Raw genomic sequence first — 63,902 nt, 5'->3', positions numbered from 1 at the left:
ACCCATTACATGATGACATTTGTCTCTAAAGGTCCTAGGACCCCTAGGGACATATTAGAATGCTTCTTATGGGTCAAAGGGGGTCACAGGTTGACCTATGAGCCACTTCGACAAATTACATAATGACATATATCCAAAGGGGTCCTACGAATCTTAAGGACATATTAGAATCGTTTTTATGGGTCAAAGGGAGTCATAGGTTGACCTATAACCCCCTTTGACCCTTTACATGATGACATATGTCCCTAGGGGTCCTAGGGACATATTAGAATCGTTCTTATGGGTCAAAGGGGGTCATAGGGTGACCTATGACACAGGTTTCAACCCATTACATGACAACATATGTCCTTAGGGGTCCTACATATTAGAATCATTCTTATGGGTCAAATGGGGTCATAGGTCAACCTATGACCCCTTATGACACATTACATGATGACATATGTCCCTATGAGTCATAGGACACCTAAAGACATATTAGAATTGTTCATATGGGTAAAAGGGGGTCATAGGTTGACCTATGACCCCCATTCGCCCCATTAAATGATGACATATGTCACTAGGGCTTCTAGGACCCCTAGAAACATATTAGAATTGTTCATTTGGATCAAAGGAGGTCATAAGTTGACCTATGACCCTCTTTGACCCATTAAATGATGACATATGTCCCTAGGGGTCCTAAGACCCCTAAGGACATATTAGAATTGTTCATATGGGTCAAAGAGAGTCATAGGTTGACCTATAACCTACTTTGACCCATTACATGACGATATATGTCCCTAGGACCCCTAAGAATATATAAAAATTGTTCTTATGGATCAAAGGGTGTCATAGGTTGATCTACGACCCCCTTCGACACATTACATGACAACATATGTCCCTATGGGTCCTAGGACCCCTAGGGACATATTAGAATCATTCATATGGATCGAAGGGGGTCATAGATTGATCTATGATCCCCTTCGACCCATTAAATGACAACATTTGTCCCTAGGGGTCCTACGACCCCTAAGGACATATGAAAATCGTTCTTATGGGAAAAAGGGGGCCATAGCTTGACCTATGACCCCCTTCGACGCATGACATGATGACATATGTTCCTAGCAGTCCTGGGACCCCTAGGAAAATATTAAAATCATTCTTATGGGTCAAAGGTGGTCATAGGTTGACCTATGACTTACTTTGAACCATTACATGATGACATATGTCCCTAAGGGTCCTCAAAACCCTAGGGACATATTAGAATCATTCTTATGGGTCTAAGGGGGTCATAGGTTGACCTATGACCTCTTTTGACCCATTACATGATGGCATATGTCCCTAAGAGTCATACGACCCCTTAGGGACATATTAGAATGCTTCTTATGGGTCAAAGGGGGTTATAGGTTGACCTATGACTCCCTTCGACACATTACATGACGAAATATGTCCAAAGGGGTCCTAGGACCCCTAGAGACATATTAGAATCATTCTTATGGGACAAAGGGGGTCATAGGTGGACCTATGACCCCTTTCGATGCATTACATGATGACATATGTCCCTACAGGTCCTGGGACCCCTAGAGAAATATTAAAATCATTCTTATGGGTCAAAGGTGGTCATAGGTTGACCTATGACCCGCTTCGAACTATTACATGATGACATATGTCTCTAAGCATCTTCGAAACCCTAGGGACATATTAGAATCGTTCTTATAGGTCTAAGGGGGTCATAGGTTAACCTATGACCCGCTTTGACCCATTACATGATGACATATGTCCCTAGGAGTCATACGACTCCTTAGGGACATATTAGAATGTTTCTTATGGGTCAAACGCGGTGATAAGTTGACCTATGACCCCCTTTGACACATTACATGACGACATATGTCCAAAGGGGTCCTAGGACCCCTAGAGACATATTAGAATTATTCTTATGGGTCAAAGGGGGTCATAGGTTGACCTATGATCCCCTTCGATCCATTAAATGATAACATATGTCCTTAGGGGTCTTAGGACCCATAGGGACATATTATAATCATTCATATTGGTCAAAGGGCATCATAGGTTGACCTATGAACCCATTCGACCCATTACATGACGACATATGTCCTTAGGGGTCCTAGCACCCCTAGGGACATATTAGAATCATTCATATGAGTCGAATGGGGTCATAGGTTGACTTATGATCCCCTTCGATCTATTACATAATGACATATGTCCCTAGAGGTCCTAGGACCCTTAGGGACATATTAAAATCATTCTTATGGGTCAAAGGTGGTCAGAGGTTGACCTATGACACGCTTCAACACATTACATGATGACATATTTCCTTAGGGGTCGTCGAAATCCTAGGGACATATTAGAATCGTTCTTATGGGTCATAAGGGGTCATAGGTTGATAATTGATCCACTTCGACACATTACATATGTCCCTAGGGGTCCTAGGACCCCTAGGAACATATAAGAATGCATCATATGGATCAAAGGGTGTCATAGGTTTACCTATGATGCCCTTCGACCCATTAAATGACAACATATGTACCTAAGGATCTTAGGACACCTAAGGACATATTGCAATCATTTTTATGAGTCAAAGGGGGTCATAGGTTTACCTATGATCCCCTTCAACCCATTAAATGATGACATATGTTCTTAGGGGTCATATTAAAATTGTTCTTATGGGTCAAAGGGGGTCATAGGTTCACCTATAACCCCCTTTGACCAATTACATGACCACATATGTCTCTAGGGGTCCTAGGACCCTTAGGGACATATTAGAATCATTCTTATGGGTCAAAGGGGCTCATAAGGTGACCTATGACCCTCTTTGACCAATTAGATGACGACATAATCCCTAGCAGTCCCAGGACCCCTAGGGACATATTAGAATCATTTTTATAGGTCAAAGGAGGTCATAGGTTGATTTATGACCCTCTTCGACACATTACATGACGACATATGTCCCTAGGGGTCTTAGGACACCTAGGGACATATTACAATGCTTCATATGAGTCAAAGAGTGTCATAAGTTGACCTATGACCTCCTTCTACCCCTTCAATGATGACATATATAGCTAGGGGTCTTAGGACCTCTAGGGACATATTAGAATCGTTCATGTGGGTACAAGGTAGTCATAGGTTGACCTATCATCTCCTTCGACCAATTACATGATGACATATGTTCCTAAGTTTCCTAGGACCCCTAGGGACATATAAGAATCATTCTTATGGATCTAAGAGGGTCATAGGTTGACCTATGACCCCATTCGACCCATTACATGATGACATATGTCCCTAAGGGGTCCTAGTAACCCTAGGGACATATTAAAATCGTTCTTATGGGTCAAAAGGGCCCATAGGGGTACCTATGATCCTCTTCGACCTATTAAATGATGACATATGTTCTTAGGGGTCCTAGGACCCCTAAGTAGATATTAAAATCATTCTTATGAGTCAAAAGGGGTCATAAATCAACCTATGAGCCACTTTGACCCATATGAATGATTCTAATATGTCCTTAGGGATCCTAGGACCCCTAGGGACATATGTCATCATGTAATGGGTCAAAGGGGGTCATAGGTAAAACTATGACCCCATTTGACCCATATGAACAATTCTAATATGTCCCTAGGGGTCTTAAGACACCTAGGGACATATTTCATCATGTAACTTATCGAATGGGGTCATAGGGGTCATAGTTCAACCTATGACCCCCTTGAACCCATTAGAATGATTCGAATATGTCCCTAAGGGTCGTAAGACCCCTAGCGACATATGTCATCATTTAAAGGGTCAAAGGGGGTCATAGTATAACCTATGACCCCATTTGACTGATAAGAACGATTCTAATATGTCCCTAGGGGTCTTGGGACTGCTAGGTACATATATCATCATTTAATGGGTTGAAGGGGGTCATAGGTCAACCTATGACAACCTTTGACCCATATGAAGCATTCTAATATAACCCTAAGGGTCTTAGGACTCCTAGGAACATATGTCATCATGTAATTTGTCGAAGTGGGTCATAAGTCAACCTATGACCCCCTTACACCCATAAGAACAATTCTAATATATCCCTAGGACATATGTCATCATGTAATGGGTTGAAGGGGGTCATAGGTCACCCTATTAGCCCTTTTGACCCATAAGAACTATTCTAATATGTTCCTAGGGGTTCTAGGACTTCTAGGGACATATGTCGTTATGTAATGTGTCCAAAGGGGTCATAGATCAAGCTATGACCCCCTTTGACCCATAAGAATGATTCCAATAAGTCCTTAGGACCCCTAGGGATATAAGTCCCTAGAACCCCCTTTGATCTATATATACAATTCTAATATGTCCCTAGGGATCCTAGGACCCCTAGGGACATATGTCGTCATGTAATGGGTTGAACGGGGTCATAGGTCAACCTATAACCCCTTTTAACCCATATGAATGATTCTAATATGTCCCGAGGGATCCTAGTACCCCTGAGGGCATATGTCGTCATGTAATGGGTCGAAGATTCTAATATGTCCCTAAGGGTCTTAGGACCCCTAGGGATATATGTTGTCATTTAATGGGTCAAAGGGGGTCATAGGTTGACCTATGACTCCCTTTGACCCATCTGAAGCATTCTAATATGTTCGGACATATGTTGTGATGTAATGGGTCAGCGGGTGTTATAGGTCGACCTATGACTCTCTTTGACCCATAAGAATGATTGTAATATGTCCCTAGGGTTCATAGGACCCCTAGCTATATATGTCATCATTTAATGAATCGAAGGGGGTCATAGGTCAACCTATGACACCCTTTGACCGATATGAAGCATTCTAATATGTCCCCAGGTGTCCTAGGACCCCTAGGGACATATGTCATCATGCAATGTGTCGAAGTGGATCATAAGTCAACCTATGACCTCCTTTGACCTATAAAAATGATTCTAATATGTCATTATAGGTCCTAGGACCCCTAGGGACATATGTCATCATGTAATGGGTCGAAGAGGGTCATAGGTCAACCTATGACCCCTTTAGACACATATGAATGAATCTAATATGTTCTTAGGGGTCCTAAGACCCCTATGGAAATATGTCATCATGTAATATGCCGAAGGGTGTCATAAGTTAACATATGACCCCCTTTGAGCCATAAGAATGATTCTAATATGTCCATAGTGGTCCTATGTCATCATTTAATGGGTTGAAGGAGATCATAGATCAACCCATGACCCCCTTTGACCCATATGAAGCATTCTAATATGTACCTAGGGGTCCTAGGACCCCTATGGACATATGTCATTACGTAATGGGTCGAAGGGGGTGATAAGTTACCCTATGACCCCTTTTGACCTATTAAAATGATTCTAATATGTCCTTTGGGGCCTTAGGACCCTTAGGGACATATGTCGTCATGTAATGGGTCGAAGGGGATCATAGGTCAACCTATGACCCCCTTTGACCCATAAGAATGATTCTAATATGTCCCTAGGGGTCTTAGGACCCCTAGAGATATATGTCATGATTTAATTGGTCGAGGGGGGTCATAGGTCAACCTATGACCCCCTTTGACCCATAAGAACGATTCTAATATGTCTCTAGGGGTCTTAGGACACCTAGAGACATATATCATCATTTAATGGGTCAAATGAGGTCATATGTCACCGTATAACCCCTTTGACCCATAAGACCGATTCTAATATGTCCCTAGGGGTCCTAGGACCCCTAGGGACATATATCATCATGTAATAGGTTGAAGGACCTTTGACCCATAAGAATGATTCTAATATGTCCCTAGGGGTCCTAGGACCCCTAGGGATATATGTCATCATTTAATGGGTCGAAGAGTGTCATAGGTCAACCTATGACACCTTTTGACCCATATGAAGCATTTTAATATGTCCCTAGGTGTCCTAGGACACCTAGGGACATATGTCATCATTTAATGGGTTGAAAGGGGTCATTGGTCAACCTATGAACCTATTTGACCCATATGAAGCATTCTAATATGTTCGTAGGGGTCCTAGGATCCCTAAGGACATATGTCGTCATGTAATGGTTCGACCTATGACCCCCTTTGACCCATAAGAAAAATTCTAATATGTCAGACCCCTAGGGACATATCTTGTCATTTAATGGGTAAAAGGGGGTCATAGGTCATCATATGACCCCGTTTGACCCATATGAAGCATTGTAATATGTCCCTAATGGTCCTAGGACCTCTAGGGACATATGTCATCATGTAATATGTTGAAGGTGGTCATAGGTCAACCTATGACTCCCTTTGACCCATACGAACGATTCTAATATGTCCCTAGGGGTCTTAAGACCCCTAAGAACATATGTCATCATTTAATAGGTCAAAGCGGGTCATAGGTCAACCTATGACCCCCTTTGATCCATATAAACGATTCTAATATGTCCCTACGGGTCTTAGGACCCCTAGGGACATATGTCGTCATATAATGCGTCGAAAGGGGTCATAGGTCAACCTATGACCCACTTAGACCCATATGAAAGATTCTAATATGTCCCTAGGGGTCCTAGGACCCTTAGGGACATATGTCATCATGTAATGGGTCATGAACAATTTTAAGACATTCTTAGGGGTCCTAGGACCCCTAGGGAAATATGTCATTATGTAATTGGTCAAAGGGGGTCATAGGTCAACCTATGAACCCCTTTGACCTATAAGAATGATTCTAATATGTCCCTAGGGTTCCTAGGACCCCTAGGGACATATGTCATCATTTAATGGGTCGAACAGGGTCATAGGTCAACCTCTGACCTCCTTTGACCCATATGAACGAATCTAATATGTTCCTAGGACCCCTAGGGACATATGTCATCATGTAATATGTCAAAGTGGGTTAGAGGTTAACCTGTGACCCCCTTTGAGCCATAAAAATAATTCTAATATGTCCCTAGGGGTCTTAGGACCCCTAGGGAGATATGTCATCATTTGATGGGTTGAAGGGGGTCATATGTCAACCTATGACCCGCTTTGACCCATATGAAGCATTCTAATATGTCCCTAGGGGTCCTAGGACCCATATGGACATATGTCGTCAGGTAATGGGTCAAAGGGGGTAATAGGGTATGACCCCCTTTGATCGATTAGAAAGATTCTAATGTGTTCCTAGGGGTCTTAGGACCCCTAGGGACATATTTCGTCATGTAATGGGTCGAAGGGGGTTATAGGTCGACCTATGACCCCCGTTGATCCATAAGAACAATTCTAATATGTCCCTAGGGTTCCTAGGATTGGTAGGGACATATGTCATCATTTAATGGGTCAAAGGGGGTCATTGGTAAACCTATGACCCACTTTGACCCACATGAATGATTCTAATATGTCCCAAGGGATCTTAGGACCCTTGGGGACATATGTCATCATGTAATAGGTCGAACGGGGTCATAGGTCAATCTACGACCCCCTTTAACCCATATGAATGATTCTAATATGTCCCTAAGGATCTTAGGACCCTTGGGGACATATATCATCATGTAATGGGTCGAAGATTCTAATATGTCCCTAGGGGTCCTAGGACCCCTATGGATATATGTTATCATTTAATGGTTTGAAGGTGGTCATAGGTCAACCTATGATTGATCTATGACCCCCTTTGACCCATATGAAACATTCTAATATGTCCCTAGGGTTCCTAGGACCCCTAGGGACATATGTCATCATGTAATGGGTCAGAGGGGGTTATAGGTCAACCTATGATGCCGTTTGACCCATAAGAATGACTGTAATATGTCCCTAAGGTTCTTAGGACCCCTAGCTATATATGTCATCATTTAATCGGTCGAAGGGAGTCATAGGTCAACCTATGACACCGTTTGACTCATATGAAGCATTCTAATATGTCCCTAGGTGTCCTAAGACCCCTAGTGACATATGTTGTCATATAATATGTTGGAGAGGGTCATAAGTCAACCTATGACCCCCTTTGACCTATAAGGACGATTCTAATATGTCCCTAGGGTTCCTAGGAACCCTAGGGACATATGTCGTCATCTAATGGGTCAAAGGTGGTCATAGGTCACCCTATGAGCCCCTTTGACCAATAAGAATGATTCTAATATGTCCCTAGGGGTCCTAGGACCCCTAGAGACATATGTCATCATTTAATGGGTCAAAGGGGGTCATAGGTCAACCTATGACCCCTTTTGACCCATATGAAGTATTCTAATATGTCCCTAGGTGTCCTAAGACCCTTAGGGATATATGTCGTCATGTAATGTGCCAAGGGGGTGATAGTTCACCCTATGACCCCCTTGAAACCATATGAACAATTCTAATATGTCCCTAGGGGTCTTAGGACTCTTAGGGACATATGTCATCATGGAATGTGTCGAAGGGGTCATATGTCACCTTATGCTCCCCTTCGACCCATATGAATGATTCTAATATGTTCCTAGGGGTGTTAGAACCCCTAAGGACATATGTCATCGTGGAATGTGTCGAAGAAGGTCATTGGTCACCCTATGACCCCCTTCGACCCATATGAATGATTCTAATATGTCCCTAAGTGTCCTAGGACCCCTAGTGACAAATGTCGTCTTGTAATATGTCAAAAGGGTTCATAGGTCATTCTGTGACCCCCTTCGACCTATATAAACTATTCTAATCTGTCCGTAGGGGTCGTCATGGAATGTGTCAAAAAGGGGTCATAAGTCATCCCTTGAGCACTTTTGACCCATATAAATGACTCCACTAGAAATAATATAGTAAAAATAATAATAATATAGTATAACAATCATATATATATATATTATAATTTACATATGATAATAATAATAATAATATATTATAGATTATAATTTATATATGATAATAATAATAAAATGTATTAATAACATATATATAATATATTACATTATTATATTTAATAAAAATATAGTAAAAATAATAATAATATATTATAATAATATATATTATATTTATAGATAATAATAATAATAATAATAACATAATATATTATTATATATTAATAGATTGTATATTATATCTTTACATTACGTTATATATATATATATATAATATTATATTATATTATTATATAATATATAGATTATATATTATTTTATATATAATAGTTATGTTATTATATTATATATTTATAGGTTATATATTATATCTTTACACATTTCATAACTCAAATTAGTTATATCACTTACAAATTTATTTTTCCCTCTAATTTTTGTGCCTTTTCCCTCCAATTTTTATGCCGCCAATATCGGATATCGGATCTCATATCGGATATCCGATATGAGATATGAGATCCGATATCTGATCTCATATCAGATATTTGATCTCAAATTGGATATCCGATAAGGCTTGGGCCTTACTTTCTAGGTTTGGTACCTGGATAGGTGAAAAAAATTTAGAGCAGATTTTGAAGCGCTTTTAAACATGTTCAAACTCTATTTTTTTTCACATTGCCACTTTTTGGCACACCATGATCCTGCACATACTCTTGATTGTTGAACAATCTCACTTGATGGATTTGGGACTTCTCAAGTTATCAAAGACCAAAGCCTTGGTGGTTAGTGATGAGCACCAATCAAGTCAAGGAGGGAAAAGTTCTAGCAATAAGAAGAAGAAGCAGTGGAAGCAAAAATCACAATCTGATACACAATAATCCTCCTCACAGCAAGGCAATTCTTCTTTCAACAAGAAGGGAAGTAATGAAAAGAAGGAAAAACTTTTTTGTGCATATTGCAAAAATCCAAATCATTATGAGCATCATTACAAGACAAAAAGAATCGATGAGTTGGAAAACCTACTCAGAAAGAACAAGATTCAAGTGCCAGGTACTTCTAAGGATTCAATTCCAACCTCTTCAAAGGGTAAAGGGCAAGAACTTATGGAAAATTCAAGTTCTTTTTTGGAATGGATACTTGACTTAGGTCCCTCCTATCATATGAGTTCTTCAAAGGGAGATTTTTCTTCATTGAAGAAATCAAAGGTACTACACATCTTCATGGAAGATGATACCAAAATGGAAGTTGAAGGAAAAAGACATGTGGAAATGGACAATGGGGAATTCAAAGATGTTCTCTACATTCCAAACCTTAGCTCCAATCTCCTCTCAGTTTACCAAATCACTCACCTTGGAAATGCTCACAAAGTTGAGTTCCTTCTAGATTCAGTGATGGTGTGAAGTCTAAGAGATGATTCAATGGTTGTAGTGGGGAAAGTCAATGATGACAAGAGGCTTTATTCCTTCTCCTACTTTTTGCCTAAGTCTCCTTCTCAAGCCTTTTTGACTCACTCTAATTCACAAACCACATTATGGCATGAGCAGTTTGGTCCTCTTGCCTTCTACTCTCTTGAACAACTTTGCTCAAAACACATGGTCAAAGGTCTACCTAACATCAACTTTTCTAAGGGTGAATGTTCATCATGTTCAATGGATATGCATCTCGAGGAGAAGTATGATAAAGGCAAGTCTTCCAAAGCACCAATTGTTCTCCAATTTGTTCACATGGTTTTAGCAGGACCCTTTTTAGTGACTTCAGTCAGCTAAGGCTGCTACATCCTTACCTTTGTTGATGACTTTTCAAGATTCACTTGGGTCTACTTCCTTCATCACAAAAGTGAAGTGGTTCATAAGCTTCAAGCCTTCAAGACTCATGTTGAACACAAATCAAGGAAAGCCATCAAGGTTTTACAGGTGGACAATGAGAATAGATATGTGGATAGAAGACTTAAGGACTATTGTAAGCTTGAGGGAATTGATCTTTAGAATCTACCAACATTCAGTCTGCATAAGACAGATGTTGCAGCTATGAGGATTAGGACTCTCAAATCCATGGCAAGTTGCATGATAAAAGCCAAGTCTCTTGATCCAACACTTGAAGTTGAAGCCATTAGTAGTGCTACTCACATACTTAATAGGTCTCCTCATAATGCCTTAGATGGGAAGACTCCTTTTGAGGCATGGTGCAATAGAAAACTAGTTGTGAGTCACTTCAGAGTCTTTGGTTGTCCAGCATGGGTAAACCTATCTTCCATGGGATGCAAGACATCGGCACCTAGGCCTTGTACTTTCATTGGATATGAAGGCAATGCTAAAGCTTATAGACTTATGGATCCAGAGACTCATGAGATTTTTGTGGAGAAGGATGTACACTTTGAGGAAAGTTCACCCAACTTATCCTCTAATCCTCTCCACACATCATACATAGTGGAAACTGATAGTGACACCAGTGATAGTGCTTCAATAGATTCAGATACATGGGGTTCTATCGATAGTTGCAATGAGAGGTAACATCATCAGTCTAGTCCACATGCTTATATTGCCATAGTGAAAGGTCTAGCACAACATGATACATCTTGTCTTCTAGCTCTAGCTTCAGTTGATGACTACATGGCAAACATTATAGGTTTGTTTGTGAGTCACACACTACAGATTTGGGAGATAGCCTTGATGATTTGCATCTTCTCTTTGATGAAGATGATCCTTCTATAGTTGTTGCGAGGGCTCACTCTAACCCTCATGTCCATTCTCTACATGATCAATCTTCACAGGTTGGTGGGATCATGGATCCTTATGTACAGTAGTTGTCAGAGGTCTCTTTGTCAATTCAAGAGATAGATGGTTCGTTGGAACAAGTTCAATAGACATCCTTACCGAATCTGCATTTGTTCTTTTCAGCATAGTTGGAAGGAGCGAGCATCAACATTGACATAGGGATACTTGAGCAGGTTTCAAGGCCACCATACATCTTCGGGATTGTACCTTTGCCATTGTTTCTTCCAAAGGGGAGGAACATCATTCTACACTCTTGGACCAGCTTCTTCCATGGAGCAACTTTCATTGATAGGCATTCTTCATTTTTGGGAGGGGACTACCTTGTCTATCTTCCTCTTCTTTCTTATGGGGGGGATTACTTTGTCTATCTTCCTCTTCTTTCTTATGGGGGGGACTTTTTCCTCTTATGAGGTTTAGTTCTTCTCATTCTTTACCTATGTATATAGTGGAAGTATGTCATAATGGGTGTGGGGGGGTCTTGATTACTCCATCCATCCATGCATCCCTTTTCATCTCTCTTTTTGGGGGAGGGTTTTTCCCATGAGGTGTTCCCTCCTTCTCTACTTTATGAGAGATTGCATTTCATTATGTACATGGGTATCTAACATGGCCTAGTAGCTAGGACCCATCCTACATTTCATCCTAGTTTTCATAAGTTTAAGGGCATTCCCCTAAGTTGCACTTAAGGGGGGTGTTGGTGTAAATATGTATTTACTATTTACACTTACTTAAGTTTACTTTTAAGTTAATGCATTATTTTATTATTTTATTTTGTGAGACACTTAGGAGTTTGTGCACTTTTTTGAGTTGTCATGTTGACAACACAAAAGTACGCAACTCTATTTCAGCACATAGTGTCTACAACACAAGAGTTTTCTTCATTCATTGAGTTGTCATGTAGACAACATAGTTATTTGCACTCCCTTTTTAGCACATGTTGTCTACAACACTAGTTTGCATGTTACACCCTTATAGGCTTATCCTCTCATCATCGTACTTACTTTTGTGCTTAATGGAGGATAACCCATATCTAGTGGAAATGTGTTTGGTTGTATGACTTCTCATGTAGCTAATTCTGAGGCATTCTAGATGTATCTCAAAGGCCTTTATATACAGGCACTCATAGTGTACTCTTATAATGCATATTGAATGAATATATTGTCATTTTGATCATATTCTCTCTTTCCAGTCTATAGTTGTGCTTATGTTTGAGCTCTTAGTTCCTGAGTGAATTTTTCCCTAAAACAAATTTTTACAATGAAAGATTTTGATTATTTTTTAAAGATGATCCTAAGGTTATGAGATAACCTTTAGTGACACATTATCTCCTCTTTATTGTGCAAAGGCATTTATCATTCTACAAATTTAGAGTAGCCAAATTAGAATGGAACCTCTGTAAAATTATATAAACAATCAATCATTATATCTGTAGAAAATTAAATTAAATAAGATTAATTCATACACATTCTTATACATTGGATTAAACTCCTACTTCCACTATCTTATCATTAGTAGCTAAGGAAAAATAATATTATACTTTTCTCCACTCTTAATATCTAGCAAAATATATGTCAATTTATTTTTTCCAATATCAAATACACCATTAAAGACTATTGTGGCATTATATCTCATATTTGTCGATAGGCTTTGACTTGTGGGCAAGAGTCCACCAGAAGTTCCAAACGCACCTATTTCCTGAGGGCTACTGGGATTTCCTAAGGTTTTCCGCCGGCACTGGCTTGTCACTATCCTTCTGTATGCATGACCGACCACCTAAGGGGAGAGTAAGATGCTACACGACTGTTACGCAGCTAGGCGGAAGGCCACAAGTCCGTCGATGGGGTAACCAGTGGAACACATCACCTCTCCAACCACTGCACTTCGACTGCCCAAGTTTTGTATAAATTCAGAATGCGAAGGGGCTTGTGTAAGCTAGGTAGACACTAGCAAAGGTAGACAGTAGCAGGCTAGAAAAATCTCATAATCCATGACAGCGATTGCGCTTAGCAATTTTGGTAATTCGCCATTATGTGATTCCTTTTTGTATATTTTCTTGTTTACAGAATGTATATCATTTTGAATGAAATGGTTTATGGTTCTCTGATTTTCTGGCTATTGAAGATACACCTACTTCCTATGTTAGACACCTTGAAAGATCGAAACAAAGGTTCTACATATGTTTGAAATAGTTTATTTTGATTATAAGGTGAAGGTGTGGACATCAATCACGACTATCCAAATATCATCTAAATTTGTGGTCTAAAGACTGTTGTATCATCCTTCAACAAATATTACAAAATCTTTTCTGGACGATGTTCTTATTAGACATATTAGCATGCCAATAGTGTGGCATCACTTGAACGAGGATATTGAAAGGATGTCCTATTTTCTGAGTCATGCATACATGAAAGAGAAATATATGTAACGAGTGCCCAAATACATTCTAGCATGAATCTTATAGGTGATGAAAAATGACAAAATAGGGGCAAATCAGTAAAAGTCTTGTCTCCAATGTCAATGAAGAAAACAACCCAGTTGAAGATCGCACAGACACCATGATGGCCTAAAATGTTTCAATCGCATAAAGATGTATTGAATTCTTCATCCGCCATTTCTCCTGTTGTTGTCATATAATGGAAGGTAACTCTGGTTGAATAAATAGAGGATTTGCGATGTGTTTGAATAGTTCTTGGCTCTACACTCCGTTGTTCTTCACAATCCCAAGGTGATAATTTTATAGTGCTTTCATAGTTTTCTATTTTCTATTTTTAGGGGAATTTTTAGTGTTCCAAAGTTAAGTATTAACTCATTTTTGAATCCATTCCATAGGTTTTGAAAAAACCCACCTATTGTTTGACGAAATTGCTCAAACAAATATTGATGTTTGGCTATGGATTGTCATAATTAGAGACAATGCAAGGAGTAAGCAAGGGTAGGAAGACGATGTTGTTTATAATGTAATGAAGATTATATTTTTATAATTCTTTCATAGTTTTCTATTTGTTGTTACAACGTCTTTTATCATGTGGTAGACAATGACTTTTAAATGATTATCAATTGGTTTCTACATGTGCAACACTTATCTACAATACTTATCTAATACTTAAAAGGCATGCAATCATCTTTTTTATTGCTGACAATTCTTTGGCCATCAGGATGAGGAACTCATTGCTAGTTTTGGATGAACAAGAATAGAGTAAACAACAACACCCACTCATTCACCAACATCAACAATGGTCAAATCAACCAGATGAAATTGTCAAAGTGATTTCTTGAGAAGACTCGATTTTACATGTACCACAATGGCAGTGCTAATGACAAGCAAGTCTCCAAAGAGTGAAAAATTAAAATATTCTGAAGAATTTTGCATATAAATTGTGTCTTTTACAAATCTGCTATTGCCTAGTATGAAATCATCTAAAATGTTTTGTCAGAAATGGTATGTTTTCACCTTCACTACAATTACATCAACATGGACTAAGTATTCAGCTATCGAGACACTTCAACCCCAACACCTATCGGCTATACTCTTGCACCCTACTGCAGTACAAGCATTAGTAACACTCTCATAAATATGGAAAACTAATCCATCAATTTCTTATATAGAGAGAGAGTCTTGTATTAATTGTTTTCTATCATTTAATAGCAAATTTTTTTAATATTAAATTTATATTGTTTTGCCCATTTTATTAATAAAAATGCGACATACAAACTTTCACGAACCCTACATTTTAATATTAATATTAAATAGAAGAATACTGAAACTGTTCATGATTTAAGAACAAAAATTCCATAAATTACCCATGATCTACTCTGTCATGAGCATCGATGTTAGAGAAAAGACACGGAACACCGGCGTTGTCTCGCTTGATAGAAAAAATTAATGTTTTACCATATCCGTTCGAAACACGAACCATTTAGTCGATCCGAATCAAAAGAATGGTGCCTCTGTTGTTTCCGACCACCTACTCAGCCAGTCACGTGCACCGCGAGTTTCTCGTATACTGACTTCGTTGCGCGCGTAACATGAGCGGTTGGCGACACCATTTTGTGGACTTTGACCGTTTCTATCTCATCCACATTCGACTCACTTTCCTCCTATTAATCTGCCTGTGCAATGTCGTTTATGTGCAAGCGCACAACTCGGACGTGAATCTATTCATTTCTTCTGAAAGAAAACTTTTTATTACAATTCCTTCAGATGCCCAGATCCTCTTGTGGTAGACATCATCAAATATACGTGGCAGAATCGCATACGCCACTTTGTTCATTTTCATTCCCCTCTACTACCAAATTTGTTCACTACGCGCACAGATCTAAAACAGCCGCGTTTTGTCCTCCCCATCGCTTCTGAAACAGAGGCAAAAGCAGAGCGAAAGCATGAGCATCTCGTTTGGGATCTTCAAGCCTAAATACGCCTCCCACATCGACGATGTGCTGCTCCATATGACCTCCGTGGCAGCTTCTTTAGAAAACTCCCGCAACATTACCGTCGCAATTTTAAGATGTCTCGACTATTCGTGGGTATGTAACTGTATCTCTCTTTTTCCTTACTTATCCAACATAACAATCCTCATCATCATTGATGGTTTGTTTTAATTACCTCTTTTTAATCTTTTTTTGCAGGTGGCTGTTTTTGCAGTGGTGAAAGAGGGATCGCAAAGCGCTGACAGAATAGATTTAAATTTACCTGAGGTACGTGAGCTGACGATTACATGGATTTAATTGTTTTAATGATCGTTGAATTGGGGTTTATTTGTTTAATTTTTTTTAAACAGGCAGCAGCGTTTATAGAGGGATTAAAGTGCGAGGTGAAAATAGTGAACTCGGGTTACTTCCGCCTGAATTCTCATCAGAGTAGCAAAGGCAAATTGTTTGCAGAGGTGTCGTTGGGCGATGTGGTGAGCATTCGAAGAATTGAGTGCAGCTCAAAGAGACAAGACACGCTCTCTTACTGCTGCCTTGCCATTCTGAAATCGTATTTTAATGGGCTGAAAGGCGCAGATTCGTATTCCTTCTATGACTCGCTAGACGGGAAGCAGATTATTGGATTGGCGGTGTGGGATAGCATTCAGTCTGCTTTCGCGGTGGTTAAAAATGAAGAGAATAACCCCGCCTTGCCCTTCTGGAAAGGGGCTGGGGCCAAACAGCTCAAGTATCATGTTTGCCACGTTGTCTATGCGACTGACACGTGTACCATAAAAAATTAGCAGCTCTTGGTTTAGGGTATAAAATTGTAGATAAGGACTAGGTGTAGCTGTTAGGAGGATATATCCCTGTGTGGGGGTTTATGCCAGAAGTTTCTCGAAGACATCGATTGCGTAAGACCACACAAATTACATCCCAGACAAAGACCGGAACCTTTCTGTTCCAATGTAAAATAAAATATTGTAATTAAAAACTGAATGACAAGATTCTTTATTCTTTATTTTTAAATTTTAATACGAGAATGTAAATACTATAACTAATGATCAAACCACTAAATATTTGAATTGTTTTTATTAATTAAGATTAATTAGGGATATATTATGTTTGCGCGATAATAGTACCTAAATGATCACGATGAACACTACATCTATGCTATATTCTTCTTTTTGTTCATCATTTTGATGAATTTTATATTTTCAACTTGCTAATAAGAGGTAAGTCTCCTTAGTTAGAGCTTGCCCATTTTTTTTAGGGAAAACAATGAAAAATAACTAAATTTTGTCTTTTGTACACTTTCATTAATTAATCATTATAGATAACTAATTTACGAAATTCCAAGTGGATTCCATGTATTGTGTGGCTACCTATTGTCAAAAACAGAATTCTTTGTGTTGGGAGTTTTGTATTTGAGTTGGCTAGTCTTTCAAGCTATCCAAATTTTCCTTCCCTACTTGTTCCTCTTCCATGAATCTTGAGAATGTTGTAAAACCTCAACCTTTCTTGTTGAATCCTTTATGTTTCCAAACTTTCGAATGTCCCCTTCTAGAGGTAATATCTCATTTGTTCTCTTGACCTTCTAAACTTCACCACTTTTTTTTACCTCCTATTAAATTCACAACAATGAGATGGCCAGTACTTTGATATTTACTATGCCTTTCCTCTTATTTGGATTTATTTAATGTTTTCATCCCTAATTTCCATTCAAACCTATCTATCTAAATCTCTTCTTTGTTCATCCTTATTGAGTATATGATTTGAAGAACCTTGGGCTTTGGCTTCGAGTTCCATTATGTCCAACCTTCCAAGGCTTTTTATGTGCTCTCTACAACATTTCCCAAAATTTCTAAACTCTCTATAACACTCTAATCATTCACTCTCACTCTCTTTGCTTTTATATTGTGTGTTAGGTCTATAGTGAACCTTTGACCTTAGAATTAATTCTTCGTGCAAAATGTACCCCAATTCTTGTGCCATAGTACCTTCTTTGGCATTGAATCTCATTTTTGACAAATATGTTGTTCACTTGCCTTTTATCTAAAAAGCCAACATGTTAGCTTGCAACTGAACTCTACACCTTAGTATTGAATTATCAATGCTAAGATCATCTCACTCCTTAACCCTTTTAGAAAGATCATTTTCCCCATGTCTTCTAATGTTTATGTCATTCTCTTCCCAAATCACGAGCATCCATGAACACCTTTCACATGTTAGAAAAGTGTCCATTTACTTCTTGACACAACCCAATCCCCACTGCTCTTGATTAATCCAAGTTCCCTATTTAAATTAATTATTTTAAACTCTTCATTTCATTTTCTTCCTTGATCCCACATCATATAGATCAATGATGGTAAATAACTAAGATGATTAAATTATTCAATTATGTTGTCATGTCTTTCAAAGCTTTAGGAATCTCTCAAAACTTCAAGTATATTGGAACTTTCTTGAGCAATCCAATACATGACACAACTATAGGTAAAATATTCAGTATTTCCTTCAAAGGTTGAAAAGATTGTTTATATGTAATTACAATTTTATAGTGTTGGAAAGTTCATACTAAATCAATGATTGATAAAAAAATCCAATAGATGTGTTGATAATTAAAAGAGACTCATTTTCTTAATTGGAAAATTTAGCAAAGTCCACAATTTTGATCAACTAATTGTCTAACAAAGAAAAGCAGAGTTCAATTAAAATTAATGATTTTATTTTGTGATCAAATTAGCACAGAATAAAGTGTGAATGGGGTAAAACAATATGTAAAAATTTGTCAAGACTGATGAAAGGTTCTACATTAATTAAAATCCTAATACCAAAGAAAAGCATGAAGTACAACCAATTTTAGATTATTTAAAACTAAATAATGCATGATAAAAATTTCTAATGAAATACTAGTATGGTGAAATAGAGTGACAATTTGCATTTGGGAAAACAATAGCATGTTGATCTATAGCTTCAAATGCTATATCTTATATGATTTTTACATATGTTCTCCTATCTTTTATTTTTCTGAAATGAGCATGCCTATTGAAAAACAAGGTTTCAAAGAAAGACAATTGATCAAGTGTTGTATTATTACTAGATTGATCTTCAATTAGAGGCCAGAGCTTCGTGAATTATTTCCTCTCTGCAAGAATACGAGTAGTTCACATGACCTTTATAAAAAAACTAAGAGTTTTTTGACAATTTGCTTCTGGATTTGATTGTGTTTGTTATTTTTTAGCATCAACGTTTCGAATCACACTCTGTGATCCATCATCAGGATGAGAGAATGCAAGAATGAAAAACTGTGAGCTGATCCAGCTAGTGCAGGGGTTAATAAAGGGAGAAGGCAGGCAGAAAGTGAGGTGGACAGAAAAAAAAAAAAAAAAAAAAACTTGAGCGTAGGACCCACGGGAGAGAGAAAGAAGAAGAAGCATTGAAAACAAGGAGTACAAAAATGACAAAACCCCAAAGGAAAAAAGAGATAAGATTAAAAGAACTTAATTGAGAGTAAACGAAGGAGTCTCCCAAGTAATGAATTAGAGAAAATAAATAGTAAAAAACAAAGCAATCTAGAAGCAAAAGCAAGTAAAAAAGAAAAAGAAAGGCGTTAAAAAAGACAGGAGATATAATAAATATATGCATGCGTATATGAATATATAAATATAAATACTATTAAAGGAAATAATACTAAATACTGGTACAAATATGACCTAATAATAACGATATAAATAAACAATAAATAAGACAACTATTGAGGTTAAAAAATAATAATAATAAAAAATAAATAAATAAATAAATAAATAAGTAAATAAATTTATAAAAAATGAAAATAAAAACAAATAAAAATCAGTGAGGAGGAAAAGACGAGAAAAAGCAAACAAAGGAAGAAGAAAAGGGGGACCAAGACTAGAAAGTACAAGAAGGGGGAGGCTGAGGCGGAGAACAAAAAGGCGGGGGGGGGGGGCGGGTTTAGAGCCACGACATAAAGGAAGGCATACACAAGAGGCAAAGGAGCGAGCAAGACCAGGGAAGAAGAGAGGAGAAAGGACAGGGAGGGGGGATGCTCAAGGGCAGTGATGACTATCCAGCAAACTTAATAATGGTTGCCAAGACTGGCTCAAGGACCATCCATCCTCTCGATTGAGATTAAGGGGATGGTGGTGAATTTCAATGGCTTCCATTAACTTCCTCTTGAAGTAGTTATCTTCCTTGACAAGGATTTGGGTGCTCTCGAGACAAATGTGGTGTTTGGTTGCAGATGAGTGCTCTGCTAGAGCAAATTTTTGGACTCTTTCATGTTTGATGTCTGCACCATGCTCCCTAATTCTAGTCTGGAATGAGCGACCTGTTTCTCCTATGTAGGCTACACCACAAGAGCAAACAATCTTGTCGACTCCTGAGTTTAGAAGAGCATCCTTGGAGTCCTTAAGAGGGGGAACATAGTTACGGATCTTGGACAAGGGTTTGAAGGTAACCCTGAGGCCCTTTTTGGACAAGATTTTGGCAATCTTTTGGGATATACCATCAATGAAAGGAAGGGCCACACTCAAGGGAGGAGGAGACAAAAGAGGTTTGCGGTTGGCACTGGCGAGAAGGAAAGATTTGGCTTGGTTAAGCACCTTAGAAATTTGCTTATGAGAGTAACCATTAAGCTTGAAGACTTGGTGGAGATGGGTCAGCTCCTGGTTCAAGTTGTCATCATCGCAAATTCTAAGGGCTCTAAGAGAAAGGGTCTTGAGGATGCCAACCTTTTGGCTGGGGTGATGGTGAGATGAAGAGTGGAGGTATAAATCAGTGTGCGTGGCCTTGCGATACACACAACGACCGAGGGTTCCATCTGCCTTCTTGATGAGAAGAACATCAAGGAAAGGTAACTGGTTGTTTGACTCAAGTTCCATCGTGAAGGAGATGTTGGTGGATAAGTTGTTGATGTGCTAGTGGAACTCCACTAGCTTGTCCTGACCATGTGGCCAACACACATTTGTGTCATCCACATATCGCTTCCACCATTTGGGTTTAAGGGGGTAAGAGTGGAGGGCCACCTCTTCAAAATGCTCCATATAAAGGTTGGCGATGACCGGGGACAGGGGAGAACCCATAGCCACCCCGTCTACTTGCTCATAGAAGATGCCTTGGAAGGAAAAGAAAGTGGACCTCAAACATAAATCCACTAAGGAAGCAATTTCCTCACCCATCTTCTCCTTGATGATGTCGATAGAGTCCGGAATGGGCACCTTGGTGAAGAGAGAAACCACATCAAAACTCACCAAGATGTCATTTTTCTCCATCCTAACGTCCTTGGAAAATTGGACGAAGTGGCTAGAATCCTTGACAAAGGTGTTAGAATTTCCCACCAATGGGGAGATGAGCTTGGCAAGATGAGATGCCAACTCATAGGTTGGTGACCCAATGGTGTCAACAATGGGTCGAAGTGGGATGCCATCTTTATGAATTTTCGGAACCCCATAGATGCGAGGAGTTACTTCTTTAGATGGCCACAATTTTTTCTTAGTGGACTCATCAAAGGAGGATTTGGATATGGCGGCCTTGACAATCTTGAGAATCTTCAAACACGGGTTGCGAGGAAGGATTCTGTAGCTATTCGAGTCAGAGAGCAAAACCCCCATCTTGGTGACATAATCATGTCTGTTCATGATGACAGTTGCATTACCTTTGTCAGCCTTGGTAATGACAATATCATTGTTGGCAACTAAATGCTTGAAGGCACACAACTCAACTTTAGGGAAGTTGAGTCTGGGCGGTTTGGCACGCCTGAGGGCGACAGCACAGTCCTGTCTGACCTCTTCCGCCAAATCAGAGGAGAGGGAGTGAATAGCCTGCTCGATCTCAACCAAAAATTTAATGTGAGGAATAGATCGAGGAGCATAGGCAAAGTTGAGACCACGTTTCAAAAAAATAAAGGAAAGACGGTCAATAATGGCATGAGATAAGTTGAACACAAGTTTATTTTCCCAATCTAGCACTGTGTGGTGGGAAAGAGAAGGGAAACCGGAACGGTCACTAATAGGGTTAGCACTAAGGTTCAAGGGATGATCCACATGATTGGCGACAGCTGGGAGAGCATTAGAGCCACTAGGAAGATGGAGAGACTCCCACTCCGACGTCGCCATAGTGGGGGATGAAGGAGCAGAATCCAAGATGTCCCAGGAGGGAGCTTGCACGTTGGACCCCGGCTCACTCTTATTAATGGTGATAGGAAAAGCAATTAAAGAGTGAGGGGTACGATGGGAAGCATCAACAACCACATTAGAGAGCGGAACACCAACAGCCTGACCAAGAACGCCGGACGAAGGGGCAGAAACGGAGTTAATTAAGCAAGAGGCCTGCACGCTGGATGACGGCTCATTGATATTCAGGGTGACTAAGAGTTTTTTGATTTCTTGATTTGTAACCAATGAATTTGGATACAAATATATAGTACATTTGATTTCACAAAAAATGAGAAGTGTGTTGCAATCTACACACCCGATGTTTATTAAATTGGAGCAATATGAATAGGAAATTCAATAGAATAAATATATGATAGGTTGGCTTGTGCTAATAGTTTTGATACCTTGATTATATGGCTCTAGCAATTTGGCTATTGAAACTAGCATTGTATGGGTCAAAATGTTGGAGGAGAAACCCTAGGTCCTCAATATTAGTTTTACAAAGAAAGGGTAAGGAAATGTGTTTTGATGTAGCTGATGTTGTTTAGGACAATGTTTTTGTTTGTGATCAACATTGTAATATCCCTACACAAATGCACGAGTAGAATAGACAAATTTTCAATACACAACCAATAAATAGATGTAAAAGAATGAAATATATACTAAATTAAAAATACAGCTATAATTCGAAGAACATTTTTCGTAATCATGTCACATTGAAGTTCCCTTATTTGCTTCCTTAACTTGTCCACAAAGAATTCAGAATAGTACAAACACAAAATAGCTAGTTATCATTTATAATGTCATTCTACTAGGAGTTATAGCCATGGTAAAGGTAAGCATGAGTAGTTTTAGATTACCCATGATTTCATGTATATACAAGGAAAGGTTATAGACAAGAATCTCAAGGTTGCAAAAAAGATTGGAAGAACACCAATTGTGGTGTATGTGTTTGCAACCATAATTTTTTGTTATTTGACTACTTTTAAACTATTGGTTATTGTCACTTTGTTAGTTTATATTTTATTGATGACAATTTTGTACTATGAAGAGTTTCAAAGTCCCTTCATACCTATATTAATTTAATCAATATTATTTTTAATAATTTAGATTTAACAGGAAAAAATGTTAATAGCATGACCTTTGTACCTAATCGAACTATATGGATTACCAATAAATTAATAAATTCCTTTTTAATTTCCTATTGAACCTATAAAAACTCCAACTTGTAGTACAATAGTTTAATTATTTCTAGAACTTGTGATCATTGTGTGTATCTTCTATCATATCCTGAGTTGATCTAGTCACGGAGAGATTGTACTCTTAAAAGAGGGGTCACAAGTTCAAATCTTACAAGTAGATAGTATATACATACCTCATTTGTAGCACAAATAGCACAAGAAATATGAGACATTCTCATATTATTATGAACCATATATTAACCCAAAAAAACAAATATCTAAAATTGTAAACTATAAAAGCACCTATACTTTTTTTATCAATGACTTTTTCTACATCTGCTTTTAGTTTGTTATGATAAAAGTTCCTGTTCTAATTCTCAATGAAGTCTTCGGTCTTCTAGAAAATCTACTTATTTGACTGTGGTAATATAAACATGGATAAGAAGTCGGAACCAATTAAAGTCATCCTTCAAATCATAAACCTACACACGACAGTACGGAAATAGACAGAGCACATTTGGATTAAGTCAAACGTAAATTCTAATCTCTCCAATTTCCTAATTTTGTTTGTTTACCCATTGTCATGCAAAGATAATTGTCAAGTTTAAATGTCTTTTCTCAGCTTCGCGTAGATGCAGATCGTTGGCATCGTATATTTGTATGACATTGACAGTCTAGAAAGCACGAGTACTAGTACGATACACAGACCTTACTCGGTCATCCTACCCGTTAAGTGTTAATTTTATCCTTGAGATTCGCCGAGACTCGTTCCAATTCTTCATTCACACGCAAACTTATTAATGAATCCATGACAGAGTCCCCATCTCTTGCAGCTCATCAGAAAGTTCGTCGACAGCAGCTTTGATCATTTCAAATCTCTTTTGCTGATTAGCAGAGCGCCTCTACGAGGAATCGAAGAGGACCAAATCCATGGATACAACTCCCTCTTATAAAGACCCCACTCTACCCACCATTCATGACTCGTCAATTAATTGCATTTCTATTCTCTTTCCATTTTGTTCCTTGTTACCTGCTAACAATGGCCGACGCAACGCTTGCTGTTCGGATTCTCACGCTTCTGATCACAATCTCAATCATCTTACAAGGAAGAGCCGAAGCAGAAGATTCAAAAAGGTCGTACATCGTTCACATGATGAAGTCAATGAAGCCTGCTCACTTCGATTTACACCATCACTGGTACGCTTCCATGCTCAACCAGGTGTCAAGATCTGATGATACTGGAAGTGACATGTTATATACATATCATACTCTCCTCCACGGCTTTGCAGCGAGGATGAGTAAAGAAGAGGCAGAAGCCATGGAGAGCATGGATGGCTGCTTGGCCATAATCCCCTCTTCTCTCCATCAAATCGCCACCACTCGCACACCTGATTTCCTGGGGCTCACTTCTTCTTCTTCCTCTTCGCCGGGAGTATGGTCCAAGTATTCAACTAATGGCGAGGACATCATCATAGGAGTGCTCGACACGGGAATATGGCCCGAAAGCCCAAGCTTCAAAGATGAAGGCCTTGAACCCGTTCCCTCAAAATGGAAGGGCGAGTGTGAGAATGGGCAAGGGTTCAATTCTTCCCACTGCAATAAAAAGATCATTGGAGCTCGCTACTTTTTCAAAGGCTACGAAAAGACCGATGTCATCAACGAGACATTGGAGTACAAATCTCCTCGAGACAACCACGGCCATGGCACACATACGGCTTCTACAATTGCAGGGGCCGAAGTGCCTACGACCAGTTTCATCGGTTTTGCCAACGGAACGGCCAAGGGAATGGCCCCTCGAGCCAGGCTGGCAATCTACAAAGTTTGTTGGGAAAATGGCTGCGATGATTCGGACATAGCTGCTGCCATGGAAAAGGCCATTGCAGATGGCGTGGACATCATTTCTTTGTCAATTGGCTCACAGGAAAAGCCATTTCACATGGATGCAATGGCCATCGCACAATTTGGGGCCATGGAGAAGGGTGTTTTTGTTTCTGCGGCGGCAGGCAATAGTGGACCAAGCTCATCTTCTCTCAGTAATACAGCTCCATGGATTACTACTGTAGGCGCCAGTACCATTGATAGAGACTTTCCTGCTTCTCTAGTCTTGGGAAACCAAGATATACAGAGGGGAACTTCTACGTACAGGGGCAAAACAAATGATTCAATTCAGGACAGAGCTCTTCCTCTTGTCTATGCATCAACCAAGAACAGGTCAATGCGTTGCCTCGACGGCAGCCTCGACCCAAACATGGTGAAGGGTAAGATCGTGTTGTGTGATCAAGGGCTCTCCACAACGCCGGAGAAAGGCACCGAAGTGGAGAGAGCAGGGGGTGCAGGAATGATTGTGGCAAATGGAGTGCGTTATGGCGAACAGCAGCTGGTCACGGAGACCAATAGTCTACCGGCTATCAATGTGGGTTTCAGAGCTGGAGAAAAGATAAAGGCATATATCAACATTACAAGGATTAATGCCACTGTTACCTTGAGACTCCCTGGATTGACTGTTGTGGGAAAGACCGTAACGGCTCCAATAGCGGCGGCCTTCACGTCAAGGGGGCCTACCAGAGAATATCCGCATATTCTGAAGCCAGATTTGACTGCTCCCGGTGTGAACATCTTGGCAGCGTCGGCGGAGGTGGGAGAAGCGGCCTCGCCCTACATATTTATGTCAGGGACCTCGATGGCTTGTCCTCACGTCAGTGGCATTGCAGCACTCATCAAAGCAGTTCATCCTACGTGGAGCCCAGCCGCCATTAAGTCCGCCCTCATGACGTCTTCTTACATTGCTGACAATACAGAGCGGGCCATCATGGATTCTTCGACCACGGAAGCAGCCGACCAGTTCGCCATTGGCGCCGGCCACGTGGACCCAATGGTTGCTGTTAATCCCGGGCTTGTTTATGATCTGGAACCTCGAGACTACGACAACTTTCTCTGCACGCTCAATTACACCACTGAACAGATTGCTCTTCTCACGAAGGAGTTAGTTTCCTGTCCGACTAGTCCCAGTTCGGAATTAGTCGGAGATCTCAACTACCCGTCCTTCTCTGTGGTGTTCAACTCTAGCAAGCAATTGGTTCAGGTGAAGAAGAGAACAGTGAAGAACGTGGGTGGACAAGGTCGTGCAGTGTATCGAGCGAGCGTGAAGAGCCCTCCCGGAGTGAAAATAACTGTGCAACCAGAGACGTTGGAGTTCGGAAAAGTGGAGGAAAAAGCAAGCTATAGTGTGAGATTCGAATCCAACACAACATCTCTATCTGCGTCACACGAGTTTGGAGAAATAAGATGGACGTGTATAGAGGACGGAACATATGTTGTTCGTAGCCCAGTTGCTCTGCAATGGCCAAATGTAATTTAATCTACTTCAACTTCGCTGTATTGTTAAGGGCACTCCCAAATTGATATTGCATTGCAGCCATTAAGGCTGCTTCATTTGTTTATTCTAATCAATAATCAGGCAAACAATTTGAAATGCTTTTCTGCTCAAAGAAAACTAATTACTTTTTACATCTAATATTGTTTTGAACATTCAGCGGGGCGAAGTTTTTTGAAGGTAAAGAAAATTAAATCGAATGCACTACGTTGAGTTTCAAACCCTGATTTGATTTATAATGATATTACTAGTTGGGCTCGGCATTTATGGGTAGTTTTAAGTGAAATCTTCCTCATGGATTCGAATTCCAAGTTTTTTATTGCCATTTTCGATTCCAAAGAAGAAAGAGACAAAGTTTATAGGGAGAAAGGATGGTTTTGTCAAGGATCTTGGCTTTGTACTTTTAATTGGTACCCTAATTTTAAGGCAGATCTAGCGGTTTGTCAATTCTTTCCTATGTAGATAGCATTCCCTTTTCTACCACTGGAATACAGAGACCTGGAGATAGTTCAGATTATTGCTAATCAGATAGGGATATTTCTCAAGCGTGATTTGATCCCCTATGAGCGGCCCAATCTTGAAGTGAGAGTTTGTTTAGTGGTCTCCCAAAACGAGACCCTTCCCAATGATATTCTGCTCATAACTGTTTGGGGCTCTTGGAGACAGTTGATTAAAGTGCAAGATGCGATGATCATTTACAAATTACAACACAAATTAGGGCATTTTGTATATCAATGTGACTCTTATAGAGGGGTCATCAGTAAATCTATGGATGTTTGTGATGATAGGTGTAGGGTGGAAGTACAAACCTGTGTCACCTTTGGTGATATTAAGAGGGGTTTTGGTCAAAATAGTTTCGGCCGTAACATTTTCAGTTGTACATATGTAGCATTTTCCCATGCCAACGTGGCATGTACCGTTTTGGCCGAAAGTGTTCCAGCCAAAAGGGTTCTAGCCGAAATACTAAGTTTTATTAAAGCGTCGAAAAACCCTTTGCGGCTATCATTTTGACCATCACGGTTCCCAACTTCTCAAGAGCGGTCTAGGTGTTTTGGCCGTAATAGGTTATTGGGTTTTTTCCATTTTAAAATTTTTTAAATATGTTTTTTATTCGTAAATGTTAATAGTACTTAAATTAATTGTTTTTTGCATATTTTGTGAGTGAAATATTTAGATTTGTTAATTTTTTAATATATTTAGATTGTTTTTTAGATTTGTTAGTAAATTATTTAAAATATAAGCAAGAATGTAGTCAAACATTAGGTAAAAATGTAGAAAAACATTAGCTGAAAATGTAGAAAAATATTAGTTAAAAATGTAGAAAAACATTAAGTAAAAATGTTTAAAAATGTAAAAAAACATTAGGTAAAAATGTAGAAAAAAATTAGTTAAAAATGTAGAAAAACATTAGGTAAAAATGCAAAAAAAAATTAGTTAAAAAATATAGAAAAAAATTAGGTAAAAATGTAAATAAAAATTAGTGAAAAAAATGCAGAAAAACATTAGGTAAAAATGTAGAAAAACATTGGGTAAAATGTACATATATATGAAACTTAGAAACTCTTTTACATTTATATGAAATTTAGAAAAATGGTTTAACCCTATAGTTAAATCAAAATCTAATTTAGTCAAGAATTTTTTTTTTGTCACATATACATGTGTACACTTAGTTATAATTTAATGAAATTTTTTTAAATTTTTTATATCGTATATACATGTACATGTACAAATATTTATTTTTCACATTTGCATATGAGCATGTTAAAATACATTAGATATGGTCTCTAAGATAATTTGTTTTAAAATATATATATTACATGATTGAATAACACCATACATTTAATGTTGTGTATTTATATGTAAGTGTATTGCAAATTAAATTTAACTTTTAATTATTTTAATTTATGCACTCAAGTATGTTTATATATATATATGCATGTGCCTGCAGATCTCTAGATATTTATCAGTCTTGTAGCTTCACACTCATATCCTCATACATTATATACATATATACATTATGGCATCTGGTTCTGGGGATCATGGTCCTGCATCCTTAGGGGATGCTAGTGTCCACAGTGGGGGTTAGAGTGTTGAGTTTGGCATGGCACATAGATCAACATCCTCCACTGAGGATAGAGAGTGGTTATTCAGAGATACACTTGTGAGATTATCTCATGCTATAAAGGTTTTGGACACCTCACTTTCCTCTTCTACCACCCTATCTAATAGGGAGAAGATCATAGTGATGCAAGAGGAGTTGTTCCATATGATTCAAACCATTGAACCATACAAACCTTTTAATGATATTAGCATTAAGACATTTTATTCTTCTTTATCTCATAGTGTCACTAGCATTGTGAAGTATAGACAAGTTGACACTGACGTTTCCACTACCATGGTGAAGACCATGTTTCCATTTTATAGAGATAGAGTTAGAGTTAGAGGCTACTTTGCGATGAAGTGTACTAATGAGCTTGTCGCACCATTCATGTATCCTTGCTGGTTGGCCACTCATCATAGATGGCCACAGAAGGATGAGTTCCCTCTGTATTTCTACAAATAATTATTTGCAGAATTTCATTTACACTACGATGTTGACTATACAAATTATCTAGGGCATGTTGGGCAGGGTTTGGGGAGACTTTTTTACAGATTTAGACCTGCAGACACTCCTATGCCCATTAACAAATGGGAAATGGTGGTTTCAAACCTTTTGGTTATGCCGAGAGCTCCATAGATGGTTATTGCAGGCTAGAGTGTTCCTGATGACACAATCAAGACATAGATTTATTTGAGCATCACCACCGTCGCCGCATAGTTGCATGAGATTTCTTCTTATCGATGTGGTAGATATATGTTACGGTCCCGAGGTATCGTTCCCACAGCTGCACCATCTAGTGCACCTTTTGATGATGCATATAGAGTAGTAGACATACCTTCTCCACTAGAGGTTTTTGCAGTCTTAGAGGTGGATGCATTTCAGCATTTAGGATCATGTTTTGCATATGATTGTTTGGATTCATATTGAGCATTATCTATAGTCACAGGGATTCCACTTCATGACATCATCTCTCTAATTAGTCATATTTTGTCAAGTACAGTAGGATCAGAGGGTTCATAAAGGTAGGAGGACATTCCTGCACCTTCTACTACTTCTACTGCTACACAGGCCTAGGTTACAACACTAGCCCTAACTACTTAGGACCCTACAGCACCCTCCCTACTCAGGATTTCATGGCTAGATATCCTGGTCTGTTTACCTACATGCTTTTAGATTAGTGCCGCACTATCGATTTGGACATTGATAGTGTTTTTTCATTGCATGATTTAGATATCAGTCAGATCGACAGAGCATTACATGATGCTATGGTAAATATCTCTATATATTTAAATTTATTTTAATTATGGTAAATAATATGTCTATATGTTTAAATTTGTGTGTGTGTGTGTGTGTGTGTGTTTTTGTATGTGTTATAGGGTTTGAGTTATAGTATGTTACGTTTTGCTGACTTGTAAACACTGATAGATCCTACACATCTTGAGTCTTAGATATGTTACAATTTAAATGCATATTTGATTTGTATATGTGTATCTTGATATAATTTTTTTGTACATAACTTGGTCCACTATCATTTGACACAAGGTTTAGATGTAGCTGATAGATCCTTATGGGGACATCCAGGATTAGGAGGGGGGTGTAGCTAATTAGATCATGGCCTTTTATTTTATGTACACATGTTACTTTGGAGACATTTGATATAGTATTTTGGATTTACATTTTATATGGACAGTTTGATGTTTTATATGTTATTTCTAGATACATGTTTATATGGATAGTTTGATGTTTTGTATGTTATTTCTAGATACATGTTTATATGGACACTTTGATGTTTTATATGCTATTTCTAGATACATGTTTATATGGACACTTTGATGTTTTATATGTTATTTCTAGATACATGTTTATATGGAGACTTTGATGTTTTTTATATGTTATTTCTAGACATTTGATACATGATATTTTTATACATTTGATATGGGTACATTATTCTCCAAATATATGTACATGTACATTATTGATCTTTTAATGTCTTAATCTTTTATGTTTATGTATGTGTTATTCATGTTTCTATATATGTTATTCATTTTAATGCCTTATAAATTCATGTTTTCAATATTCAAGTTTACATGTATATGTTATTCATCTTAATGTCTTAATCTAAGCATAATTAACTATATTTAATGACATATCTTGAGGGGAGATCTTAAATTATACATAAGAATGTAGATCAATGTATATTTTATTTCATTGATGTATGTAAATATGTTCATGTTAAATGTAGACATGTATGTTTCTCTAGTCATGTTTATGTATATGTTAAATTGTTTTTAATGCCTTAAAATCTAAGTATATAATTAACTATATTGAATGACATGTCTTAAGGGGAGATCCTAAACTTAATATGTTATAAGAATGTCTAGATTAATGCATAGGTAAGAATATAACATATACATGTACATAAGAACATATAAAGACTATGACCTAAAGAATGCATGTTATAACATTTAATTAATAAAAGTTAATACATATAAGAACATAGATTTTATACAAACATAAAGAATGTATATTTTATTTCATAGATATACGTAAATATGTTCATGTTAAATGTAGACATGTATATGTTTTCAATATTCATGTTTATGTATATGTTACTGTTTCTAATGCCTTAATCTAAGTCTAATTAACTATATTTAATGGCATGTCTTGAGGGGAGATCCTAAATTAAATATGTTATAAGAATGCTAGATTAATGCACAAGTAAGAATATAACATGTACATGTACATAAGAACATTTAAAGAACTATATGACCTAAAGAATGCATGTTACAACATTTAATTAATAAAAGTTAATACATATAAGAACATAACTTAGATTTTATAGAAACATAAAGAATGTATATTTTATTTCATAGATGTATGTAAATATGTTCATGTTAAATGTATACATGTATATGGTTTTAATATTCATGTTTATGTATATGTTACTATTTTTAATGCCTTAATCTAAGTATAATTAACTATAATTAACTATATTTAATGTCTTAATTACCTATAATATTTAACGACATGTCTTAATTAACTATAATTAACAACATTTAATTAATAAAAGTTAATACATATAAGAACATAAAGATTATATACAACTTACATAAAGAATGTATCATATAAGAACATATAAAGATTATATGTACATAAATACATAACAACATTAAAAATCATATGTAAGAAAACATAAACAATGTATATAAATACATACAAATACTAAAAGGGTTGTCTTAAGGAGAGGTTAGGTAAAAGGTGGTACTAAGGGGATGTCCTAATAGGTGGTCTTAAGGGGAGGTCCTAAGAGGTTGTCTTAAGGGAAGGTCCTAGGAGGTGGTTTTAAATGAGACATCCATGTCAAATTTAAATAAAAATAACAAAACATGTATAATTTTGCATATCCAAGATAAATGATCTAATGAATACAAATTTATAAAACAATTATCCTGTCAACATTAAATGTGAAAGTATAAGAGTTATATAGACATAGCTGAACTAGAGCTCCACAATAAGTACATAGGTAAACTAGAGCTCCACACACAATGTATTGTTAGGATCCTCTCTAGTTTTTATTATCTTTAGAAGTTTTTCATGTTTTTCAATAGACAGTTTCCACTTTTGATTTCCACAATGTCCTCTTCTTTGTATTGTTTCAAATTGAAATTTGGTTACTATAACATGGTTACTGTAATGTAAAACCTTTCCTTTAGGCTTGTATTCAATAAATTCAATACCACTATTAGTTACCCTTGTTTGTTGATAATATGTTCCTTCAATAACAACTGATCCAATTGGATATGACTGTTGATCAACATCTATAGTTCCTTCTAGCAACTTGTGTTTTGCTTTTGTGCATCTTAAAAGATAATAGTTGACATTTTTCACATTATCTGGTAAGGCTTGAACTGCAAAAATATCTCCTGCATTTATATAAAAATATAGACAAATATAAATTAATTTAAAAATGAATATATATATATATATGCACACAAACCTGCCATAACTAAATAAGAAATGCGCTCATAATTAGCTGAATATACATGATCATGAATGTCAATGTCAATGTTAGCATTTTCAAAAGGAGGCTTTCTAACTATTTCATTCAAATCCCAATGTGAAACATATCCATTCACAATATTTTCACATGCATTCACTGGATTGTCCTTAATGTAGTAATCACAAAAACATGTTTTCTCTCTTACTTTAAGTATTGGAGGTTTATGGTTTCTTGTAGTCATCACTTGATGTAAACTTTTAATATAGGAATTGTTTGACAATTGTAAGGATTAGATCGATCTATATCTGTTATAAATACAAAAAAACAATCATATTTCAAAATAAATATTTAATAAAAAAACTCAACTTGATTTGAAAAATACATTAAAAATAAATATAACTTAGTTCATCTTTCACTTACCAAAAGTAACGTTTATTGTATTCAGTATCTCGAGTAGCAAAATAAACTTTGCACCATTCAACAATTTGATTTGCACTCTCTATCCTATTGCATGTATGTACATACAATATGCATATATATAAAATTTAAAATATATGCTACTCTAGTATTAAACATGCATGTTAAAAATGCATATATTTACTTGCAAGTTCATGTTGTCAAAGCGCATGTTTTATACATACTGCTACTCCATCATGCTCCCCTTTTCTATGTCTACTTTCAAATAAATTCCATAAAAACCTAATATTGGTTCTAGCATGTTGCATTGATAACTAGTTAAATGCTTTTGTAGAGTTGAATTGTCCTATGAACATGAAACATGATAAGTATCTACAATTATTTATGTATGTGTTTCAAATTGAAATAGACATGTCCAAATAAATATAAGTTAAAATAAAGTTCAATAAATGTGTAATTTTGTCTATACTAACCTACACATCCATCGGACCAAATCTAGTGCTATGAAACATTTATTCCACATTTTTTTTGATCTTTAGAGAACATTACAAAACAATGAGCCACATAACTCCTATCATGAACTCTATCATCAATAATATAGAAATGAACCTCTTTGATGATGATGCATTCATTTTCATCCAACCTTTCTATCTGATCCACCTCAAATTGTGCATGTCTATAGGTCACTTACACAAATATTGCAACCTATTTAGAATGATACTATTGCCCTTGAAGCTCTGTTTGAGGTGCAAATATATAATTCTTAGAAAAATCTACAACTAAAGTATTCATAATTAGGTGGAATTTTTTTTTGGAATCACGAAACTATTTAGCTTGCCATCGTGCAGCATGACAATGTTGGATATGTGGATATATCAATGGATAAAACTTGGTCATAAACTCATCATAATGCAATCCACTGTCCTTCAATACAATTTTTCTGGATTCATCTCCTGACTTATTTTGGTATGTCTCATATTCATATCTCATCCATGAAACTGATGTGGATTCATTAATATTCTCAATTTGTATTTCAAAAAATTTGCATAAATCTCCACAATCTATACACTGATTTTTGATGCATTGCACTTTGAATTCATCTAAATCTTCTAATTTATCACATAATATGGACTTCACAAATTGTGTTGTACTACTAGGGATGACAAAGTTAGGATCAAGTACTGCCATAACTTTTTTATATGATTGCAAGTGTAGATCAAATTTAGCATGATTTCGACAACAAGTTTCATGCATCTTAGTTATGCATACAAAGGAAGGATGCAAATTCTCAAACATTCTTTGACATATTTTGACATTTGAAAATTCTTGTTTGAATGTTTGAAATAATTCACTTTGAGTTATATCTATGAAATGTTTTGGATGTTCAATTTTGGCCCCTGTCTCTTGATCTTTAATTTGTATAGTATCATGTCTATTGGACGAAACATGAGAATGTGTGGTCCAAAATTCAACAACTTGTCTTTTTCATCTTCAAAAATTCTATCTTTTTGAGGAACTCTACAAATATTCTCCTAATTATTATCAATGTTATCATCTAGCATATTTCTCATCTTGATGTATCTCTAGATAGTTCTTCTAAATATATGTAGCACATCAGAAATTGTACGTACCTATTTTCTATGTGTCAATTTTTTACTAGATATAGTAGTCATCAATGCTCTACATGCATTACTCAAATCACCTCCTCAAGTTGTGTTGTCAAATTTTTTATAAGCATTTTGCAAGTTTTCAACTATTGTTTTATTAATATTATGCACATGGCTTTTCCTATTATCAACACCCAACAGTTCCAAAACACGTCTCATATCTTTTCTCCTAAATAACTTGACAAATAATTGTGCTTGTCCAAATATACTTTTATGCTTGAAATATTCATCCCACATGTTCTGAAAATGCCTTCTAATAGTGTTATCATTTATCATATCTTTAAATGAAATTTGGTTAAAAATTAGTTGCTCATCCAAATCCATCAAATTTGTTATGCCTTCTAATTTGTCTCTATCAGTAGAACTGCCAATTTCTTCCTTTTCATTACTTTCATTTTCTTCATGAATCTCATCCTGTTTAGGAATTTCAGTAGGTTAGTTTTGGTTATGTTTTGTATGACCTTTCATTTTGTCATCTCTTATTCTATCATATTTCCTTGATCTTTTCCTTTTACTGCCCATTGAATACTTTAATCTATAGAAACAAAAATAATAATTTAGATTTCGCTAAATACCAGCTAATGCTTCAATATAGAATACATAAAAATAAAAATAAGTAGACAGGAAAAACCACCTTCAAAATATTCGATCCTTTGCAATTCTGATTAAATTCGTAAAATAGCTGCTGAAAATGGCTTAAAATCAGTTGTCTTTTGAAAATGCTCTTCTAATTTTTTCTATTTTGTATATTTATTTTTTTTTAAAAGGAAAAAATAAACTTTATTTTATATGAAATAGCCACATTAACCGCATGCAGTTTAATCGGTCGACGGAGGTTTCGACTAGAATGGGTCCGACTGAAAGGGTTATGGCCGAAACAGTTTCGGCCATAACTCCTTATGTGGCATTCTAGGTGGCAGCCACACAAGCAAAAATAAGAACTTCTATAAACATCTCACTTTGAAGGGCAATTTGACCTACTAAATTGAAGTTTTCAAAAAAAACTAAGAATATAATTTTGTAGGTCTTAGAGTCATGATTATGATCATATAATTTTTTAATTTTATTTTGATAATGGATAATATGTTATAATTTGAAAATATTACAAGTAGGTATTTTAGGATTCAAGAAAATGTCTATTCAAAAATAGGAAAAAAATAGTAAATCATGTTCATTTTTTAAAAAATTTTAATGTTGCACTAGAGGAGATAGTCTTCTTCAAGAATATGTAATTTGTTTTAAAAAAATAAGTAGATTTGATGGAAAAAGTTTGATGGGAGAAAAAAACTGTTAATTTCTGATAACTTTGACTTTGACCAATTATAATATAAAAAATATTAGCCAAATTTCAATATTTCTTTTTTGTTCAACTAGGTATACATGTCAACTCTAACATATTCCAAAATTAGACCAAAATATAAACATTTGCATATATTTGTTTGACAGGAAAATAACTCTACATTTTTCAGCATTTTAAAAAAATTTAAAATTAGACATTAAAAATTCAAAAATAAATAAAAATTGCACTCAATTCTTAAAAAACAAATTACAGACATAAGCTTCATCTAATTTTACACATTTCATTAGTTTACATTATCTTCAAATTCTAAACAAAAATGCCACTTTTATGTCTTTAAATTTGAAGAGTTTAAATTCTGATATCACTTCTCCTTTATAAAAGGTGACATAGGTTTATGCTTTTACCCTGTATCGATCGGTCCTTCTAAATGTTTTATTCGGAGAGGCTTTGGCTCAACAATAGTGGAGAATAATGCAGAGTATGGGAGATTGATCAATGCCACTATTTCACATAAAGTTTTAGATGATCAAAAGAATAATAATCATATAGTAGAAGAGATCCCAGATCAATCTCCACTAGAGATAGAACAAGACAATGTTAAGAGGTTCATTTACAAGTTATTTTCATCCATATCTCAATGGTTTATAGAAGTGATTTCAAAAAGGAGTCAACACCACTTATTACTCACCTACCTAGATATGATGGGAAACAAGGATTAAGAATCGCCCCTAATACAGTCCCATGAGTTGGCTAAGTTCAACAATTGGGAAGACATTCTTAATGTTCTTCAACATAAAGCCAAATATTCCAAACCATTTGAGATAGAGCTCAAACTTATGGCATCCCATCTCTCAATCTCAATGGCTAAGAATTTTTTTGATGAAATTGTTGTTCAAGAAGAGGAAGATGAATGTGAAGATCCAAGGGAAACATATATTCAAAATATGGACAATATTGTACAAAATACAACTACTGATAGGGACCTCTTGACTATACTTTTAGATTCCTTCATTTTTTATTTGACTACATCCCCTCAATTAGTGGAGATTCCAAAGGTAGTGCATGATTTTGATTTGAATAATACAATTGATCCAGTTCTCCAGGACAATTTAGCATTTACAGTTGAACCAATTATTGCCTCTACAGTTGGTTGGCCTTAGCCGATTATTCATAATATTTTCTTAACTCCAGTTAGATTGGTTGAGATCACAAATGTGATGAGTTCAGAGAACCCAACTATACTTCTGAATATGAAGCAAGATTCACACATTATCCCTGATCAAGAAGAATAGACATCTCATAATGGTGACTACAATAATGACAAAATGGTTTTTGATTATTCAAAAACCTTTTCTATTGCTCAATGTCCAATGGTAGAATCAAATATAAAGAAAGCACCCAAGAAAAGAGGAAGAAAGCCTAAGTCTTATAAGACAAGAGAAGAAATTGAGGGTAGTTTACAATCCACTATTGATGATACTTTTCCCCCACACAAAAGGTTTGAGGAGAATATTGTGTTCTCCTCGAGTTCAATGAATATTCTTACCTATAATGTCAAAGGCATCAATGCCTCTGACAAACGACATCGAGTCAAACAATAACTAGACTCTTTGTCTGCAGATATTATTTTTTTACAAGGAACAAGGTTATTAGCTAATACATATAATAAGATAGTCATCAATTGGTCATCTTGGAATTCAGCTCATTCTCTGGGTATAGGAGCATTAGGGGGGCTCACAACACTTTGGAACCCAAAAACAATATCTAGTCACTTTATTAAACATGAAAATAATTGGCAACTACTGCATTTCAAGTATTTTGATCTATCCTTTTAGATTATTAATATTTATGGTCCCTCTTCAACACAAGAAAAAAGAGTGTTATGGGAACATGTGTCTCAGATCATACAAGAACATGCCAAGGAGAACTTCATATTAGCAAGTGATTTTAATGCCATTATTAGTCTTGAGGAAAAGAAAGGAGGACTATGTCAACCACCTAGAGCTATAGAAGATTTTTAGAATTTCATATCAGATAACCAGCTAATTGACATTCCTACACAAGGTAAATTTACATGGACAAACCGTAGACAAGGTTTTTTATAAATTGTTGAGAGACGAGATAGATTCCTTGTCTCCCAATTTTGGAAATTATTACAATTTTTGGCCTCTACTAAAGTTCTTCCCTTTTCAAATTTTGATCATTACCTAGTGATACTTAATATATCTATTTCTTCTTCAATTATATGACACAAATCTGCATTTACTTTTTAGCATATGTGGTTTAGACATCCACACTTCCTCCCATTATTGAAATAATGGTGGGTATCTACTCCGTATGTGGAGGGTAATAGAATGTTTCAATTTTATAAAAAACTTCAATTCTTGAAATCTCAGATTATATTATGGAACAAGCATGTGTTCAAAAATGTTTCTTCTCAAAAGGGACAAGTGGTTAAGAATTTAAAGGATGTCCACTCACATTATCCTTAATGGTTTGACTCCGGATCTGTATGTTAAACAAAAAGTACTACAGGCTGAATGGGAGGAGCTTTGTGGTAGAGAAGAATAATATTGGAGGTAGAAATCAGGGGAATCATGGCTTCAAGAGGGAGACAAAAATACTAATTTTTTCCACATGTCAGTCAAATAGAGGAGAGCTTCAAGCACTATTTCTCAAATTGGTAGTTCGGATTCAAATTATATTTTGTCTAATGCAACAAACATTCAGAATGAGGGTGTTAAATTTTTCAATAATCTACTAGCCCCAGCTCCAAATGATCAGCCATCTCATGTTCTTACAGAGGAGATGCTCTCAACAATCCCTTCCTTGAGTACCTCACAATTTAATGCTTTTCTAATTAGACCTTTTACTTTGATTGAGATTAAGGATGTGGTGTTTTCTATGTCTTCAGATAAAGCTCCTGGTCTAGATGGTTTTACAGCTGGCTTTTTTTAGAAATATTGGGATTTTATTGCTTTTGATCTTCTCCTTGCAATGGAGGAATCGAGAAAGCATAGCTTCATGCTTAAGAATCTCAATTACACCAATATAGCCTTGATTCCTAAATCTTTATCTCCAAGGACTTTTGCAGACTTTAGACCAATTTCCTTATGCAACAACATATATAAGATATTCACCAAGGCTATATATCTAACATTATAGAAGCTTCTGACAAAAATTATCTCTCCTCAGCAATGTGGTTTTGTTCCTGGGATTGAGAGTTCATGGAAGGAGCTCTTGTTGAACATGAAACATTGCATTCTATTAACTCTCATCAACTTCCATCATTCATTATCAAATTGGATATGGTTAAAGTGTATGACAAGGTCAATTGGAATTTCTTGTTTAAGGTTCTTCTCAAGTTTGGTTTCTCTCCTAAGTGGTGTAAATGGGTTAAGGCTTGTATTTTTGGAGCAATTTTTTTAGTCATGATCAATGGGGTTCCTTCAAGTTCTTTTTCCTCTTTCCAAGGTGTAAAACAAGGTGACACACTATCTCCCTCATTGTTTATTATTATGTCAGAGGCCTTTAGCAAATTGGTTACCTCTAGACACATAAATGGAAGTTGGAAAGGAATTCAATTTCATATCTACTATATCCATCACACACTCTTTATTTGCAGATGATACCCTATTATTTGGGTTTGCTTCTCTTCAGGAACTTAGATCAATTAAGCATGTCCTTGACCTTTATACTATCATTTCAAGTTAGCAAATTAGTACTCCTAAATCAAAATTTTACATCTTCTTCACTAGTGCAATCCTTTCCAACAAGATTGCTAACATTTTGGGCTTCTAGCAAGAATTTTTACCATCAACATATTTAGGAATCCCTTTTTTTATGGGAACTAACAAGGCTGTATACTAGCAATCAATCATTGATAGAATCAAAAGTAGGGTTTTTGCATGGAAAGTTAGATGGCTTTCCCTCTCAAGTAAAATTTTACTCGTTAGATCTATCCTCTCAGCTATACTAAACTATTTCATCTTTGTGTTGCATGCTCCCTCTTCAATGATTAAACAGATTAGAAAAATAATTACTAAATTCTTGTGGTGTGGAAATATGTTTGGACATAGAAAAATCTTGTTAATTTCATGGAAGGATGTGATACATGACAAAAATTGTACTGGAGTGGGTCTCCATAACTTGGCACTTAGAAATAAAGCTTATGGTGGAAAGTTAATTTGGCAAATGATCCATAAAGATTATGAAATCAAAATATCTCAACTCCTTAGATCCTCTTCGAATCTTAACTACTTCAAACTTGCCTCAAGGCTTTGAAATATGGAAGTTTATGACTACATCTAGACATGTGATACTTGACTATGTTTCTTGAGAAATTAATAATGGACATCAAGCATTATTTTGGGAGGATTCATGGAATGGACTACATCCTTTGGCTTCTAGACAAGAGTTTTTAGTTTTCATACAGATATTTAAAGACAACTGGGGAGATAGGCTTGCGGATTATGTGTCTCAAGTGGATCCTCTCTCTTACAAGGTCAATTGGAAAGATCCCTCCAATTTGCTTATACCAGATCATATTTCTCTTTTATTCAATCAGGCTATTAGTGATAGGGATGCATTCTTTCTTGAACAAGAAGATGGGATTTTTTGGCCCCCTGCTATTGATGGATGCTATTCATTCAAAGATGGGTATTTGGTTCTTAGCAGTTTAGAGAATAATTTTATTAAGAAAAGGGCTTATTTTTTCTATTGGAATGATTGTACATTGCCTAAAGTAGGCTGCTTCTCCTGGCTAGTTCTTCGAAAAAGGCCTTTAACAAGTGATAGGTTAGAAAGATTCAATATTGCCCAACAATTTAAATGCCTTCTATGTGGCCAGTTTTTTGAAGATATTGATCATGTTTTTCTTCAGTGTACTTTTGCTCAAGATTGTTGGTTGTTTCTTCTTGGCAAACTTAGTTTTTCAATGCTGCTACCAAACTCCTTATGGGATTTGTTTGAAGCCTGGCCGGTGTTACATGCAAAATATCTCCTAGCACCCATCTGGAAATGCTCCCCATCCTTAGTTGTTTGGGCTTTGTGGTGGGAAAGGAACAAGTGTATCTTCAGGAAGGAGCAATCTATAGTTAGTGCTATCATTGACATAATTGAAAAATCAATTTCTGAACTGGTTATAACTAATATTAGGAAGAGATCATCGCAAATTGGCTTCTCCAATTTGGATAATCAAATTCTCAAAAACTGGAAGCTTATATCTATTCCAAATCTTTTAAGCCTCACAAATACATTGAAGAAAGACAGATTGAGTGTGAAATGGCATCCTCCAAACCAAGGTGTTATTAAGCTGAATTTTGATGGTGCATCTCATGGCAATGCAGGGATGTCTGGTATAGGTGTGTGTTTATGAAATCACTTGGGCATACCTCTATTTATAAAATCTTCACCTATTCCATGGGGCACTAAACAATAATGTTGAGGTTTCAGCTTTGCTCCTTGGTCTTGTCACAACATCATCTATGAAAATACCTTAGCTCCAAGTAGAAGGAGACTCTTATTATTATTCAAGCTTGTATTAATAGACAAATTCAATGTAGAAGTCTAGCATACAAGCTAAAACAGGCCTGGCACCTAATCGATGCTTTTGAAAATTGCCTCCTCAATCATACTTATCATGAAGGTAACCAATTGGCTAACTACCTCTCAAACTTAGGATGTGATGGAAAGGAACTAGATAGTTGGGATCCAACTACACTAGTGGAGCTATACCCAAATTTATTGGATATCATTAACAATGAAACAAGTTTGTCATGATTTATCATTTGGCACTCTCCATGTCATCATCCAATACCTTGTGCTACAAACTACTATTGCACTGTGAATGATCCTCCTAGCCTTCGTGATTTCATTAAGAATATGATTACTGGATTTATATGTACAGGACAAAGAGATCAATGGTGCAGGAATAAACTCTAGTTTTGTTGTTCATCAGGATGTTGATGGGAGAGCAACTGATGTTGCTTTAGGTTGGTCAATTGCTTTAGGTTTGCCATTTACATTTGTAACTACCCTGGAGGATGAGTACAAGAATGATATATTTGCAGAGTGTGGAATTTTGTTGGGAGCTGTACATGGTACAGTTGATGCCTTGTTCAGAAGATATACTGAACATGGAATGAATGAAGAACTTGCTTACAAAAACGCTGTGGAAGGCGTAACTGAGATCATATCATTTAGTCATGGTTGGGCATTGATTTTTCGAAAAGGATGGTCTTCCAGCATTTCCAATGGGAAAAATTGATCAAACTCTGATGTGGAGAGTTGGTGAACGGGTGTGCGATGTTCGACCTACTGGTGCTTTGGGTCCTCTTAATCCATTTACTGCTGGTGTTCACCAAGATTGTTTTATGCATTTACAACAGTTTCAATACTTACTGCTCCCTCTGATTGTTCAGAGGTTCAGGCAGGGCTTCCTTAACATTATGAATGCTTTCAAGTGCTAAGTTTGCTCCTTCTGTCCATATTGAAGTGCCAACCAATACAGTATGCAGGCCTAGATGTTTTCTTGCTGCTATATTTCTAAAACTGTCATCAAAGAAAACAGTTCTTTTTTATCAGCATTTGCAAGGACAAGAGCGCGCTCTATAGCCTCTTTTGAGGGCTTGCAAACGATAGGTGGCTTGCACATATTAGAAAAGGGTGTATCCCAGCTGTGAGAGTTTCAAAGCATATCACACCTTCAAAGCAATCTTATAACCCAAATCTGGTTAGCACTTTTGCAGCATGAACTTTGTCACTGTTTGTAAATATAATTTTTTGTTGAGGCATACTCAGTAAAAGATTCTTTAGCACTGGGTCAGGTTTAACATTCTCATATGGCAATCACACTATTGCCAATCACCAATGCCCCAAGAATATTATTCTTAGGCAAATTAGTCTTCCCAAATACAGCGTTCACAGCTTACCTTTTGTGAACAGCTTCACACTCCTTCACAGTCATTAAGCTCACCTCAAGGGCCTTTGCAGTTGACAGGGCAGTCTTCTGGTGCTAGGGGGACTTCTGCAGATGGTGGTAGAGAGGAAACTGTAGGCATTGGAAAATCAAAGAGTTCCAGTTGGAAAGGCAGAGAAAATGCTCAAAATGGCGAGGTGACTAATATGGGTACTTCATTGACACTAAGGAAACCTCTACAGTCTGTAGATGGAGATGAAGAAGATAACAGAGGCAGTGAAACTGCTCTGAAGTTTTAGTTGATTGTGCAGGGTTTTGGCTGGCTGAGTGATTCAGGAGTCTCAACGGAGTGATATCTTTTGTATAAAGTTGAGGATAGCATCATCAACTTGTGATATCGGTGAAGAGTCATATCCAAAAAATTTAGAGTGGCAGTAGACACAGCAGTTCAATCTACTAATGAATCAGTTTAGACCAGCACAACATGTTGAGACTCTGACTCTGTGTGTAGGATAACTGACCAATATGATTCATATTCATATTTTCCAATTGGTAGATGTATCTTTTATACAGTTTTGTCGACTTTGATGATGGCACAAGGTGAGATCCCGAAGAAGAAAGGTCATTCATACTCTTAGATTGTTAATGAAAGTGTTATTGAGGCTGTGGACTCCTTAAATCCTTTCATGCATGCTCGTGGTGTCTCTTTTATGGTTGACAATTGCTCAACAACAGCAAGGCTTGGGGCAAGATAGTGGGCGCCTCGATTTATATTCTAATTCAACAGGTCTTTTATAGCTGTTGATGGAGGCTTTCCCATTAACAAAGATCTCATCAGCAACTTCCTCTCAGATCCTGTGCACAATGCTATAGAAGGTTGTGCAAAATTATGGCCAATTTTGGACATAGCTGTTACAGTTGATGTAGACTATGTTAGGCCAGAATTACGGCAATGAACCCTACAAAAAATATAGACTAGCTACTGGGGCCATACTTGGTTGAGAGAAATTTGTGCTTCAAGATCCAATACAAGAATGTTAGGAGTTGTTATGGGTGAGGTCTTATGATGAGTTTGACTAAAGTGTCATATGCAATTTTTTTGAGAAAGATCTAAACTGGTGTGGAGATTTTAAAACATTGCTGTGAAGTTTTCTGAGACTATGACCTTCTTGACATTTTGTATGGAATCTCCTGGCATCTTTGTATTGGGTGACAATTTTGGGTTTACTTTCAGGTTCTTTCCTGAATGAATCCTTGAACCTTTTTTTATTTTAAATAATATATATAGTGGCTCCGTCCATTTAATTTATTTAAAAATTAAAAAAAAAACGTTGATGTGGAATAGTTTAAAACATATGCAATTTTCTCATTGGCTAGTGCCCAATCCTGAGTCACATGAGTTTCCATATTTCTTTTATAGGTTTTCTCTATTCACAATGGCTAAGCCCTTGTCTATCTCCTTCCAACCAAATTATAATGGACATGGCTATCTTGATATACTATTGATCAAATTTGTGAAAAATTAAAAATACTTGAAATTTATTTTAAAATTTCAACATTTGTTCTTTATGATTTGCATATTTTGGATTTTTAAAACAACAAAATATTTGAAAAAAAACAATGTATTTTCAGGAATCTGGAAGAAAACACGTTTGACCTTTTTTGTTGTCTTTGGTGCATTTTATCGAGATTAGCTAGCACCAATTAAAATAAGGCCATGTATCATTTGCATAATGAATTATCAAGTCTATGTGGACTACCCATTCAACATTGGAGGGGCCCATATTCATGTATATAGATATTTTATAAACATTTTCATATTCTCTTTTAAAAGTCATATGCTTAGTGAAATCTATTAAAACATTACTTTGTGCCTCATCTTAAGTGCTAAGTTATAATCTACATGGAAATTGGATTAGTGTAGTGGAACATTATTAGAAAAATAATCTAGCACTTATATTTTTGAAAAGTGCAAGGGTAAAATCAATAGTTATATCTTAAATATCATGTCTGTGATCTTGTTTAAAAAAGGAGGACATTTATTATTGGATATATTTGGATAATTACACCTACTATAACCAAACAAATGAAACTTACAGTTTATAAATTATTTGTGCCAAGTTATAAAGATTTCTAAGTTTGATTTCATGGGTTATGAACTTATATGACCATATATAGATATGTGTAGTTTTAAAATATGTTCTAGTGGAAAATATGTTCTAGTAATATAAATATTATTTTAAAATAAACTACAATAATAATTCAAATTTTAAAATCATATTTTTTGTGGAAACTTGACTACATTGTAGTGTATCTATAGGGCTCATTTATATTGACCTCTACCAACTCAACACATGACATATTTTGGGATACCTAAACAAATAAAATGAAAATGATTTTATTCTAAATGGAAAAATAACTGACATCAGCAACAAGAATGTGATATGGATGATTAAATGGGGAATAAGCAAGGAGATGAATTCGATTCATCGCTTCCTTGTTGTATGCATGAGACTTTACTGGCACTATCTTCTTTCTTTTGGTGTAAGATATGTAGGCTCAAGGACCTTCTCTCATGTCTTCTATGTTGTGACCAAGAACCATTAATATCATCATATATGATATATGATAGAAAGGAATCTGTAGAAAATAAACTCTTCTTGTTTGTGCTAAAAAATTAAGGCTCTAAAGTTGGTCTGGATGAACATATACATCATCCAACAATTTATGTACCCATTCAAAATTCCCTTCTTGGATTAGATTAACTTTCTTTGCATAAGGTTATTTTTCTTAATTGTTTACTATTTGAAAGATGTATGCATTTTGGATAATCCAATAGTCAAATATATTATCTCTTTTTACCTCACAAACTTCCTATCTTTCTTACTCACTTAGAGAGACTTCTTCATTCTCCTTCTTATCTTCATCTTATCATCTCACCATCTTATCTTATTGTATCCCTCTCTTTACTGGTCAGCTATCTATCACAACTAACCACATCAATCTCTTTGCATTTATTTTCTAATATCAAAACTTAAATATTCAAATGTGTACTCGGTTATTTATTTGTTGATAACATTTCATTTGGTAAAGTCACTAAACTTCTAGGTTAAGTGCATTTGCTTCTTAGAGCTATATACATAGTTAATAACACTTGAAAAAATAATGATTGTAAAAATTTTATTTAATAGACATAGGGAAATTTGGACGTACTATTCTAGCAATTTTATTATTTTTCCAAGGTGTGAAACCAAATTTCTACGAGGCATTCTCCAAGGCTATCTATGCATTATGCATAGTAATTCAGTTTTACAGTGACAACAGGAAGCCACAACAAAGCTCAAATAACCTCAGAGCTATTATGAATTGAGGTTGATGATAGAGTATAAATTCCTTAAAAGTAGTATGTAATCAACCCAAGTCTGCCACCATTCGTGAAACTACTTTTCTAAATTATCAATACTTAAAATTGCCAGCACCGCTTTATGATTGAACGATGTAAGACCACCTGAACAATCCAGCTAGAGTCTGAAGCCTATCAACTTCAAAATATTAATTTATATTTATTATTATTTTAAATTGTTTCATTTCGATGATCGTTTTTAAATTAATGTCTCTATTTTATTAATAAGTCAATTATAAATTTCTACATTCTATTTATACTAAAACAAAATGAAATTGTTGTTTCCTAAGATTATATATCATTCTTGTGACTACTAAGATAGCTTTTATACATAGAATCATCATAAAGTAGAAGAAAACTACATTTTATGGTTTAGAAGTTACAAAAGAAATATATTAATGCATATAATCTTTATTTAACTGGATTTTTATGTAAAGAAGGTTAATAGTATCTTGTGTTTAGTATCTTTGATATTATTATCTTTTTAGCAAGGTTTTCAACAAAAGGTTCATCACAACTAAGTATGCGGGATATCATAAATCTCATCTTCTTCCAAAAGTTTTGTCATAACGTTATCAATTCCAATATAAAATAGGTAGCCACATATCCAAATGAAGTAAAAAATCTTCTCATAAACTTGAAACTTCTCCCTTCCATAACTGAATCCATAAACAAGATTCACACATTTCAAATGGATTGTGGAAATATGATAATTTTAACTTCTCCCTTGTGAGAAACATAGTAGTGTGTCTCCTACTACTAGATAATTAGTGGTACCATCATACCATTGTGTCTAAATTGTTAATGAAAAATTATTTGTTTCCTAGAAAATAATCATTGATAATGTGCTTTCATATAATATAGAATAGCATAGATAATAACATTTTTTGCAACATTATCTTTAATGGTGTTGTTCACTATTGATATATCAAACTATTACAATAGTAGAACCATCTTAACAATCTTCCTCTAATAATAGGATCATTCATAATACATTTGATAGTTATGTGATCTTTATGCATAAAAAAATAACTTATTGTATTCAATGTATATAACTATTAATAGAATAAATTATTAGATGTATCATGTATTGAGGCACTTAGCATCAACTTTCTTAAACCTAAATAAGAATATAAAATTATAATATGAAAAAAATATTTGTGTAGTAATTACATAATTTAACTTGAAAAATATGAAAACAAAATAATCACTAATTAAACATGCAAAAAACCACACTTTATTTATGTAATAAGAACTAAATTAAATCATATAATTAAATGATATAAAATAAATTAGAAAATAAAAGAATTATATTTCTACTTAAATAATATTGATAAAGAAGGTGATACCCACACATATTAATGCCCTATCACATAATGCAGCATTGTAATCAAAATAAAAAACTATGACCATTATTTGTATCTTCTACAATGTCAATTTTTTTATTTTACATTTACTTCATTTTAAAATGTTAAGATCTTAGAATTATGTTTCTAGGACATCAACATTTTTTCTTATGACAAGATAAACATCAATAAGAATGATTCTACAAATAAGCTTCTAGTATTAGATAGATCTTGCTCATTTCAATTACATTATAGAAAAAAACATATAAATTAAATTATCTCAATTCTAATGTCAAATCTCACCATTTTCTTAAGATATAGTTTATCAATCATATGAAAATCAGATTTCCATAGCTTACTTTTTTTTTCCTCATATGCATAGATGACGATTATAGTTCATTATATATTTTATGCGAATTTGATTGTAGATAGTTAAGTTCTTGCTTCCGATAGACCCTACATAATTCATTTCTTATGATAGAGTTTAAAAAAATTAAGATACACACAATGATCACTAGTCCAAAACTCTGCGATCTCTTGTATTTTTGATCTCCTTATTTCTAATATAAAATAGTTGTTTAGCAGGATTTAGACCATAGGAAGTAGACCTAGGTAAAGTAAATCAAGAACTTTATGAGCAAATGGAGCACTAATTAGTAGAAATATCGTACAGGATTTCAGTTCTACTACGTGGAAAAAGTAAATTGGTTGAAAATAGATATGCTATGCTAAATTGTTCAACCTCTCATACTAACATGGGGGAAAAGCTTATAATTAAGGACCATAATTAAGAGGGAAAAGAGGATTGTGGATGTAAGGCTAGAAAATGAATGGTTGGAAAATAAATAAGAAAGAATGAAATTTGAATTTTTGAAACAAAAGGGTGGGTGATTTATCAACGCATCATATTAGACTGTGTAAGTATATAAATATTCTCATTTTGTTTGAAAATATTTTGCAAGTGGAAAATCGAATGAGATCTTTAAACGGAGAAGGCTTTACAATATCACAAGTATATTAATAAAACTATACAATATAATATACAATAATAAAATAATTTTTTCTCCTTTCGTACCCTAGTGATATTAATTTGTAACTATCATTTCTACTTAATAATATTATATTTAAATTTTTAAACTATTATTTAATGAAAATTTTGTAATATTAATTAACATTTAAATTTTCACTATTTAATAGCAGAAGAGTGGGTTTAACAATGGAAGAAACCTCATAGTTAAGTGCTAGATCAAGATGTAGTAGTATTGGAATGGGTGACCTAAATATGAAAATATTGGTACATCATTACTTAAAAATAAATTATTTTTTAAATTATCATATAATATTAAATTAATTAATTAAAAAAATTTAATCGTATAATGCATTTAATATTAATAAGAATAATTAATTTTTCTATAGATAATTAAATTACAATTTTTATTACTTATTAAATATAATTTAAAAACTATTACTAAGTTATCATGATAATAAAGTATCAAATATATTATCATTAGTTATCTTAAATATTTAATAATTGCCATCGAAATAAATTATATTCTTTGAATTATATTTAATATAATTTTACGTGATCAACTATTAAATGTCATTAAACATTTAAAAAAACAAAATTGGGGACTTATTATTGTAATCCCAACCATCAATCACTTTGTAGGGCAATGCAAGTTGGCCCATGCAAAAATTAGATTAAGCTTTTAGTACTCGGTGACACAACTACTTATTTAAAAAAATAAAAAAAATCGATTCTAAAGTAACCACTACCATATTAAGTATTATAATTATAATAATTTGTATATACTTTAAACAATATTTAATATTGTGATCATTATAAGTATCAATTATTATATATATTAATATCATTTCATAATTATTAAATATTAGAAGTGTATTATTTATGATTTAACTAAAATGTGATACGTTGTTGATATTTATTATTAAATGTAGTGCATAAATTGAGAGTGCATCCCTAAGGAAGCAACTAGGACCAAACCCATGGATACTACTCTCCCCTATAAACGTAAGGAAGCAAAGGTGCACAAAATCATTTCCTACACTAATCTTGAGAGGACAATTATGCAAATTCAACTAACTATTGCAGAGATCTCAAGAAATGCATAATAATATAATCAAAATAACAATAAATGCATAACACAATGATTACCATGGGGAAAACCTTCTGAGAGAAAAACCCCACCCTCCAAAACCCACACAATGCATTCTCAAATCAAGAAGATTACAATACACTTGCAATGCAAGTTCTTACATGAGCGCTTCACCACAACTCAAACTTGGACTCAGATTTAGAGGCACTCCTAGCACCTAGTCTTGCAAATAGAACTCGATGATTCAAACAACTCCCCAAGGCCTCCTTTTATAGTTATTTACAACTTGGAAACCATTTACAGTCTTACAAAACCATGGGCAAAACAACCATGCCACATGTTATCAACTTGTCGTTTGTAACTCCAAGAATAGCATTTCGTCCATAATTTTGTCCTCTAGTTTAGCCCCTCATAAAACTCATATAATGAGTTGTTTAAACTCTATAAATAGCCCTCCTATATTGTACTAGGGACTAGACACATTTTTAACAACTCATACACCTTTTTCCAACTCATAAACATGTGGAAAACTACCACAAACAAATTGTTGAATTTTCTACAATTTTTCAAAAAAAGCTTGCAAGGTTGAGACACAATTCTCAACATTCTGCCACTTATCAAACACCTTGAAAGAGTTAGGGGATCCAAATTTTCATAGACTTAATTGTTAGGGGTTAAGAGGCCCATAGACTCTAAACACCATCTAAATTTCTCTATGCTCACGGGCTTAGTTAATGCATCAACAACATTCACCAAAGTTTCCACCTTCTCCAGCTTCACCTTCTCATCCTCGACCATATCTCTCACAAAATGATATTGTACATCAATGTGCTTGGTCCTGGCATGAAATGTCGGGTTCTTTGCTGGGAAGATTGAACTCTAACTATCACTACAAATTGTCACTACACCTTGTTTGAACTCTATATTTGAATACAGTCTCTTAGCCAGATTGCTTCCTAACAAGCATGAGTAGCTTCCATATACTCTTCCTTTGTAGTGGACAAAGTGACCATAGCTTGTCACTTTCTCATCCAACTGATTATGCCATCAAATAATGTAAATACATATGCATTGGTTGATTTTCTTCAATCAATATTACCAACCCAATCTGAATCCACGTAACCTTGAATATCCAAGGAATTCTCATTTCCTATTCCATGGAAACATATAGAGTACTCTGAGGTACCTTGCAAATATCTAAAAACTCTTTTCACTACATCCCAATGTGCTCTTCTTGGATTAGACAGGTAACGGGAAAGTACTCTTGCTACTTGGGCAATGTCTGGTCTTGTATAGACCATAGCATACATCAAACTTCCAACAACACTCTAATATGGTACTCAACTCATCTCTTCCATCTCCAATGGGGATGTGGGACAATGTGAGCTAGAAAGCTTTTTTCCCATAGTAACAAGAACACTCAATGGTTTGGAATCCTACATATTGAATCTTCTCAAAATATTATCAACATACTTACTTTGGCCTAGCCAAAGTTTTTTATTTTGTCTCTCTCTTATAATCTCCATTCCTAGAATGTACCTTGCTGCACCAAGATCTTTCATTCAAACTTTGCTAAGAGTTGAGATTTTAATTTTGTAATCAAACCTTTTCCTTTACCAATAAACAACATGTCATCAACATATAAGGCAATAATTAGGAAATAATCACCATCAAAGTTGTAGTATATACAGTGACTAGATTTAGATCACACAAATCATAAACTAAACACATATGTATCAAACTTCTAGTACCACATCCTAGGACTTTGTTTTAAACCATACAAGCTTTTCTTCAATTTATAGAACAAATGACTTTTACCTTTTACCACAAAATGCTTTGGTTGTGTCATATAAATTTCTTCCTTAAAATCTCCATGAAGGAAAGTTGTCTTCACATCCATTTGCTTAACTCGTAGATCATAAGTTGTTGCAATAGAAAGTAAAAATTGAATGGACACATTTTTTGCTATAGGAGAAAAAATTTCACCATAATCAATTCCTACAACTTGGGAGTAACCTTGTGCAACCAATCATTCTTTATAATTCTCAATGCTTCCATCTAAACCCATCTTCCTTTTGAACACTCATTTAATCAACAAGCTTCCATCCTTCAGGCAATGGTACAAGGTCCCATGTGTCATTCCTCTTAAGAGCTACCATCTCTTCTTCCATGGCTATTTTCTAGGACTCTGAATCATTCATACAAGGAGCCTCTTATATAGATTTTGGTTTATCAAAATTAGCATTAAAAGCAAATATACACCTCCAATCATTAGGAGAATATCCATACCTTTCTGATGCTTTCCTCTATCTACTAGACCTTTGAATAAGATCTAGTTCAGATTTGTTTTCAGGTTCATGATTAGGTTCTCCCTCTTCCTCTGATGATTGAGAACTCATGGAACTCTCTTCAACATCTCATCTTTCTTGTAAGGAAACTCAGGTGCAAAAATAGCTTCCTACACTAATATTTTAAGGAAACTATTGTGCAAATTCTTTTAAAATCCTTACAATTTTAGATTCACTTTCAGTAGAACAACAATATTACAATCAACCATGAATATAGAAACAGATAGAGAAATAATAACACATAAACACAAAGATATGCCGGTGGGGAAAAACCTTTTGGTAAAACATTTTTCACCCCTCCAAAACCTGCATAATGTATTATCTTCAACTCAAATGTTATAACACACTTACAATGCAAGCCCTTTTAGGACACAAAAGACTTATCTAGTAGAAACCAACAATTCCCTACTCACACTCTCAACTATCTGCAATGCTCAAAGTGCTTCTATGATGTGCTTTCCATTATTAGGGCATCTTCTAAAGATAACTCTTATGTGTCATAGGAATCCATCATGATTTCCTTACAGACAATTAAATTTTCCAAAGATAGCTCTTACACATCATAGGAATCTGTCATAACCATTTTAGTGATGATTTTCTTACACATAATTAAATATTCCAAAGATAGCTCTTATGTATCATAGGAATCTGTCATATCTATTTTAGTCATGATTTCCTTACACACAATTCAAAATGCTGACACATGCAAGTGGAGTGACACGTCAACATGCCAACTAGACATGTACACTCACACTTAATTAAATTATTTACAAAAAAATAGATTTTAAATTTTTTTAATAAGAATAGGAATCATCCAAGTTTGAGACACCTTATTCCTAACATTCTCCCACTTGTCAAACACCTTGAAAGAGCAATAAGAACATGACAATAACTAACTACTATAGGTTGAAAGACTCATAGACTCTGTCTTACACACAGTTAAATATTCCAAAGATAGCTCTTATGTATCATAGGAATCTGTCATAACTGTTTCAGTCATGATTTCCTTACACACAATTCAAAATGCTGACACATGCAAGTGGAGTGACACGTCAACATGCCAACTAGACATGTACACTCACACTTAATTAAATTATTTACAAAAAAATAGATTTTAATTTTTTTTAATAAGAATAGGAATCATCCAAGTTTGAGATACCTTATTCCTAACATTCTCCCACTTGTCAAACACCTTGAAAGAGCAATAAGAACATGACAATAACTAACCGCTATAGGTTGAAAGACTCATAGACTCTGAACACCTTCTGAACTTCTCTATGCCCATTGGTTTTTTCAATGCATCTACAACATTCTTTATAGTATCTGCCTTCTCCAAATTTACCTTTCCATCTTCCACCATATCTCTCACAAAGTGAAACTACACAGCAATGTCCTTCATTCTAGCATGAAAAGTTGGATTCTTTGCAAGGCAAATAGCATTTTGACTATTGCAACAAATAGTAATTTTTCCTACATCAACACAATTATCAAAACACAATCTCCTAAGCCAAATGGCTTTCTTACAAGCATGAGTAGCAGCCATGTACTCAGCTTTTGTAGTGGATAAAGCAACCATAGGTTGTCACTTACTCATCTAGCTAATGGTACTACCAAACATAGTGAACACATAACCACTGGTGGATCTCCTACTATCAATATCACTTGCCCAATTTGAATCCACAAACCAATGAATACAAACTAAATGTGAAGCTCTAGAAGAGTTACCATGATAAAAAATGGAGTAATCTGATGTACCCCTCAAATATCTAAATACTTGCTTAACTACATCCCAATGTACCCATCTAGGATTAGCCATAAATCGGCATAGAACTCCCACTACCTAGGAAATGTTTTGTTTAGTATAGGGGTTAGTGCAAGAAGTTGGGTCTCACTTTTGGCCAAAAAGTGGAAGTGTTTTTTCTGTTTTTGAAATATTTTGTCAATTGATACGAAAATTTGAGCCATTTAGAGATTAAACATAAAAAAACTTCAGAAATAAAAATTGTAGTGCCTAGAATCTTCTTTTTGAATATGCAATTTATTTGTATACCCATATGATAGATTTTTTTTTGGTATGGATCTTTAAAAACCACTTTTTCAAAATGCTTGTTTCAGTACCATACCACGCTCGTGTACGGACACCATAATTTGCCACAAATGAATGAATTTTTGTGAATCCTTTTAGATGGAGTTACCTGACACACCAAAGATTGATGAGAATATTTTTCTTAAATTTTTTAATGAATATTTTTTTTTATTAATTTTTAATTGGCTATAAAAGAAAATTTTAAAACCTCTCGTATACGGACACCATAATTTGATCAAAATTTGACTTTTTTTAAATTTTTTTTTTTTTTTTTTAACTTCAAAAGAATTGAATGTAGATTGATGACATATAGATTAATTTAAGAAAAAATATAAAATAAAAAGGTTATTAAAGTTTTAGTGAACGTTGTTATTTTACATTTAGGTACCACCTTTGATTAAAAAATAATAAAAAAATAGTAAATAAAAACATAACTCTATAAAATTTATATTTTTTAAATAAGCACAGTGAGAGCTCTAATGGGTTTTTGTTTCGTAAAAAAATTTGATCAGGAAGACCCTCTAAAAATTATGGTAAGGCATGAATTTGTCAGTTCAATGCCTTAGCCAAATCTTAAGAGGCCAAGGCATAGGCTTGGTCTCACCAAGCCTATCCCAAACCAAAATTCGAGGCAAGAAAAAAAATCCTGCCTCATGTTGTATGAAATGGGCACCCGTTATTTGAATTTCAAAAAACGGGTACCCATTTTGAAAAGCTAAAAGCGGCATGTAAAATCCGCCAAAAACTTAAAAAATTAAATTTTTAAGAAATGGGTACCCATTTTTTACTTTTAAAAAATGGATACCTGTTTTTTATTTTTTAAAAACGGGTGCCCGTTTCTTAAAATTTTTTATATTTATTTTTTGAGAAACGGGTACCCATTTTTTGAAAATAAAAAACGGGTACCTGATTTTTAAAAATAACGGGTGCCCATTTTTTAAATTTAGGGTCGAGCACCCGAACCAAAAACGGGTGCCTATTTCTTAAAATCGGGTACCCGTTTCTAAGAAGTTTCATTTTGCGAATTTGACTTCCGCGAAATTGTGACCCAACTTTGTGCATTCACCCATAGACCATAGAATATTGTTAGTACCCGATATGGTCATAATTTTAAAACTTGTAATTTGTGTTTTCGAACCACTTTGAACCTTAGTTCAAAGTAGTTCAAAGTAGTTCAAATGACTCATCTTGTAGGTTCAGCATAAGAAAAATTCAAAATGGTCCTATGGGTTCGAAAATGCAAATTTGTTAATTCAGAATGGTTCAAAATTTGTGTTCAGCTTAATACTTGAATCCAATCTTTGTTCATAATTCAGTTTCAGTCAGCTCAACATTTTCAAGAAAGTGTAGAGGTATAGATCAAGATGAAGATCAGGCCTGGTGGTTTAGAGGTCATAAATTCAAAGTTAAAGTTTTATGTACAGATTCAATATCACAAGGAATGCCAATCCATTAATGGCACGATCAGTGATGATGGTTTAATCTAGAATAGAACTCATTCGAAGGTGGATTAACAGAATTGCAAGTACACATCTTGATCATGGGGTTACTAAAGTTGTCAGTAAAACTCAGGCTATGAGTTCTATGAATAACATTTCCAATGAATCATACACATATCATCAAAAGTTTCAAATCCAAGGTCTATAGGATAGCTTATTTAGGAAATTCAAGCTAGAGACTAAGGAAGATCCTTTCGAGGCAAAGCATAGAATTATAATGGATTATGGGAATTGGGAATTGAGAAACTAGAGTATTTAGAAGGCCAAATAAATCTCAAGTGACATACAATGAGCTTACATTAGAATTCATCCATCTTAAAGTAGAATAAATATATACAAGCAGAAGAAATCCTAGATTCTCTGATGGCAGAAAAATAGTCATATTTTGGCGGTCAGATCTCACAATGCAACTGTTTGATTGCGCTAAATGTTGGATATGTGTTTGCAATCCTAGTTTTCTAACTTTTTACCAGAGCGATTTCCAAAATGTGTCTGGAATCATGAGATATACATCACTATTTGCACCTTTATCAGCTCAGCAATAACAATTACATAATGCAGACAACCAAATTGAGTCTTAGTGCAGGGGGCATAACTCCCAAATCCACTGTTGGATCTTTGTGAAATTGAGATATGTTGGAATAATCCTAATTTTCTAACTTCTCACCAAAGTGATTGTTAAAATGTTTTTGGGTTCATGAGATACATGTGTCTGTCTGCACCTCTATCGGATAAGCACTCTGTCACTAGCAAATGCCACCTGTCAGCGTACATGTATTATAGGGGTCCCTGAGTGGTGAACATTTGATGGAATGCAGGTTGACAAATTTGAAGCATCAGTGATATATTTGATCAAAGGAAGGGACTCACTTTGATAGCACAGTGTGAATAATACATGGTATTCGTGAAACTCAGGGAAGATATCATTGGAAGTATATGATAAGAACATTATACGATACCAAAATAATGTTTCAAAAGTCCCACAAACTATGGTAAATGGAAGTCTATGTGTTGGTGGATTAAATAGAAGTGTGAGAAGCAAGATATGTCCCACGTATTTCCCAAATTGAGAATGATGAGTCATCACTCATTTTAAACCTTGACATGTCATTTGTGTAAAGAAACATTTACGCATCTTTTAAATGACATATGAATCTAAAATTACTCATGACTTTGAAATTTATGGAGCATTATAAACCCAATATGAAAGATGAAGAGTTAGGGGGTCTCTTGGATTCTACTAAAACATCATGTGGCACTAAAAAGGCAATACCAAGAATTAGTTACTCAAAACTACTAGGAAACTGAAAGGAAAAGGAAGGCTTATTTATTGAAGATTTCTAGATTAACAGAGGGTTCCAATTCTTCCTTCTTCCAGATTACAAACTTTGGGCTCCAGGCAGGGAGGGGATTTTGCAAATTTGTTTCATTTTCTTGAGAGACAGTGAGAGGCAGAGCATGGGCAGATTTTCTTTCCTTTCAGAACTATGTTTTTGAGATCAAGATTAAATTTTGGTGTTTGATGTAATATTGTGGGAAAAGTTTCTGTTTTCTTTGAATAATGATTAGATTGTAATGTGTCAAAGGGTCTTTGTGGTCTTTTAGAGTCAGGGAAGGGAGACTAGAGGTTAAACACATTAGACTTTGATTACAATGTATTTTTCCTTCCACTAATTATGAATTTTGAGTCATTTTCAGTTTTCTCTAAAATTACAGTCTGATATCATTATTTATTTATTATGTTATCATTTCAAAATATCCTTCAAAGCTCTGATTTTAACTCCCTAGAGAAGATGGAAGACATGGTTTCATTTTCATTACACAATGCAGTGTTCAACTAATGAACTTTGTGTCATCTGTTGTTCTTTACTTTCTTTTATGCAGTAGTATAGGTTTTCACATCTACATTGTATTTACGGGTAGATGTTTGATATCCTTTCATTCTTTCTAGTTAAAATCATCCACATTTGATTCATTGAATATTTTATACGGGGAGCTATACCCGATAAAATTTAGAGGAAGGTTGTCAATCCCACGATTACCTATCCAACTGTTGGTGATAGTTTGTCCTTTCACTTGGGCATTCATGGTCAAATTTGCATGCATTTCTTCAAAGGACAATCTATTCACCAACATGTATATAAGATTGCCAACTACACTCATGTCCTCCACCTCACTAGGGGATTTTGGATAGTCATCTACAGATAACTTTATCCCCATAGCAACAGGAACACACAATGGTCTACAATCTTCCATGCTGAACCTTTCCAACACAAACATCAGATACTTACTTTGACTCAACTAAATTTTTCTATTAGACCTATCTCTACTAATTTCCATACCCAAGATGTACCTTGCTGCACCAAGATCTTTCATCTCAAATTGTGCTGACAACTAAGATTTAAAATCAGAAATCATAATTTTACCCTTCCCAAATAGCAACATATCATCAACATATAATGCAAAAATAAGAAGGTGATCATTTTCAAATCTGAAATAAACACAATGATATGATTTCAATCTTACAAATCCAATTGAAAACACAAAGGAATCAAACTTAAGGTACCACATCTTAGGAGATTGTTTCAAACCATACAGAGACTTCTTTAGTCTATAAATAAGATTCAAAATGCTCTGCAAAAAACTCCCACTCAAATTTGAGATTAGCTCAAAAAACCCTACCCAACAACTAGGATCAAAAGTGGATCAAGCTTTGATACCACTTGTAAGGAAACTCAAGTGTGGAAATAGCTTCCTACACTAATCTCTTAAGGAAAGTATTGTGCAAATTCATTTAAAATCCTTACAATTTCATATTTACTTTTGGTAGAACAACAATATTGAAATCAACCATGAATATATAAACAGATAGAGAAATAATAACACATAAACACAAAGATATGCTAGTGGGGAAAAAACTTTTAGTAAAACAACCCCACTCCTCCACAACTTGCAAAATGTATTATCTTCAACTCAAAGGTTACAATACACTTATAGTGCAAGCTATTTTAGGACATGGAAGACTTATCCAGTAGCAACCAACAATTCACTACTCACACTCTCAACTATCTATAACCCTCAAAGTGCTTATATAATGTGCTTTTCATTATTAGGGCATCTTCCAAAGATAGCTCTTATGCATCATAGGAATCTATCATAACCATTTTAGTCATAATTTCCTTAGACACAATTAAATCTTCCAAAGATAGCTCTTACATGTCATAGGCATCCATCATAACTATTTTAGTCATGATTTCCTTACACACAATTAAATATTCCAAAGATAGCTCTTATGCGTCATACAAATTTTGTCAAAACTATTTTAGTCATGATTTCCTTACACACAATTCAAGATATTGACACATGCAAGTGGAGTGCAACATCAACATGCCAACTAGACATGTACACTCACACTTAATTACATTATTTGTAAGAAAATTTATTTACAATACAAATAATATAAATAGAAATTATCCAAGGTTGAGAAACCTTATTCCTAACATTTCTAAGGGCCTTGACTCTACTTTCTCAGGTGTAGCAGGAAGTTGAATCACATCTTTCTTTTCTGCCATCTATTATGGCTATACTATAATAGAAGAAGGCTTAGTTTCTCTAAATATAACACTTCTGGAATAAAACACCTTTTATGCAACAGGATCACAAAGCTTGTATCCTTTCACACCATAACTATATCTAATGAAGATACATTTGACAATTTTTTTGTCCAATTTTGTCTACTTCTCCTTTGGCACATGAGCATATGCCTCACAACCAAAAACTCTTAGATGTCTAAGTGAAGGCTTGTGGCTTGAGCATGCTTCCATTGGTGTCTTATCAATAAGAGCCAGTGTAGGAGACCTATTTATCAGGTAGCAAGCAGTGGCTTTAGCTTCAGCCCAAAAATTTTGCTCCAATCTAGCTCCACTTAGCATAATCCTAGCCTTCACCATCAAGGTCATGTTCATTATTTTTGCAACTCCATTCTACTGTGGAGAATACAGAGTTTTCTTCTCTCTCTTAATACCACAATCTTTACAAAATGTGTTGAAATCATTGGAGAAAAATTTCCCACCATTATCAATTCTCAAACACTTTATCTTCTTTCTAGTATGCAACTCAACCATTGCTTTAAATTCTTTGAAATGACTAAAAACTTCAGCTTTACTCCTAAGAAAATAAACCCATGTTCTTCTACTAAAATTATCAATGAAAGAAACATAATAAACTGATCTACCAATAGAAGGAACATCAATTCAACCAAATACATCTAAATGGATTAGATCCAAAATACCTATGACGACTTATGAGAACTTGAGTAGAATTGAACATGGTTTTATTTACCATAGATATAATGCTCACAAAAATCAAAGTCAAGATTGTAGTCATTCAACCCATCAACAAGGTTTTAACTTTTTAAGGTTCGTAGACCCTTCTCACCTATGTGGTCGTGTCTCTGGTGTCATAACATTGTCTTCTTTGTAGGAAATTTTTATTTAGTAGATAGAGCACCCTTGGGTACCTAGAAATCATGACCATCTATTGAAAGAGAAACCCTCTCCTTGTCCAACAATGTAGTCCTCTTCACAATCTTATCCAAAGTACTATCAACTCTACATGCATCAAGCTAGTACAATGTACCCAATCTACTGACTCTTGCTATTGCCATAGCACCTCTCACCAATTTAACACCTACTTCATAAAATTATACATTCACACCTGCATCTATTAGTTTGCTAACAGATAACAAATTCTTTGCTAGTCCCAAGATATGCATGATACCATCAAATCTTCTAGTTCTACCATCAAAAAATTTCACACGAATACTTCCACAACCAACAATATCATGAACTAAGTTATCACCCAAATACATTACCATCACCAAACTTTTCATACTTACTAAACCCATTTCTATTAGGAGTGACATGGAAAGATGTACCTGAGTCTATCAACCATGCATTATCACCTCCATGAGTGGCCAAGGCTATAATGAAAACATCTCCATCTTCCTTCTCAGACTCAGAATTAGAATCTTGCTTCTTCTTCTTTTTCTTCTTCTTCTATTTGCAATCATTTCAAAAGTGTCTTGGTTTGCCATAATTCTAGCAAATCACCTTAGACTTACTAGGAGATTTTGATCTTCCCGCATTCTTAGACTTAGAACATCAATGTTGCTTTTTATTCTTGCCCCTTTCTTTTGGTCTTCCTTGAACACTCAATGCCTCTTTGGTATTCAAAGAGACCTTCATTCTCATCTCCTCGAAAAGTAGAGAACCAACAATGTCCTCCATCTTCAAGACAATTGAAGTGCTCCCTATGGCCATGAAAAGGCTATCTCATGAGTCTAGCAACAAACATAGCAAGATTTGGCACCTTTCTTCTTCATCCATTGACATGCCAACTGAGGTCAACTGAATCACCAACATATTACAACTTTCAAGATGCTCAAAAATTTGTCCAACTTCTTTCATTCTCAAGGAATACAACTTCTTCCTATGTAAAAGTACAAAGTTGTGTCACCTTTCAGGTTGACTTATTAGAACAACTAAATTTGAGTATTTTTATCTAAAAAATAAATTTTTTTCAAACATATGATCTTTGATAAAATTATTCTAGCTAAGTTATATATGGCCTCACACTTTTCCAATTGGAAATGTCTATTAAATGCATGTTTTATACTACTTAGTATCCAATTACTAAAAAAATACAACTATTTTAGAAAATTGACATTTCAATAACTCTTAGTATTTATAATGATATTTTTTAATAACATATAGACACCATTTTATAGATCTTAAAGTCAAGAATATTCTCATATAGATTTCATAGTATTTTAATTAGATATTGTATATTGTAATAAAAAATTCTACAAGTATATATTTTAACCCTTGAGAAGATGTCAATTTTGAGAAGGAAAAAAATATTAAATAATATAAAAAAAAAATTAAAATTATATGAAATTCTAGAGGAGAGAGTCCTCTTCTAGAATCTATAATTTTTCTTTCGGTTGGAATACATTAATTTTGAAAAATGTGGTGGGAGATGAAAACTATCAATTTGAATAAGTTGAAATTTGAATCGTTATAAAAGAGAAGATATAGATCTAAAGCCCATTTTTATTTTTCATTGTTCTAGCTACATATATTATCGATAACATAATCTAAGATCAAAGAGAAATGAGTTTATTTCCATATAGTTTTGTGGTGGGAACTAGACCCCTAATTTCTAGCATTTTTTGGCAACTAAAATTTATCTTTAAAAAATAGAAAAATATACAATTTCTTATTCCAAATAATTATTACAAATTATAATCCTAAAATTCATCCATTTCCACACATTTCATTAGTTTACTTCATTTCAAAATTCTAAATAATAATACCAGTTTTATGTCATTGAATGTGAACAACTACACTTTTGTTAGCCTTTTTCTTTGTAAAAGGGTTACACAGGTTTGTGGTTTTACCCTCCCCAAGAAAATATTGTTCACAAGTGATTTCACTTGTAAGGTCTCACTTAGCTTCTTCCAAAGCTTCTTCATGGTAGGTTCTTCATGGACATTAATTAGAATTGAGTCTGCAAGACACAATCAGATGAGACCTTTGGCTTTTTAATCTATCACATCATACTGTGCGACTAAAGTCATATCTATGAGCCTCAACTTATTCTCATCAATCGCATCCCATAGATCCTAATCTATCAATAGATCTTCCATCTTTAGCTTCCACATCTCAAAGTTTGTGCCAAAAAAATTCTCTACATCAATCCTCCCTTATATGCTTTCCATCTTTACAATCCTGCAATATAGGAATGAAAACCTTAGCACAAGCTCCCACTCAAACCTTGATTAGTTCAAAAAAACTTTGTACCCAACAAATAGAACCAAAACTGGGTAGGCTCTGATACCACTTGTAAGGAAGAAAATTTGCATGAAATCACTTCCTACACTAATCTTGAGACGACGATTATACAAATTCAATTAACTATTGCAGAGATCTCAAGAAATGCATAATTATATAATCAAAATAACAATGAACACATAACACAATGATTACTGTGGGGAAACCCTTCTAGGAGAAAAACCCCAGCCTCCAAAACTCGTAAAGTGTATTCTCAAATCAAGAAGATTACAATACACTTGTAATGCAAGTTCTTACAGGAGCACTTCACCATAACTCAGAGTCAGACTCAGACTCAGAGATACTCCTTCTAGCACCTAGTCCTTCAAACAAAACTCAATAATTCAAAAACCTCCCCAAGCCCTCCTTTTATAGTGATTTACAACTTGGAAACCATTTGTGGTCTTGCAAAACCATGTGCCAAACAACCATGCCATACCACTACATAAAGGGTGGTTTTAAGACAATATTTAAGACAATTTTTTAATAAATTGTCTTAACTAGAGAGAAAATAAAACTTGCATATTGTCTTAAATATTGTCTTTGAATGAGTGTCTTAAATTATTATTTTAATAAATTGTCTTACAAAGACAATAAAAGATAATGGTAATATTGTCTCATAGAGACAATATTCACTTCAAAGACAATATCAATAATGTCTCTTTAGAAATGATATAAAATAATGAAAATAGGAGAAACATAACTAAAATATGGTTGATTAATTCATGTGAGGGCATGATGGAATCGAACCACCAACCTCTTGCTATAAAGAAAACACTCTTCCATTGAGCTAGAACCCTTTAAATTATATATATAACAAATTCTAAATATATGAGATGCCACTAGAATTCACATATACTAATAATCAAACAAGCATTTACCTTATCAATATCTATGTTAAAAAGATTCACTCCTCTTGAATACAAGTGAAATTAAGGTCATTATTGGTTCTATGCTTTATCATCATCACATGTACATTAACAATCAAAACTAAGAATGCCACTATATTTTCTTACTCATTCAATGAAATTAAGGCTAATAAGATATTTGGTTTTGTCAATTCTAGATCATCATGACATATGTTAATAGTTTAATAAAACACCAATTATTGCTTGTGAAAATGTGAGAAAATTTGGAAACATATCCATTGTCTATGAAATTAT

At 35.0% G+C, this 63,902-nt stretch overlaps 3 protein-coding genes and 3 pseudogenes across 4 annotated transcripts; 3 read left to right on the top strand and 3 right to left on the bottom strand.

Annotated features, from left to right (window-relative positions):
- The first annotated feature begins 15,657 nt into the window (after positions 1 to 15,657).
- LOC149565867 (uncharacterized) lies at positions 15,658 to 16,951 on the top strand. Its single transcript, XM_089817283.1, has 3 exons — positions 15,658 to 16,033; positions 16,136 to 16,204; positions 16,288 to 16,951. The coding sequence occupies exons 1-3, from the start codon at positions 15,890 to 15,892 to the stop codon at positions 16,717 to 16,719; spliced, it is 645 nt and encodes a 214-aa protein (XP_089673409.1). The 5' UTR covers positions 15,658 to 15,889; the 3' UTR covers positions 16,720 to 16,951.
- A 3,032-nt stretch (positions 16,952 to 19,983) lies between these two features.
- LOC149565866 (uncharacterized) lies at positions 19,984 to 20,817 on the bottom strand. Its single transcript, XM_089816394.1, has one exon. The coding sequence runs from the start codon at positions 20,815 to 20,817 to the stop codon at positions 19,984 to 19,986; it is 834 nt and encodes a 277-aa protein (XP_089672520.1).
- Positions 20,818 to 20,853: 36 nt separating this feature from the next.
- On the bottom strand, positions 20,854 to 23,503 carry LOC149565865 (uncharacterized). Its single transcript, XM_089816393.1, has 2 exons — positions 23,465 to 23,503; positions 20,854 to 22,263 (listed from the first exon to the last, which is right to left on the bottom strand). The coding sequence occupies exons 1-2, from the start codon at positions 23,501 to 23,503 to the stop codon at positions 20,854 to 20,856; spliced, it is 1,449 nt and encodes a 482-aa protein (XP_089672519.1).
- A 791-nt stretch (positions 23,504 to 24,294) lies between these two features.
- LOC149565864 (subtilisin-like protease SBT1.7 pseudogene) lies at positions 24,295 to 26,710 on the top strand (annotated as a pseudogene). Its single transcript, XR_016361518.1, has one exon. The product of XR_016361518.1 is annotated as a subtilisin-like protease SBT1.7 pseudogene (transcript).
- A 15,305-nt stretch (positions 26,711 to 42,015) lies between these two features.
- LOC149565862 (ketol-acid reductoisomerase, chloroplastic pseudogene) lies at positions 42,016 to 44,003 on the top strand (annotated as a pseudogene).
- LOC149565863 (uncharacterized protein C24B11.05-like) lies at positions 42,501 to 43,095 on the bottom strand (annotated as a pseudogene).
- Positions 44,004 to 63,902: the final 19,899 nt, after the last annotated feature.

This window comes from Cupressus sempervirens, chromosome 3 (assembly GCF_028749045.1).
Source record: "Cupressus sempervirens isolate cs-2001-9-10 chromosome 3, ASM2874904v1, whole genome shotgun sequence".
NCBI classification, from domain to species: Eukaryota; Viridiplantae; Streptophyta; class Pinopsida; order Cupressales; family Cupressaceae; genus Cupressus; species Cupressus sempervirens.
This window is presented reverse-complemented; position numbering and strand designations above follow the sequence as displayed.

Excerpts from the sequence above, each read along its gene's own strand:
- LOC149565867 (XM_089817283.1), top strand. The coding sequence starts at position 15,890 with ATGAGCATCTCGTTTGGGATCTTCAAGCCTAAATACGCCTCCCACATC. Across the intron at positions 16,034-16,135 it reads GATGTCTCGACTATTCGTGG|GTGGCTGTTTTTGCAGTGGT; the intron begins GTATGTAACTGT and ends CTTTTTTTGCAG. Across the intron at positions 16,205-16,287 it reads TAGATTTAAATTTACCTGAG|GCAGCAGCGTTTATAGAGGG; the intron begins GTACGTGAGCTG and ends TTTTTTAAACAG.
- LOC149565865 (XM_089816393.1), bottom strand. The coding sequence starts at position 23,503 with ATGTCTCATATTTCTTGTGCTATTTGTGCTACAAATGAG. Across the intron at positions 22,264-23,464 it reads CTATTTGTGCTACAAATGAG|GCCTCTTGCTTAATTAACTC; the intron begins GTATGTATATAC and ends TCCAGCGTGCAG.
- LOC149565866 (XM_089816394.1), bottom strand. The coding sequence starts at position 20,817 with ATGGAACTTGAGTCAAACAACCAGTTACCTTTCCTTGATGTTCTTCTC.